The sequence below is a fragment of the Papaver somniferum genome, chromosome 9, assembly GCF_003573695.1.
Source record: "Papaver somniferum cultivar HN1 chromosome 9, ASM357369v1, whole genome shotgun sequence".
NCBI lineage: Eukaryota > Viridiplantae > Streptophyta > Magnoliopsida > Ranunculales > Papaveraceae > Papaver > Papaver somniferum.
In genome coordinates, this window is record NC_039366.1 from 93,085,896 (window position 1) to 93,157,984 (window position 72,089).

The following is a 72,089-nucleotide window of genomic DNA, read 5'->3' on the forward strand; positions in this document are numbered from 1 at the left end:
CCACCTTACCATGTGCAGAGAGCTCTGCAACCACCATGTACGCCACCACCTTCTTCAACTCCACTGCCACCACCACACCTCCACCATCATCACCCCTATCTTTCTCCATCATTACCCCCTTGTTCTAGCCTCCTATTATATAGTTTTCTCCCCTAATTTCTCTCTAAAAACCTAGGGAAGAAATCAATAAAATAGGACGAGTTGGAAATTCAAATAGAAAGCATGGAGAGGAGCAGAACAGCAAGGGGAAGAATGGGTCGAAAGAAGACTCGTCAAATCACATGTTAGGTGAGTTTAATTTCAAACCCTAATTTCTCTGCCAAATTAGGTATTTGGGAAATTGCCCCCAATTTTCAATTGAAAAAGCATGGAGAAGAACAGAGATGATATGGGTATGGCCGAATTAGGTGAATTAGGTGAGAAATCCCAATTATTTTAATGTTTTCAATTTGGGGATTATTTGGGTGAAGAACCCTAATTTTGTATTTTGGGGAAATGGGGTCTGTGGGTATAAATAGCCTTGTGGGTGTTGTTGTAAAACTTTATGCCTGGATTAGCCAGAGCTTCACCCAAGGGGCCTGGAATAGCCAGTGCTTCCAAGTTCTTTTCAGTTCATGTTTTGAAGTCAGTTAAATTCAATTTTAAATGTTAATTATGTTTATCATGTTTTAATTTCATGTGCTAGGGTTTAGATGAAACTCTTGATTTTATGTTAAGATAGTTAGTAATTTGTCATTGTTCTTGTAGTGCTACAAATGAGTTAGGACTGCTAGTAGCCATTTGAGCAAGCAAGCCTGTGATCAACTGTGCTGTAGAAAGACAGCTGATGCTAGGGGTAAGTAAGTGATAATGGTTAAAAATTCAGTACATTAGAAGGATTGAGCCCAAATGCCTTAGAGTTGATAGATTAAGTGGTTGTGCAAGTAAACCTGTGATCAGTTGTGCTGTAGAAAGACAGCTGATGCTAGGGGTATGCTAGTAAAATTAGTTGATAAATCTTCCATTACAATCTCCCCTGAGATGAAACAAGAACATGATTGATTAGGATCTGCCTTAGTTTAGGATCAAGAAGTAGATTCAAAGACCCTAGTACCTTCATTCTTTAGTTCACTGCCTGTCACTAGCTCAGACTATCTAGGAAACTTCAATAGCCCCCTCCAAGTCCCTGTGGACAAACCCTTTCTTCCCATTCTAGCTACAATTGACCCTGTATACTTGCAGGTCAATTTGTAGGTTTTTTATAAAACCCACCAAGTTTTTGGCGCCGCTGCCGGGGAGGGTGTATGCAAGGAGGGTGTTTCATTTTGTTTCAGACTATAGTCATTTTCAAGAGGGTGTATGCCATTGAAGTAAGGAGGGTGTATGCCATTCAAGAGGGTGTATGCCATTCAAGAGTATAGCTCAGACTATAGTCATTTTGTTGGGTGGGTGTATGCCATTCAAGAGCTTTAGCTTTAGTCATTCAAGGGTGAATGGCATACCCTTACTATATTCAGACTATAGTCATTTTGTTTCAGACTATAGCTCTTGAATGGCATACAATAATACCCACCCTCCTTGCTGCCGGGGAGGGTGTATGCAAGGAGGGTGTATGCGGCTTTGAAGTATCTTCTTTCCAAGAAGGATGCTAAAGCTCGCCTTATTCGATGGATACTCTTATTACAGGAATTCGATCTCGAAATCCGTGATAAGAAAGGTTGTGAGAATGTGGTTGCTGATCATTTGTCTAGATTAACTTTAGAGTCTATTGATGATTGTGAGCTGATTAGAGAATCATTCCCAGATGAACAGCTGATGTCTATCTCAGACCTTCCTTGGTTTGCTGATATTGTTAACTACCTCGCTGCAGGTAGGATGCCCTCACGTTGGTCGAGACAAGACCGCTCTAAATTCCTGGCTGAAGTCAAACATTTCCTTTGGGATGACCCATATTTGTTTAAGTACTGTCCAGACCAAATCATTAGGAGATGTGTCCCCAACACTGAACAGAAAGATGTGATATCTTTTTGTCATGACCAAGCATGTGGAGGCCATTTCAGTGCCAAGAAAACTGCTGCAAAGATCTTGCAGTGTGGATTCTATTGGCCATCATTGTTCAAGGATTGCCATGATTATTGTGTTGCGTGTGAACGCTGTCAAAAGCTAGGAAGCATTTCGAGGAGAAACATGATGCCATTGAACCCCATTTTGATTGTGGAGATTTTTGATGTTTGGGGGATAGACTTCATGGGTCCATTTCCCATGTCTGACAGCAAGTTGTACATCCTAGTCGCAGTTGATTACGTTTCTAAGTGGGTAGAAGCCATAGCAACCAGAACAAATGACCACAAGGTGGTACTTTCATTTCTAAAGGAGAACATATTTTCACGGTTTGGTACCCCTAGAGCTATCATCAGTGACGGCGGTTCACATTTTCGTAACAAGTACTTTGAGTCTTTAGTACGCAAGTATGGCATAACTCACAAGGTTGCTACTCCGTACCACCCTCAGACTAGTGGACAAGTGGAAGTGTCTAATAGGGAAATTAAGCACATTCTGGAGAAGACGGTCAACCCGTCCAGGAAAGATTGGTCATTGAGATTGAATGATTCTTTGTGGGCCTATAGAACAGCTTATAAGACACCAATTGGCATGTCCCCCTATCGTCTAGTGTATGGAAAGCCGTGCCATCTACCTGTGGAATTAGAACATCGTGCCTACTGGGCAATCAAAGAGCTGAACTTTTCTCTTGACGAAGCTGGAATTCAACGGAAACTTCAACTCAACGAGTTGGAAGAATTGAGAAATGAGGCTTATGACAGTGCCAAGCTGTACAAGCAGAAGATGAAGATGTTTCATGACAAGCGTATTCTGCGCAAATCCTTCACTCCTGGTCAGAAAGTCTTGCTGTATGACTCCCGATTACATCTTTTTCCAGGAAAACTGCGTTCCAGATGGAAGGGTCCGTACCTAGTACGCACAGTTTTTCCTCATGGAGCTGTAGAGCTGGAGGATGTCTCCAACAAGAACGTTTTCAAAGTCAACGGGCAGAGATTAAAGCCATTCCTTGAGCCATTTCCACCCGACATTGAAACAACCAACCTGGAGGACCCAGTCTATGTGGACTAAACTGGTCCACTCTTTCCCTAAATAACCAAAAAAAAAAGTTTTCCAAATCTTTCCCTAAAAACCAAAATTTTTCGTTTTCCCATCAAAACCAAAATTTGTCTTTTTCCCAACAAAACCAAATTTTTTCCAAAAAGTCCAACCCCATTAAAAACCAAATTTTCTTGTAGATAATGTGTTAGTTAAATTTCCTTTTGTATATATTTTGTGCTCATCCATTGTGACTGCTAATATGATGGATTTTTGCCTTGAAATAACGGAGTTTTAATCGAGCTGTCGCCGTACAATCGGGTATTCTCTCTCCTTTTACTCTACTCAGCATGTTCCTCTTCATATATTGTTTTATAATTCTTTCCATGTTTTGAAACATTGAGGACAATGTTTAGTTTAGGTTTGGGGGTATAGAGTAGATACCACGATAATATGCTATAATTGAAAACGAACTCCTTCTTCTTTTTGAAAAAATTGAAAAATTCCAAAAAAATTGAAAAAATCAAAATTCAAAAAAATTAAAAAATTGAAAAAAATCATAAAAATGGAGCTCATTTACCTTGAAATGTTGACTCTTGTGCAAATATGTATTTTTATTAGGAGTCTTAGTCTAGATATTTAGGCACCCTGATTCTAGCATAATTCACATAGTGATAAGAAAATTGCACGCGCACGATCTACCAATACATGTATGGCCTCGATCTTCAAGGTGTTTGATAGGAAGTTACGATTGCCAATCACTTTAGAATACTGAACGAAACTGGACTAGCTTGTTCTTTGGTTGGTTGGGATAGAAGGTGGAGGTTACATTAAGAAAGACAACCATCGAATTTAACTGGGTGCATCAAAAAGGGCTACCTCTTGCAAAGTGTCACGTAATTTTTGTTTCCTTTTGTACATGTATCAAAAGTGCTTAAAAAAAAAAAAAAAAAAAAAAAAAAACCCAAGTATTTATCAATTCCATCATCTCTTGTTCCAAAAATAAAAAGAGAATTGTCAATGTAAATAAGAGTCATGTAAATAGTCATCTTTTGTGTTTTTGTGTTATAAGCAAGGAGGGTGTATGCCATTGATGTACAACGCGAGTAATTGTGAAATACCTCCAACTCATTCACAATTCTCGTAAAGTCCGGACAGCTAGCTAGATTTCGACCTCAGTTCTTAGCCTGAGAAACTATCTCTTGGTGATTAGTAGTCATGACTTCAGATCTTTCTTTACACATGTGTAGATACACTTTACACTCTTATCACATGTCTTTATTTGTTATCAGTGCTAGGATTGTGCCTTCGATAGCTAGATTGACATCTCCATTTTGCTGTGAGCTTAAACTGTTTTGCACATGTCACATTTGATGGAATATGAGCTTATATTTTGACCTAGAACTTTGTAGGTACGTTCTAAGAAAACCTTCACGAGACTTCAACTCGTCCACTAGGGACACTTAGTGGTTTAAAAGGCTTAGTGCATACGCTAAATGCATTCGAGAGACCAGCGACAGTGGTATAGTTAGGATTTCCTTAGTTTTGTTTTACTTGAGGACAAGTAAAATTCAGGTTTGGGGGTATTTGATGAGTGCCAAATATTGTATATTTTTATCCCTTTTTGTTGGCATTTAACTCATCTTTTATGCATTAATTCTACATTTTGTCCCATATTCTGTATTTTCATTGTTTTCAAGAATAAATATTTTTCTTACTTAATTTTGCATTTTTTAGGTAGTAAATAAAGATTGGATGAGTTGCGGAGCAAAAAGAGCAGAAAAGTGGTGAAAAGCCGGGAGAAATTACGCAAGGAAGCCGCAAAGAATGGAACGCACGTCCAAAAAGCTGGAAATGGGCTCAAGAAGAAGAAAGTTGTTCTTAAAGAAGAAGTGGGCTCAAGGTTTTCCAAGCCCAAACTCATTTCCCAAACCCATATTCTATACCCAAAAGCCTAAAACCCAAATCCATACCCGCTTGCGTCTTCAGCCGTCAGATCAGTTCTCAGAAGCATCCGACGGTCGCTCCCTTGCTGTGCATCAAAGTTTGATATCTCCGCCTAACACTACAACACCTAACTCCATCTGGCGTCGTTGATTTTGTTGTATTATATAATCCAGCGGTCGCTACAAGCTTCACTTCATCTCACCGTCCGATTGATCTTTCATCTCCCTATCCCACGGCTCAGTGTCGCAGATCATCAAACTCGATACACTCTCCTCACACCCAAGTGCCGAACACCCTAGACCTCAAACAAACGCACCCTTCCCCTTTCTCCATCGAACCCATCTCCTCCATCACCCCCCTCTGCAGAACCACCATACTCCGTACCACCACCATGTCCGTCTCCATCACCACCATCTCACCCCAAATCACTCCACTAATTTCTCCCCAACTCTACTCTACCTAAGCCCATCATCACCATCACGTACCATCTCTTTAGCATCACTAATAATCTCAATTTCTCATCTCTCTGCTCACTGAAACCCTAGGTGAGAAATTGGGGATATAAGTGATGATTAAAGCATCAATTGGAGCTCGAGAGGAACGAGAAGAAGCAGGAGAAGAATGGGTCGACGAGATGGAGCGAGTATCTCATCAACAGTAGGTAAATCAATTTCACCAAACCCTAGTTCTACTGATTTTGGGGGAAAATTGGGGGAAAACCCAATAATGTGTAATAGGTATAAATTAGTGTTATGTGAAGTGTGTAGGGGACACTGTATATCTCTCTGGACTAGCCAGTAGAGAATTGAGCTAAATTTTTATGAATTTCAATTTCAGTGCTTATCTGTTGACAGTTGAAATTTGCTTATGTTTGTAGTTGTCTGATATGTTGCAAATTGTGTCTAAATTATATCTTATGATGAATGTATGTTGCTACTTCATGGTTAGCATGAGCTAATCAGCATCAGGCCAAGGCTCAGTGAAGCCTTGTGCACTGTCATGTGACTAGAAGCTAGGATGGTTCTCCTGTTGCTGTGTTTTGATTGAGCAAATGGGAGATACCAATGCTCATAGAGCCTGTGATTGGCTGTACTGTCAAAAGACAGCCAATGCTAGGGGTAGACTAGTGAGCAATTTGGTGTTCTTCCATTTCTAGATGTATGCTCAGGAACAAACATAACCTAGAAACATGTCATTTGATTAGGACACAAGGTGGATCATAAGCCTTGGCTTACCCACCAATTCCCTCTCAGAAACTTTCATTTTTCAGTCCTGTGTGCTTGTATTTCAGTTATTTTCTTGCCTTTTATTTTCTTGCACTTTGAAGCCTTTTGTGCACTGAAGTCAGTGCACAAACTCACCCTGCCCTTGGCTTCCAAGCCTTGGTTATTTGCTGCTTTTCTTGGCTGTTTCTTTGCTGCTTTACCTTCCAAGCCTTGGTTATTGTCTGTTTTTCTTTACTTACCTTGCATTCTTGTCTGTATGCCATTTACCTTGCCTGCCCTTAGCTCACTACACACCTTAGCTAGGAAAACTTCTTATATGCTCCTCTCCCTGTGGACAAACCCCTACTCACCCTTTTATTACAAATCTTGACCTTGTATACTTGCAAGTGTATTGTGTGCTTCTTAATCATCACACCATGAAGGAATTGGTCTTTAGTCACAGTAAACTAATTGGTAAGAGTCGTTTTTCTCTTCTCTTTGATGATTCTCGTAGCATATTTGATCGAGGTAAACATATCCCTATTTCTTTCAATTCATATGAGAAATTGATTGTTCCATGGATTTCAAGTTTGGGGTACCAACTAGATTTCTCGTGTATCCATTTGATTGTGCATTCATTGATAGACGCATTTATGTGTCTATTTTGTTCTTGATTTTCTATAATGTTACTACTCGATTTTGTGCTTATTTTGCTATTTTATGTTTTTGTAGGTGATTTTGGAGAAATATACTTGTGCGAAGGAATTAGCTCGAAAAGTGGTATTTGAACCCTTGGAGAAAAGTGTTAAACAGACACCCCAGATATGCGCTAAAGGCACCCGGAGGAGTTGATAAAGGCATCCGGGAAAATTACCATTTCCACCCAAAAATTACTATTTCCACCCCAAGGCATGTGCTAAAGGAATTGGTCTTTAGTCACAGTAAACTAATTGGTAAGAGTCGTTTTTCTCTTCTCTTTGATGATTCTCGTAGCATATTTGATCGAGGTAAACATATCCCTATTTCTTTCAATTCTTATGAGAAATTGATTGTTCCATGGATTTCAAGTTTGGGGTACCAACTAGATTTCTCGTGTATCCATTTGATTGTGCATTCATTGATAGACGCATTTATGTGTCCATTTTGTTCTCGATTTTCTATAATGTTACTACTCAATTTTGTGCTTATTTTGCTATTTTATGTTTTTGTAGGTGATTTTGGAGAAATATACTTGTGTGAAGGAATTAGCTCGAAAAGTGGTATTTGAACCCTTGGAGAAAAGTGTTAACCGGACACCCCAGATATGCGCTAAAGGCGCCCGGAGGAGTTGATAAAGGCATCCGGGAAAATTACCATTTCCACCCAAAAATTACTATTTCCACCCAAGGCATGTGCTAAAGAGACCCATGAACGGATAAGGGGCCACCTTATCTTCATCTTTTGGAAAAAACAAAAATGGCGGGAAATCTGTATCGCAACTATGTAATAATCTGGATTGGATTTGGAAGAAATATTCTCGGGTTTTCATGCGGATTTGAATTGGAAGACCGCTATTACGATAAATCAGAATTGGTTAGTATTCCAGTGTCGAAGAAAATGTCCGCGAAACAAGGAAGTTGCTCTTTTACTGGCGTGATTCACTAGATCAAGTTTTGGGTGAGATTTACTCGAACTTTCTCACTCAATTGGATTGGTACGGTTCGTAGAGTTAAAACAGGGATTATACGTGTCTTAGTTTCGAAAAAAAGAAGGATGGAAATCAATTGTAAGTAAAACAGGGAATGAAGTTATTTTCTGAAGTTTTGGATTCCTTTTATGGAAGTTACGTGCAAACATGGAGAAGAAATCTGTTGGATGCTGTTTTATCGAGTTGGAAGGTTGGATTAATACCAAAGGCGCGTAAACAAAAAGTAAGAAAAGGAAAGAGAAAGCCCGAGACTTTATGTGAAAGAAAGCAGAGATTTTCGTCGAGATTTTGGTCCCCTGGTGGTGTATAAATAGGTGGGAGAAGCTCCAGAAAAGGTTATCGAGTAGTTGGGGATAGATCGAGAACTTGGGGGTAATAACAGAGAGGTACAGAGGAGTTGCAGTGACGTGTTCATCAACAGAGAAAACACAGTCGAGAAGAAGAGGAAGATCAGAAAAACCGTCACGTGTTCTTTCGAATTTGTAACAGTTTTCCAGCAATTATTAAAGTTAGGTTTCTCTGTAACAGTGACTCTGTAACGATGGGTTCTGTAACAGTTATATCTGTTACAAACCCGCTGCTTTATTAGTTTTCTCTTGTTTTTCACCCTTTTGAGCTATGAACACCTATTTTGAGCACGTGAATAATATGAGGAGCCAAACCCCTTAGCTGAGGGGACGGAGGAAGCCATTGTTCCATGAAAAGTGGTATATTTCTATTTTAATTAATTCTTGCAATTTCTTTAATGATTATTTGCATGGAACTAATATTGGAAAATTGATTTTTATTGAATGATTGTGATTCTTTTTGATGGAGCATGCTTAGTTTAAGATTTTTGATGTTTCATGCTTGATGTATACAATTGTTACCTCGAAAATCTACTAGAGGCAATAAATTAAAATCACTTTAAACGCAAAGAATTGCATGATTCAATTGTGTTTTCTTTATTTTTAGTTTTCGAAATTTAAGTCTAAAATCAAATCTCTACAAGTCTTTAACGAACCACTTTTCTTACCACTGTAAAAACTACATCAATTTTTGGCGTCGCCGATGCAGACTTGTATTTAGGTTTAGGTTTTGCATTTTTTTTAGGTCTTGTATATTGAAAAAGCGGGGGTATAACAACCTCACCCAATATTTAGATTAGCAATATGTATGGACTAACTCCAATATACTTTCTAGAGAATCAACTAGACAGTCAGACTCAATCTAGATAAAAGTATATCAAAGAGTTAATGTCTCAATTTCTCGATTTGATCTTTACTCAAGCAAATGGAAATCTGCGAGTCTTTATCAAATACTAGAGAGATAAACTTGGATGGTACCAAAGACCAATATCCAAGTGTCAATCAATCTAAATCAACAACCAAAGGTTAGATATTCTAATTGATTGATCTTAACGCACAACCTGTGATATTTCAATTATATAACAAAATATAATGCGGAATAGAAATAACACAGATACCAGAAATTTTGTTATAACGAGGAAACCACAAATCCAAAAAAACCCCGGGACCTAGTCCAGATTGAACACCACACTATATTAAGCCGCTACAGACACTAGCCTACTACAAACTAACTTCATTCTGGACTATAGTTGAACCCTAATCAATATTACACTGATTCAAGGTACAGTTGCGCTCCTTACGTCTCTGATCCCAGCAGGATACTGCGCACTTGATTCCCTTAGCTGATCTCACCCACAACCAAGCGACGACCCAAAGTCGAAGACTTTAATAAACAAATATGTATCACACAAAAAAATTTACGATGATAGATAAATCTGTCTCCCACAGATAAACCTAAGAGTTTTGTTCCGTCTTTTGATAAAATCAAGGTGAACAGAAACCAATTTAACTAATCCTATAATAAGTTTGATCTGGATTTTCCAGGCAACTAAAGAAATTTGGTTTACTGTCAAAAATGATTTTTTCTCCCCTATTTAAAGTTGCTCCTTTCTTTGCTGCTTTATCATCTGAGAAGTTTACCTCCCTGTAGCTGTGTATAAAACTCCAATTTGTCACAACTGAGCATATCTTTCTCCACCTTGTCATTATAGACCAAGGAAGTTTCTAGGTTACAAAATCTTGAATCACTACCTTTGAATCTGTTCTGAAAACAATATTAAAGAAATCATTCTGTATAGCCCATTCCCCTGCTATGATAACTGCATAAATCTCTGCATAATAGTTTGTTGATATCCCCAGGCTACCTGAGAGAGCTATAATGAATTCACCAATGCTATTTCTTCCAACTATTCCATATCTAGATGCTCCTGGGTTTCCTCTATAAGCCCCATCACAACATAACAATATTTGTCCCTGTACTGGAAGTGTGAAGAAAACTTCTTTGACAGTCATTCTTTTAACTCTTCTTGATTTTAAACCAAGACTCCTTAGCACCTGCAAATCATATTGATTGCTCCACATCATTGCCTTAATTCTTACTTCACTGTCTGAAATGGCCTTCAATATTTTTCTCTTTATGGCAAGAACATCACATTTTCCCTTATCATATAAGCATTCATTTCTTAGGAACCAAAGTTCTTTCATTGTTATAAATGAAGCCAATCTCTAGATTTCTTTTATTGCAGGATTTTTCTGGTTGGCTAATTGCAATATATCTTCAAAAGATCTTGGATTTATGAAACTAAAAATGCTTCCAAGCCACTTCCAGATTATTTCACTAAAATTGCAGTACCAAAGGATGTTTTCTCTTGTTTCCTCTTCATTTTTGTAGAAAATGCATCTTGAAACCATATTGAACTTTGTTTTCTTCATATTATCATCAGTTGCAGTTATATTTCTAGCTAATTTCCACACATTACAAGCTATACTTGGATGAACAGAGCTATCCCATACCTTTTTAGTCCAATGTACTTGATGAAATTTCTTTCTAATGACTTCCACTGCAGAAGATACTGTGAATTCCCCTGTTATTGTACCAGTCCATATTCTTCTGTCTTTATCATCATTTGTAACAGGTATTTCATTTACTCCACTCATCTTCAGAAGTTCAGTAGGAATAATCCACTCACCATCTAATAGAAAATCTGAAACTTTCATGTCAGGAAATTGCTTTATGTAGTTATTTTCAGGATACACATCTTTCAATGCTTTCTCCATCACCCATTTATCATTCCATGCAGATATGTTCCTACTTGTAGCTATGTGTACTCACAATAATGGCTATTACAAACCCTAGCCATCCTTCTTAAACAAAACAAGAATAAAATTCTCTTAAGAAGTATCCTAGAAAAATGAGAGTCAAAACAATTTAACACCAGTAAAAAGAAGCACAAGAGGCTACTCATCATCTTCATCTTCGAAGACAATGAAGGTGGAACGAACTTTGTCATGTCTTCTTTAATATTGGGATACTTGGTAGCAATCACAAGTAATTGTTCTTGAACACAATTTACTTTGGTGTTCAACTTACAAACACCCTTGTAAATTTGGCGAAGAAGCTTCGTAGAAGAATCACTTGAGCCATCAATTGTGTCACACCTTTGACTCTTGCATTCATATTCCCTCATTCGACTGAAGGTACATGGTCGAACAAGCTTGGGAATTCCAATGGAATTCCCAATTGGCTCAATGGAGAAGTTGCGACAAATACGCTCAATCAAGCAAGGGAAGCCTAACTTCTTGTCAATGGATGTCATGTCTATCATTTGCAAAATAATGAATCCACAAATGTCAAGACCTTTGGTTTTCATCACAAGGTAATATACTAATTCCGCAAACTCACGGCTCCAACGAGAATTCTCAACCGTGGAAGGACAAAGATTCGAAATACCCAATTTTCCAAAAGACTTTAAAGGAAAATTTATTTGATTAGTGGGAAATTTTCCTCTATTCCACACAACACTTTTTCCACAAAGCACTTTTGAAATAACTTCTTGTAAAGGTCGTTCATCGCTTGGTCTAGGGAGGCGAAAATCACCCAAAGGAATTCCGGTAATTTTCGAAATCAATTCTCTATTAACTAAAATCCTCACTCTATTAACCATGGTCTTGAATTCCATGTCCTCAGGGACAACATCATAAATGTTGGAATAAAAGATTTTAGTAAGAGTATCAAAACCTTCACCAAGGCCATCAAAGATGTTTCCAAGCTTGAATTTTTCAAAACAAGATAAATCCTCCTTATACCCACTTGTATTATCCAATTTCTTTTCTAAAATAAACCCAGAATAAGAAATCTTTTCAAATACTTTTCTACAGGATTCATCCACAAATCTAATCCTAATAGAATTTTGTTCAATAGGAAGATCCATTGAAGAGGATGAAGAACCTAGGTTATTTGAAAAACCTTTTGAACCCTTAACATTCTTCATGATTCTAAAAGGAAATAAGGGAGTGGGCAAGAGATTACTTACTTGACTTTGATCTTGAGGAATCCCTTCACAAGTTGTTCTCCAATAAGCTTTAATGGAGAAAAAAAATTGAACCCTAAAAGTTAACGAACGCTAATAGATGAGGGAGGAAGAAGGGTTTGCGTAACCGTACTTCTTTTATACCCACAGTTGAGCTTGGACCCGTTCAGAACCACGACCCACATAAGGAATGTAGGATTTTTTAGAGGTACACGTACTGGGAAAAAAATACCAGTATGAAGAAGGAATACCTGCACAAACCTTTTGAAAAGATTTTTTCACAAGGAAAAAAGAATTCATAAACAAAGTCAACCAGTTTCTTGCCCCATTTCAAGTTATATACAAATGGGGTGACGCCATTCCTGAATTTAGGTGGTGTAGAATGCAGAGAATTTCTCATGCAAATTCTTTGGTTGACACTTGTGGCCAGAATTAGGAGTAAAATCATAATGATAAAACTCAGAATCCGTTGGGCTCTTTTTCTTATGACACAGAAATGATTTTTTCTGATAAACGGTTCCTTTACCAACCTTACAGGAAACCTTTTTATCAACTTCAAGTGAGTTGGTGGTTGGAACAGTTTGTACATCATTAGAACATGATTTGACTGGTAAAAAACTTTTATCAGAACAATTCAATTCTTTTATGGAATTAATCTTTTCTAAGGATTTCAAAACATTTTCAAACACTCTAAATAGACCCTTGTCAATTGATCCATTATGACAGTATTCCTCAAAGAGATTGAGAGTAATTCTTGTGAGGGTCCATACCTTTACGCGTTGATCATGTTTCCTTTGAAATTTCCTTTTAGAAGATTTTTAAATTTCCCCTGTAGACTGTTTCTCATCATCTAGTTTCGAAGGTATACTAGATGGTATAAGATTATTAAAGAAGACCGTAGGTCTAAAAAGTAATAATCTTTGAACAGTTTTTAAGGAGCTCTGGCATGCGTTACATATTCCATGAGCAAGTCTCTCAAAAAGATTTCCCATAGGGATAGACTTTTGAGGATCGAACAAACACAAACTTATAAGGTTTAAGGTGTTTGCCTGCTTTGATACCAATTGAAAAAGCGGGGGTCTAACAACCTCACCCAATATTTCGATAAGCAATCTGTATGGACTAACTCCAATATACTTTCTAGAGAATCAGCTAGACAGTCAGACTCAATCTAGATAAAAGTATATCAAAGAGTTAATATCTCAATCTCTCGATTTGATCTTTACTCAAGCAAATGAAAATTTGCGAGTCTTTATCAAATACTAGAGAGATAAACTTGGATGGTACCAAAGACCAATATCCAACTGTCAATCAATTTAAATTAATAACCAAAGGTTGGATATTCTAATTGATTAATCTTAACGCACAACCTATGATATTTCAATTATATAAAAAAATATAATGCGAAATAGAAATAACACAGATACCAGAAATTTTGTTAACGAGGAAACCGAAAATCCAGAAAAACCCCGGGACCTAGTCCAGATTGAACACCACACTGTATTAAGCCGCTACAGACACTAGCCTACTACAAACTAACTTCGGTCTGGACTGTAGTTGAACCCTAATCAATATCACACTGATTCAAGGTACAATTGCGCTCTTTACGTCTCTGATCCCAGCAGGATACTACATACTTGATTCCCTTAGCTGATCTCACCCACAACCAAGAGTTTCTACGACCCAAAGTCGAAGACTTTAATAAACAAATATATATCACACAGAAAAGTATACGATGATAGATAAATCTGTCTCCCACATATGAACCTAAGAGTTTTGTTCCGTCTTTTGATAAAATCAAGGTGAACAGAAACCAATTGATAACCCGAACTTATATTCCCTAAGAACAACCTAGAATTATCAATCACCTCACAATAATCTAAATCATATGGTAGCGAAACTAGATATTGTGGAATCACAAACGATGAGACGAAGATGTTGGTGATTTCTTTTTATCTTGCCCTATCGGAGATATAATCTCAAGTCAATTATTCAATTGAACTCGTACGATAGAAAATGGCAAGATCATATCGCTCAACTACAAGAGAAGTAGTTTTGTGTGGCTTCACAATCCCAATGAAGTCTTTCAGTCGTTAACCTATAGGGTCTCGAGAAGAAACCTAAGGTTAAAGGAGAATCGACTCTAGAAAAACCAACTAGTATCACACATGAGGTGTGGATATTAGTTTTTCCAGTTGCTATATGTCTCCTTTATATAGTTTTCAAATCAGGGTTTGCAATCCAAGTTACCTTGGTAACAAAGAATTCAATATTCACCGTTAAATGAAAAGCCTGATTTAACCAAGCTAATATCTTTCAACCGTTAGATCAAAACTTAGCTTGTCACACACAAATGAAATTTATTTCATTTAGGTTTGAATAACCGTACCTAAACGTGTACACTTAGTTGGTTCATAAATAGTTAACCAATGGTTAGCCATATGAGTACTTTCATATTAACCGTATTCATCTTCTTCACATAACTAGTTCAAATGACTCATGAGAACTAGTTGAAGAGTTGTTCAATTGCTTAGGTCTTTATGAATAGAAACAATTGAAACAAAATCGGTTTGATTTACTTGAATCAATTCATGAACAATATAGCCACGGTTTGCATTCCTTATTGATTTATTGTTTAAGTTCACGAGCTTCCGATTTGAGAAATATAACCAGCTTGGGTACGCGTACGGGTACGTGTACCATAGCTACCGGATTTGAGTTTACAAACTCAACAAAAATTTTCGGTCAAAAACTTCTGTGGGTTCGCGTACGGGTACGCGTACCTAAGGTGACTGGTTTAACAGTTTGCAATTTACAAACTCAGCAGAAATTTTCGGTTCGAAAACTTCCGCTGGTTCGCATACCCAACATGTCTCCTTCTCCAATACCGTATGCACAGACTTGGTTTCCGGCACATGGATTTATACAATAATGTGCGAACACACTATATATGCTTATATCCATAGTTGGTTACGTAATCTCAACTCTACATTTCAATCAATGAAACATTCCTCTATAATGTTATAACAGTTGTTATTCACAACTATCGTCATCAAAGCTATTTTCAAGATTGAAACGTCATCATGAGTTTCATCACGGGTTAAGATGAAAAGTGGTCAAAGCGAAAGCTTACCAACACATATTTCGTGAAAAAGATAGGCGAGTAAACTCGGCTCGAAATAGCAAATGTGTATGTATGAAAACTATCATACTTATACGACTTTGTATCAAGAGTAGCAGATAGAGTAGACTTTTGAGTGATATATAAGTTCAAGTTTCCACATACCTTTTAGTCGGATGAAGTTCCACTGGTTTCTTGAGTAGTTCTTCGTCTTCGTAAGATGATCGCCATGGAGTCTGGAGCTCAACTACACTAAACTGTCCTAAACCGAGACTTAGCTATAAGTAGTCTAGAAATCAAGACATATAGTTTTGACAACTAAACTTGAAAAACATGCTTGAGATAGCAACGCATGCGAGTTCGACCGAGCAATTCTCTAACAATCTCCCCCTTTGTCAATTTTAGTGGCAAAACTATCAATACATATGGATTACAAAATAAATAAAACTTTGTAGCTTCTCGTCCACATGCTTGATCTCCTTGGTGCTTCAACATTACTCGAAAACTTCGTCTTTTCCAAGTACTCCCATGATTCCATAGATGTTCAATTCAGCATCATAGTTGTTGAAGATCCGTAGCTATAATAATAAGAAAACAAAAGCTCTCGATCATTGTTATACAATGTCATAGTATTATTACACAGTATCAAACTTCTTATATCACAACTTCGACAACAATACTATGGTGATATGTATCACTCCCCCTTAGTCAATACTTTCATCTCAACATGAAAACAACTCCCCCTTACATAATGATCCGTAAAACACGTAAACCATATGTATTTGTAGTGTAAACTACATATTAATTCTCCCCCTTTTTGTCAATAACATTGGCAAAGGTACGAAAACGGGATCCCAATGAACTTTCCACGGAGATGCTTCAAGACTAAAGAAAATTACATATCAACTTGTTTAGATGCAATCATAAAGTCGAAGCTAAATGCATTCATCAAGGAGTTTATAAAGATACAAGATAACCCCTAAAATATTCCACAACCGCACTCCCCACAAAGATATGGAAATTAAGCGCAAGTTCAAAAGAACTCTTCCCCATTTGATGTCATTCCCGAAAGAACAACAAGAGCGACCTTACTTTTACAAGAAAAGAAGGATTTCTTTGGACCCCCAAAACCATAAGGAAATGATTTTGTATCCAAAAATTCTCAATCAAACTAATCACAAGAGAACCCATGATTAATTTAATCGGAATACACAACCAAATTAATCACAAACGTTTCTATGATTTGGTTAGTTGGAAATGCTCACATAAGAAGACTTATGGATCCGCACAATATATACATAAAATATGGATCAGGGAAGATCGATAATGCGGAATATACAAAGATTCATTCTATCTTCATCACTATTTGCACAATGACATACAATAGACATAATCTTTGTAAACAAAAGATTTTAACCTATCTTCCATCAAAGAATTGACATAATAGGATTAACTTTTGTTTGTCAAAAGTTCATCGATCTTGTATCAATACATGCATATCGACATATGAAAGAGATAACTTTTGACATCGTATGGGACAATAATAGTTCACGGACGCAAACACATGTACCCCATAACATATTGCGATATATCAACATAAAGATTAATACTGCAAACATCATGTTCCGAATCACTTTATAATTTAAATAAATAAATCTAAAAACATTGCAAGATGAAAACGTTGGACATAGCTATGTGTACTCACTTTTTTTTTGCTTAGTAATCAAATTTATTAATAACCAAAGAAGTTAACAAAGATTACAACCAAGGGAAGAAAACTCAAATACAAAAAAAGAAAACAAAAATGGAGCCATTAGTATGGCAGTTTATTTAGCTAATCCTATAATAAGTTTGATCTGGATTTTCCAGACAACTAAAAAAATTTGGTTTACTGTCAAAAATGATTTTTTCTCCCCTATTTAAAGTTGCTCCTTTCTTTGCTGCTTTATCTTCTGAGAAGTTTACCTCCCTGTAGCTGTGTATAAAACTCCAATTTGTCACAACTGAGCATATCTTTCTCCACCTTGTCATTATAGACCAAGGAAGTTTCTAGGTTACAAAATCTTGAATCACTACCTTTGAATCTGTTCTGAAAACAATATTAAAGAAATCATTCTGTATAGCCCATTCCCCTGCTATGATAACTGCATAAATCTCTGCATAATAGTTTGTTGATATCCCCAGGCCACCTGAGATAGCTATAATGAATTCACCAATGCTATTTCTTCCAACCATTCCATATCCAGATGCTCCTGGGTTTCCTCTAGAAGCCCCATCACAACATAAAAATATTTGTCCCTGTACTGGAAGTGTAAAGAAAACTTCTTTGACATTCATTCTTTTAACTCTTCTTGATTTTAAACCAACACTACAGCAAAATTTAGTGATTAGCAACGGTAGGAGGCAATTGGAAAGTGGGGTCGCAACAGTTCATCTCTGTCACGAAAGTCGTTATTGCTATATTTCGCAACGGCTGTGTTGCTGTTGCAAATTTTTAATCGCAATAGTTTCACTGTTGCAACGTTGAAAAGTCGAACTGTTAGTGACTATTGCGAAACGATCGCAACAGCTATATGCCGTTGCTAACTTTTTGCAACATATAATAAATAGTGGTTTTGACCAGTCAAAACCAGGTCAAAATCAGAGTCCCCCTAACAAAATCAAATAACCCCTGTTTATTTGAAATCAAATTAATCCAACAACACTATCAAATTTTTTGAAATTGAATGAAACATTATTAACAGAATTCATTTTACAAGTTCAACAAACTACAATCTGTGGAGTTCCAAATAGCAATACAGATATATGAAAATTATACGTTCGTATAGAGAACCTACTAAAAAATATAAATAAATAAAACATGGAACCATTGGTGAACCTGGACTGGCAGAAGGACTTGCAAAAATATTGACCAAGAGGGGCAGCTACTTCTTGAACATACTTTCCTGTGAACATAAGGAAAACAATACATTAGTGATTGATCTTAATGAGCTTGTCTAATGAAGACAGGAAAAAAAGATAAGTTCAAAGTATACATGTGCTTTGTTGTAAGCATACATAACTGTTAAATGCAGATTACATTTAGATGTTTAGCTTATGGAATCACAAAGAATCGGCAGATATAGACTGAAACAGTGCACCATCCTATCATTTATTAAATCAGATCGCAACCTGGTTATACCCATACATATGCATTTGAGTGAACACAAGGAACACACACTCAACCACGACACTCAAAAAAATATTAAAGGTATGACGAATCAAATAGGTAAAAGATTAGTATTCTAGTATGACAAACCTGCTGCAATGACCATCCCTGGATCAATCTTCTCCATGAAGTAACCATGATAATTCTGCAATATGTCAAATAAGAATCAAGTTAATCACCATTAAGAAACAAATAACTCTAATCAAAATTTCAGTCGATGTGAACTCTAGAATGCGTACATAAACAACCCATATTAATATTGTACGACGATTGACAACAGGACAAGTGCCTAATTGACCAATGCTTGAATCGGGAGGTTATAATCCTCCTAATTGTCGCATACACAAATAACCCATCCTATTATTTTCGATCCACAGACATCAGGGCAAGTGCCAAATGGCTCTATGCTTGGTTGGCTCAATTTTCTTAACTGTTGCATACACAATAACCTATCCTGTCATTTTTGAGAAAATCAAGAACAGCTTATGTAACGCCTACTGACTCTGAGGCTTTATAACCAAGCGTTTCAGTGGTTATTTCAAATGTGAATCCCGCCATAATTCAGAAGCATTAAATTGTTTTCACTATAATAATCAAGAAAATATTAATTAAGGCCATCATTGTGAATAGATTATCGACATGTTACACAAGTACTCATCAATATTATCATAAAATATAGGACACCTAGTAAACATTAAAATTTACTAGAAAAGCAAAATCCAGGTTATAGTGGTATTGAGAACTAGTACAAAGAGGAAATAACACATTTATATAAACCCACCTTTTTGGATCTCTTCTTTTTCAGATATTTCTTATCCCTTACTGCCAATGAAATTCCCATTTGTTGCCTTGAGAACACCCAAGCAATATGCGGTTAATTTCTGCACATTAAGAGATCCCTGATTAATAAGTATTTGTATAACTTAAAAAAAAGGTCTGCAAGTATAACGTGAACTTGAAGTCTTACCGCATTAGGTCTTTATCGGAACCACTGGATTACAAGCATTGAATTTACTTCCACCATTCATGATTAAGGCCACATTTGAAGCTTTTAATATACGAGCTTCAGCTGAATCTGTGCTACACGCGTGCATAGTTCAAAGACAGTAAACATCTGAGTAAGAAAGGATGTCATGAATGCATACATATATAGAAAAAAAGGAATAGTTGAGAGTATAATCTAGCTTGGGTTAGCCTTCCCTTGGATTGAAGTTGGCTCTTTCAACCAAACTTATGCTAAATTCTGTAACAATTACTGATCAGAGTTAAATTGAAAAATTGAAAATTAAACATATAAACAGGTAATTGAACCTACAACAATTGAAATCTAGCTTATAGTACCCAAACCAACAAGCAAATAATATGAAATTCAAAATTTTAGCTACCTATGTATGTCAAATTAGTGAGAGAAAAAAACCATAGGTCACGAATTGGATAAAAACTACTTGGCTTTCTTAGTTCATGTCAAGAATCAATCTTATTATAGAATTCCCTCGTATGGGTATTCAGATTCAGAGAGAAAATGATCGAAACCCATATCTCAGTGACAAGATTAACCTCATAAAAGGAAGCACCAAAACAGAGGCCTGTGGAAATGTGATCAAATGTTGATGAAGCTACTAGAAATTTGTCACATTAAAGCCTTTGTGAGCTCAACTAGAAACCTGATAGTGGACAACAAAGAGAATGTAGGTCAGTAAAATCAAGAAAGCAAAATTACTCATGAGATAACTCTCTAGACTCCAAATCACTAATTATAGTTTTAGAGTGTTGAGGGAGTCAGGTTTCAACATCTTCTGTTTCAACAAATCATAAAAAACTGAACCAAAATCACAACCCACATCCATAAATCAGAACTTCAGTTTAGTGAATACAAGACATTAACAGAACTATTACCATGCTGAGCATCATGCTGATGGTTTGAGCAGTGGGGCTTATCTACCTGAAATTCAGATTAAATTCTACAAAATCAAAAGTACAGGACCTGCTGTTGTTTTTCTTACCACAGACTGTTTGAAGGTGTTAACGTTGTAGAGATCGATAGGTTCTTTCCTGAGAAGATCAACCTGGACCTAAACAAGAAAACAAAACCCAAAGGAGAATCAAAATCAAAAACCATTTTGATTTTGTAGAAGTGAGAAGAAGATTAATTTAAAGCATTACGAATTGTATACCTCATCGTATCTTCCATAAATCCTACCAAAAAGCATCAATTTCATAAAACAAAAAAATCAGAATTAAGTCATGAAACAAAAACCCACCCCTAAATCATGGTAATAAACGGTATCCAGAACCTATAATACTCTAAAAAACTTTATTGTTTCTTACCAAGTATGATGAAGATGACTCCTCGAGAGATTGAAAACCCTAACCATGCTGCAACAAAGAGCCATACACTAAATCAAATCAATCAGCGATATCAAACTAGGGACTGTAAGAAATATTTGGGTTTTAAGAAAACCCTAACCTTATAACATCGAATAACTCCTCAGCTGCAGCTTTCTCTGTGATTCAACATCGTCGTTAGGGTTTTTACTCGAGAAAGATCATATCTACAGATTCAATAATCTTTTCGTATAGAGAGAGTGAAAGAGAAGAGATTTAGTGGTGGTGGTGGTGAGTGATGGCAGCCACATAGCTAGGGTTTTGCTGGAGAAAGAAAGAGGAAAAAAGGGAAGTGAGAATGAGAATGGGATTTCTTTTGATAATAGTTACAAGTAGCCGAGTCAGTTTTGATCTGAATGGGCTGAATAGTCAACTAGACCGAGTCAGCTAAAGAGTGTGGGCAGACACACAAATGTTTCGCACGCGTACATTAGGATTTAGTTGCGAATCGCAAGTGAATCCAACAGTTGCGAGTTTCGTAACTGTCTGTAACTGTTGCGACGTTTTTGCAACTGAAATTAGCAACTGAATATTCGCAACAGCCACAAAGCAGTTGCGAACCTGAGTTGCTAAATCCCATATTTGGTGTAGTGCAAGACTCCTTAGCACCTGAAAATCATATTGATTGTTCCACATCATTGCCTTCATTCTTGCTTCACTGTCTGAAATGGCCTTCAATATTTTTCTCTTTATGGCAAGAACATCACATTTTCCCTTATCATATAAGCATTCATTTCTTAGGAACCAGAGTTCTTTCATTGTTATAAATGAAGCCAATCTCCTGATTTTTTTTATTGCAGGACTTTTCTGGTTGGCTAATTGCAATATATCTTCAAAAGATCTTGGATTTATGAAACTAAAAATGCCTCCAAGCCACTTCCAGATTATTTCACTAAAATTGCAGTACCAAAGGATGTGTTCTCTTGTTTCCTCTTCATTTTTGCAGAAAATGCATCTTGAAACCATATTGAACTTTCATTTCTTCATATTATCATCAGTTGCAGTTATATTTCTAGCTAATTTCCACATATTACTAGCTATACTTGGATGAACAGAGCTATCCCATACCTTTTTAGTCCAATGTACTTGAGGAAATTTCTTTCTAATGACTTCCACTGCAGAAGATACTGTGAATTCCCCTGTTATTGTACCAGTCCATATTCTTCTGTCTTTATCATCATTTGTAACAGGTATTTCATTTACTCCACTCATCTTGAGAAGTTCAGTAGGAATAATCCACTCACCATCTAATAGAAAATCTGAAACTTTCATGTCAGGAAATTGCTTTATGTAGTTATTTTCAGGATACACATCTTTCAATGCTTTCTCCATCACCCATTTATCATTCCATGCAGATATGTGCCTACTTGTAGCTATGTGTACTCACAATAATGGCTATTACAAACCCTAGCCATCCTTCTTAAACAAAACAAGAATAAAATTCTCTTAAGAAGTTTCCTAGAAAAATGAGAGTCAAAACAATTTAACACCAGTAAAAAGAAGCACAAGAGGCTACTCATCATCTTCATCTTCGAAGACAATGAAGGTGGAACGAACTTTGTCATGTCTTCTTTAATATTGGGATACTTGGTAGCAATCACAAGTAATTGTTCTTGAACACAATTTACTTTGGTGTTCAACTTACAAACACCCTTGTAAATTTGGCGAAGAAGCTTCGTAGAAGAATCACTCGATCCATCAATTGTGTCACACCTTTGCCTCTTGCATTCATATTCCCTCATTCGACTGAAGGTACACGGTCGAACAAGCTTGGGAATTCCAATGGAATTCCCAATTGGCTCAATGGAGAAGTTGAGACAAATACGCTCAATCAAGCAAGGGAAGCCTAACTTCTTGTCAATGGATGTCATGTCTATCATTTGCAAAATAATGAATCCATAAATGTCAAGACCTTTGGTTTTCATCACAAGGTAATAGACTAATTCCGCAAACTCACGGCTCCAACGAGAATTCTCAACCGTGGAAGGACAAAGATTCAAAATACCCAATTTTCCAAAAGACTTTAAAGGAAAATCTATTTGATTAGTGGGAAATTTTCCTCTATTCCACACAACACTTTTTCCACAAAGCACTTTTGAAATAGCTTCTTGTAAAGGTCGTTCATCGCTTGGTCTAGGGAGGCGAAAATCACCCAAAGGAATTCCGGTAATTTTCGAAATCAATTCTCTATTAACTAAAATCCTCACTCTATTAACCATGATCTTGAATTCCATGTCCTCAGGGACAACATCATAAATGTTGGTAGAGAAGATTTTAGTAAGAGTATCAAAACCTTCACCAAGGCCATCAAAGATGTTTCCAAGCTTGAATTTTTCAAAACAAGATAAATCCTCCTTATACCCACTTGTATTATCGAATTTCTTTTCCAAAATAAACCCAAAAGAAGAAATCTTTTCAAATACTTTTCTACAGGATTCATCCACAAATCTAATCCTAATAGAATTTTGTTCAATAGGAAGATCCATTGAAGAGGATGAAGAACCTAGGTTATTTGAAAAACCTTTTGAACCCTTAACATTCTTCATGATTCTAGAAGGAAATAAGGGAGTGGGCAAGATATTACTTACTTGACTTTTATTTGAGGAATCCCTTCACAAGTTGTTCTCCGACAAGCTTTAATGGAGAAAAAAAATTGAACCCTAAAAGTTAACGAACGCGAACAGATGAGGGAGGAAGGAGGGTTTGCGTACCCGTACTTCTTTTATACCCACACTTGGGCTTGGACCCGTTCAGAACCACGACCCACATAAGGAATGTAGGATTTTTAGAGGTACACGTACTGGGATAAAAATACCAGTATGAAGAAGGAATACCTGCACAAACCTTTTGAAAAGCTTTTGTCACAAGGAAAAAAGAATTCATAAACAAAGTCAACCAGTTACTTGCCCCATTTCAAGTTATATACAAATGGGGTGACGCCATTCCTGAATTTAGGTGGTGTAGAATGCAGAGGATTTTTCATGCAGATTCTTTGGTTGATACTTGTGGCCAGAATTAGGAGTAAAATCATAATAATAAAACTCAGAATCCGTTGGGCTCTTTTTCTTATGACACAGAAATGACTTTTTTTGATAAATGGTTCCTTTACCAACCTTACAGGAAACCTTTTTTATCAACTTCAAGTGAGTTGGTGGTTGGAACAATTTGTACATCATTAGAACATGATTTGACTGGTACAAAACTTTTATCAGAACGATTCAATTCTTTTATGGAATTAAGCTTTTCTAAGGATTTCAAAACATTTTCAAACGCTCTAAACAGACCCTTGTCAATTGATCCATTATGATAGTATTCCTCAAAGAGATTAAGAGTAATTATTGTGAGGGTCCATACCTTTGCGCGTTGATCATGTTTCCTTTGAAATTTCCTTTTAGAAGGTTTTTTAATTTTCCCTTTAGACAGTTTCTCATTATCTAGTTTTGAAGGTATACTAGATGGTATAAGATTATTAAAGAAGACCGTAGGTCTAAAGAGTAATAATCTTTGAACAGTTTTTAAGGAGCTCTGATGTGCGTTACAGATGCCATGAGCAAGTCTCCCAAAAGGATTTCCCATAGGGATAGACTTTTGAGGATCAAACAAACACAAACTTATAAGGTTTAAGGTGTTTGCCTGCTCTGATACCAATTGAAAAGGCGGGGGTCTAACAACCTCACCCAATATTTCGATTAGCAATCTGTATGGACTAACTCCAGTATACTTTCTAGAAAATCAACTAGACAGTCAGACTCAATCTAGATAAAAGTATATCAAAGATTTAATATCTCAATCTCTCGATTTGATCTTTACTCAAGCAAATGGAAATCTGCGAGTCTTTATCAAATACTAGAGAGATAAACTTGGATGGTACCAAAGACCAATATCCAACTGTCAATCAATTTAAATCAACAACCAAAGGTTGGATATTCTAATTGATTGATCTTAACACACAACCTATGATATTTAAATTATATAAAAAAATATAATGCGAAATAGAAATAACACAGATACCAGAAATGTTGTTAACGAGGAAACCGCAAATCCAGAAAAACCCCGGAACCTAGTCCAGATTGAACACCACACTGTATTAAGCCGCTACAGACACTATCCTACTACAAACTAACTTCGGCCTGGACTGTAGTTGAACCCTAATCAATATCACACTGATTCAAGGTACAGTTGCGCTCCTTACGTCTCTTGTCCCAGCAGGATACTACGCACATGATTCCCTTAGCTGATCTCACCCACAACCAAGAGTTGCTACGACCCAAAGTCGAAGACTTTAATAAACAAATCTATATCACACAGAAAAGTCAACGATGATAGATAAATCTGTCTCCCACAAATGAACCTAAGAGTTTTGTTCCGTATTTTGATAAAATCAAGGTGAACAGAAACCAATTGATAACCCTAACTTATATTTCCTAAGAACAACCTAGAATTATCAATCACCTTACAATAATCTAAATCGTATGGTAGCGAAATAATATATTGTGGAATCACAAACGATGAGACGAAGATATTTGTATTTTCTTTTTATCTTTCCCTATCGGAGATATAATCTCAGGTCAATTATTTAATTGAACTCGTACGATAGAAAATGGCAAGATCAGATCGCTCAACTACATGAGAAGTAGTTTCGTCTGGCTTCACAATCCCAATGAAGTCTTTCAGTCGTTAACATATATGGTCTCGAGAAGAAACCTAAGGTTAAAGGAGAATCGACTCTAGCAAAACCAACTAGTATCACACAGGAGGTGTGGGGATTAGTTTTTCCAGTTTGTAGATGTCTCCTTTATATAGTTTTCAAATCAGGGTTTGCAATCCAAGTTACCTTGGTAACAAAGCATTCAATATTCACTGTTAGATGAAAAACCTAATTTAACCAAGCTAATATCTTTCAATCGTTAGATCGAAACTTAGCTTGTCACACACAAATGAAATGTATTTCATTTAGGTTTGAGTAACCGTACATAAATGTGTACACTTAGTTGGTTCACAAATAGTTAACCAATGGTTAGTCATACGAGTACTTTCATATTAACCGTATTCATCTTCTTCACATAACTAGTTCAAATGACTCATGAGAACTAGTTGAAGAGTTGTTCAATTGCTTAGGTCTTTATGAATAGACACAATTGAAACAAAATCGGTTTGATTCATTTGAATCAATTCATGAACAATATAGCCACGGTTTGCAAAGATTGCATTCCTTATTGATTTATTGTTTAAGTTCATGAACTTCCGATTTGAGAAATATAACCAGCTTGGGTGCGCGTACGGGTACGTGTACCATAGCTACCGGATTTGAGTTTACAAACTCAACAGAAATTTCGGTCGAAAACTTCTGTGGGTACGCGTACCTAAGGTGACTGGTTTAACAGTTTGCAAACTTACAAACTCAGCAGAAATTTTCGGTTCGAAAACTTCCGCCGGTTCGCGTACCCAACCTGTCTCCTTCACTAACACCATATGCACACACTTGGTTTCCGGCACATGGATTTATACACTAATGTGCGAACACACTATATATGCTTATATCCATAGTTGGTTACGTAATCTCAACTCTACATTTCAATCATTGAAACATTCTTCTATAATGTTATAACAGTCGTTATTCACAACTATCGTCATCAAAGCTATTTTCAAGATTGAAAAGTCATCATGACTTTCGTCACGGGTTAGATGAAAATTGGTTAAAGAGAAATCTTACCAACACATATTTCGAGAAAAAAGATAGACGAGTAAACTCGACTCGAAATAGCAAATGTGTATGTATGAAAACTATCATACTTATACAAATTTGTCTTATGAGTAGGAGATAGAGTAGACTTTTGAATGATAGATAAGTTTAAGACTCCACATACCTTTTAATCGGATGAAGTTCCACTGGTTCCTTGAGTAGTTCTCCGTCTTCGTAAGATGATCGACATGGAGTCTGAAGCTCAACTACACTAAACTCTCCTAAACCGAGACTCAGCTATAGGTAGTCTAGAAATCAAGACATATAGTTTTGACAACTAAACTTGACAAACATGCTTGAGATAGCAACACATGCGAGTTCGACCGAGCAATGCTCTAACATATATATTTATTTTATTTTTATTATTTTTTTAGATTATTTTTTGTTCTATTTTACGTCTTTGGTAAAAAAAATTTGTGCAAGATTGGCTTGAAGCAAAACGTGGAAAGTTGAACTTGCCTTACAAAAAGGGATAAACTGAAGATTTTAGTTTTAGACTTTTATCTTATTTTTTTAGTTTTTTCTTTATTTCTTTGTAATTTTTGTTTATTTATTTGTTTTTAGTGTTTTATTAATTGTAAAAAAAAAACACATGCACACACCATTTTGCATCCCTCGTCAGATCATCGAGTTTAGGAAAACTCGTGTATTAGTAAGCTGAACCCGTGTCTTGAGCCTTATGGGAGTTACCAGCTGAAACTCCACAAACCTCAGCCTCGTACCTTTGGGTATATTTTGCTGTGGTAACCCAAGCTTACCTAAATTAGTGAGCCCAGCATTTGCATGTGCATAAATTTTTTGCTGAATTCTTATGTATGCCTGAATGTAAGAGAAACTCTCTAGGACGGCTTATGCGTGAAAAACCTAGAAGTGATATTTTAGGAAACAAGAGTCTTGATTACCTTAATCTAGAGAGTCCTATTTCCGGACGTTCTTCTCACGGTAAGGAAAGGATCCTTATTGCTCCGATAGAGCCAGAAATGACAACTTTGAAAGCTTTGTTAAATCCGACTAGGACTACTCGCCCCTCGTGTGTCAGGTTAGCTGAAACGAAAGCAAATTATGAACTTAAAACTGGGACCTTACATATGCTCCCAATCTTTTTAGGGAAAGAAAATGAAAACCCCTATTTCCATGTTAGGGACTTTGAGGAAATTTGTAGTACCCTAAAAATTAGAAACCTTGATGATGATGCTTTGAAACTTAGGTTATTCTCTTTTTCCTTGAAGGATAAAGCAAAATCGTGGCTATAGTTTGGCTTCCGAGTTAATCGAAACATATGAAAAACTTACATCTGCCTTTTTGAACAAGTTTTTCCCTAGACACAAAACATCGTCTATTATGACTCAAATATGCACGTTTTCTCAACAGGAGGGAGAATCTTTGTATAGGTATTTGGAAAGGTTCAATGATCTATTAGCCCAATGTCCTCATCATGATTTAGAAAAGGTTAGGTTAGTTCAGATGCTTTATGAAGGTTTAGATTATTCCACTACAACCACAGTAGAATCTATGTGCACATGTGGGTTTGAAAACCAAACAGTTGATGATGCGATGACATTTTTGAATGAAATCGCCGAAAAGACCCAACAATGGGAAAATAGTAAGGAACCCCAGAAAAAAATTCTTCTAGGTAGAGGAAACGTTAATAGGGTAGAAGGAGGCTATGAATCAGATGCCAAAATTGCAGCAATAACTAAAAGGTTAGAAGCTTTAGAATTGGGTCACACTAGTAGTCGAGTGGAGCCTTTTTGGGAAGGCCATACCATGGAAGAGCAAGCCAATGCTCTTTACAATAACACTAGAATCGATAACTCTCAGAAGTTCGACCCATATTCAGAAACTTATAACCCTGGTTGGAGAAACCATCTGAACGTTTCATGGTCTAAGAGCCATAGTCAAGGTCAGTTTAGTAATTCTAGCTCCCCCAGGTTTTGGCTATAATAAGAATCCTTTAGGAACAACTCAGTTTCAGAACCAGTCAGACAAGAAAATCTTAAGTCTAGAGGAATCTCTCACCCTGTTAACTCAGCAAACTGCAAAATTTCAGATATCAGTAGAACATAATTTACAAGCTAGTAACAGGATAGGACAAGAAAATAGTCAAGTTATTTCCGAGTTAAAAACCCAGGTTGGAATGATAAATGAGTCGTTGAGAGAAAAAGGTAGGTTCCCTAGTCAAACACAACCCAACCCTAGAGGAGTTCATGAAGTAGGTGCAAAACCATCACAACAGTTGAATTCAATTAGAACCCTAAGGAGTGGTAGAGTAGTAGACAATCAGGTAATCATGCCTGATAGTGAGCATACTATAGTACACCCCTCAGGACCATCCATAGATGAGGGGACTGATAAAATCTATGATGATGCCAATTCGGTTGCTGAGAGGCCCTATTTTATGCCTAGAGCCCCATTTCCACAGCTATTAGTACCAACAAAGAGTGAATCCAACTTTAATGACATAATGGAGGTTTTTAAGAAAGTTACCATAAACCTTCCGTTACTAGAAGCAATTAGGCAATTGCCGGCTTATGCCAAGTTCCTTAAGGATATGTGTACGCGAAAGCGAAAGCTTACTGTCCCTAAAAAAGCCTTTGTAGCTAGTCATGTAAGTTCGATCATTTAGAACACCACAACTCCTAAGTATAAATACCCAGGTGCCCCTACCATTGCTTGCACGACAGGAAAACACAAGGTAGAGAAAGATTTACTTGACTTAGGAGCTAGTGTGAACTTACTTCCGTACCATGTGTACTTACAGCTAGGACTTGGTGAATTGAAACCTACCAAGATAACACTGCAGTTAGCTGATAGCTCTGTTAAAATTCCTCGTGGTGTGATAGAGGATGTTCTTATTGAGGTCGACAAGTTTATTTATCCTGTGGATTTCATAATCCTAGATACACAACCTGTCCCTGACCCATAGAATCAAATACCGGTGATTTTAGGTCGCCCATTTTTAGCCACGTCTAATGTTGTTATCAACTGTAGGACCGGACTTATGAACATATCCTTTGGTAATATGACCACTGAACTAAATGTCTTCAATGTTACTAGACAACCTTCCGATGATTTAGAGGAAGTAAATATGATTAACACTTTAGTTCATGATCTAGTTCAGGATAATTGGGACGACACTTTATTTGGTGATTCTTTGGATGAATTTGATGAGAAATTCTCTTAGGTTAGATAGATGACCAGACTTTAGAACTAGAAGAAGCTATCGAACATTTTAAGGACTCTACAGACCCAGAAATTCAGGCAATAGTGTTAGGGCTTTCTGAAAATAATTATGACCCTAAGTTTGGGGGTAGAGAATTAAACGAGGCTCTTGAGCATTTTAAAGACTCTGAGGATCCAGAAATCCAAGCAATAGTTAGGGGTTTGTCTGAGAGTAGTGATTACCCTAAGTTTGGGGGTAGTGATAGTTCTAGTGATTGTCAAGTCTCCTCATTAGAAGTCCTTAACTTGGGATTAAATCTTTTTACATCTGAGGCATTACTTGAGTCTCTTTAGACTCCACAACCCGATCCCCCTGATATTGTCCAAGAGGAAATCCAGGAATTAGAAACCCATAGTTCAGAAGAATCTGTTTGTCAAGACACTCATATGAAGCCCAAGTGGGCACCACAGAAAAACCCAGTTGTCTTGCAGGAAACCTTGGATGAGGATGTGCTTTGTCTGTTCATTTTTCTGATTTGGTGCAGTTGTCTCATAATTGTGGCAATTTTATTTGATTTTGTTGACCCACAGTTGTTTCGACTATTGATATATGATTTGAAAGGTAATTAGTTATTTTGTGGTACATGACGTCTGGCTGAAGAATTTAAACTTAGCACTTCTTGGGAGGTAACCCATGCTCATGCAACACGGTAATATCTTTCCTTAACTCTTTTGCCTCAAATGGTAACAGTTTCTCCTTGTTTATGCTTTTAATTTTATCTTTAAAACATTGAGGACAATGTTAGATTTAAGTTTGGGGGTATGGGAGAAACTTTTTAGTTCCATTATTAAACTCCAGAGCCTAGAAATTTATGTCTATTAAGGATGACACTTACCAATCTAAGTGGATGGAAGCATATACATAGAGTCTATTCATAAAAGCACAAAGCTCAGGTGTTATAAATAACATGGTAGTTTCACCATATCTCGTTGAGTCCTTTTCACCTTCTGTTTTTATTTTATTTTCTCTTTTATAATATGTTTTTAAGTGATTTAGTGGGGACCACACATCGAGTTGTTACCACTGCTGGGGTGAAATAGAGTGATTGAATTACTAGAAAAAAAGACCAGACCAATCAGACCAAACAAAATAATTCTCAAAAGATTAACAGTTGGATAACAATATGTGTGTGTTCTCCCTGTCTCTGTTGCCTAAACAAGCGTGGAACGCAGGATCCAGGGGAATTACCATGTAATCTGCTGACAAGAAGCGTGCGCTTGGATCCGCAAGATCTAATCATGTTGTTAAAAAAATGGTCTATTGTCAATGTTCAATGAATAAATCAACCGTTGGTTACCTTGTATATGCCAGCTGAGTTGATCTAGAATTAGGATTGTCGACCACTGGTTCCCTTGTATATGCCAGTTATGTTGATATTAATCAGACCAGTATCTCAGTCCATTATGATAGGTTTATCTTGGCAGTGGCCTTCAGACAGTTATGGGAAACACCGTTCACCTTAGTCAACATCAAAACCATCTATGTTTTTCTCTATATCCATCTTCTTAACCTATCCATGTGATTTGTTGACTCCAGATATTGATGTCCATAGTGCGACTATCTGAGTAGAGCTCTGTCACTTATATATGAATTTTAGTATGCTTGAGTGCAAACTCGTGTACAACAATTGGAATTTCGTATCACGATACTTCCTCATGTAGTCAATGAGAGTATGCCAACCAAGGAGGTTCTTTAGTGCTATTCCAAGGTTCTGCATGGATAACTAGGGTCTGGAATAAAGATTTTGTGGGTATATCTCCATAAAACCCTCCCGAGACTATAACTCGGCCACTAGGGCCACCTAGGGGTTTAAAGGCTTGTTGCACACGTTAAGTGCAATCGCGATGCCTGCGACAGTGAGTTAGGATTTTATTTTGTAAATTTAATTTGCTCGGGACTAGCAAATAATAAGTTTGGGGGTATTTCATAGACCCATTTATGTGTCTATCTTGTTCTCGATTTTCTATAATGTCAGTACTCAATTTTGTGCTTATTTTGCTATTTTATGTTTTTGTAGGTGTTTTTGGAGAAATACACTTGTGCGGAGGAATTAGCTCGAAAAGTGGTATTTGAACCCTTGGAGAAAAGTGTTAAACAGGCACCCCAGATATGCGCTAAAGGCACCCGGAGGAGTTGATAAAGGCATCCGGGAAAATTACCATTTCCACCCAAAAGTTACTATTTCCACCCCATGGATGTGCTAAAGGGACCCCATGAACGGATAAGGGGCCACCTTATCTTCATCTTTTGAAAAAACGAAAATGGCGGGAAATCTGTATCACAACTGTGTAATAATCTGGATTGGATTTGGAAGAAATATTCTCGGGTTTTCATGCGGATTTGAATTGGAAGACCCCTGTTACGATAAATCAGGATTGGTTAGTGTTCCAGTGTCGAAGAAAATGTCTGCGAAACAGGGAAGCTGCTCTTTTACTGGCGCGATTCACTGGATCAAGTTTTGGGTGAGATTTACTCGAACTTTCTCACTCAATTGGATTGGTACGGTTCTGTAGAGTTAAACAGGAACTATACGTGTCTTAGTTTCGAAAAAGAGGGATGAAAATCGATTGTAAGTAAAACAGGGAATGAAGTTATTTTCTGAAGTTTTGGATTCCTTTTATGGAAGTTACATGCAAACATGGAGAAGAAATTTGTTGGATGCTGTTTTATCGAGTTGGAAGGTTGGATAAATACCAAAGGCGCGTAAACAAAAAGTAAGAAAAGGAAAGAGAAAGCCCGAGACTTTCTGTGAAAGAAAGCAGAGATTTTCGTCGAGATTTTGGTCCCCTGGTGGTGTATAAATAGCTGGGAGAAGCTCCAGAAAAGGTTATCGAGTAGTTGGGGGTAGATCGAGACCTTGGGGGTAATAACAGAGAGGTACAGAGGAGTTGCAGTGACGTGTTCATCAACAGAGAAAACACAGTCGAGAGGAAGAAGAAGATCAGAAAAACCGTCACGTGTTCTTTCGAATTTGTAACAGTTTTCCAAAAATTATAAAAGTTAGGGTTTCTCTGTAATAGTAGGCTCTGTAACGGCGGGCTCTGTAACTATTATATATGTTACAAAACCCGCTGCTTTATTAGTTTTCTCTTGTTTTTCACCCTTTTGAGCTATGAACACCTATTTTGAGCACGTGAATAATATGAGGAGCCAAACCCCTTAGCTGAGGGGACGGAGGAAGCCATTGTTCCATGAAAAGTGGTATATTTCTATTTTAATTAATTCTTGCAATTTCTTTAATGATTATTTGCATGGAACTAATATTGGAAAATTGATTTTTATTGAATGATTGTGATTCGTTTTGATGGAACATGCTAAGTTTAAGACTTTTGATGTTTCATGCTTGATGTATACAATTTTTACTTCGAAAATCTACTAGATGCAATAAATTAGAATCACTTTAAACGCAAAGAATTGCATGAATATTGATTAGATTGAATCACTTAATTGGTCAATGGTGGAATCCTGAGTCTCAGTGCTTTTTATAATTTTGATAACAACTTCCATTGAGTTTTCTTTATTTTAGTTTTCGAAATTTAAGTTTAAAATCAAATTTATACAAGTCTTTAACGAACCACTTTTCTTACCACTGTAAAAACTACATCATTCGTGTATTAATGATGCTGCAATTCTAGATGAGAGCAAAATGTTTGATAAAATGTCTGAGAGAGTGAATTTGAGTGGTGTTGGAGTAGAACTTTCTGGCATCTCAAAAGGGATAAAGTATTTGATCGTGGTAAGTATTTCGGAAAATTGATTTTAGACTTGGGTTTAAATCTGATTATAGAGATTCAATACTTTCCTTGTGTGTTCATCATGTTGTGATTGATGTTGATGGAGAACTGCTTGTTAAAATGCCTAAGAGCGTAGCTTGGAAATTGGGGAGTGTCAAGGATGATTTTCACTTGCAACTTCAACAAGGTAAGGTGCATTACACTATAATAAGGGATGCATATGTCTTTATCGTCCTGACTTCTGCTCGCTGGGTATATGATCGTGGCAAAGGGTATTTTAATTTTTTTGATGCTTATAGTCTTGATTTTGATACACATAGTTCTGGTGTGATTATTCTTATGGGGTGGGTATTCATGGATACTCACTGTGAAAAATTCATTTTTGAGCTACTTGTGGAGTTTGGGTATTGTTTAAATTTGCTATTTGATATTCGCATGTCTTTGCTTGTCAAGAATGGGGATAACTGTGATATTGGCCAGCTGTTTAGTAAAAGGCCTTACCCAAGAAGTATTCTCTGTACCATTTTGATTCTTAAAGAACCAAAACAAGGGGTGTTGGTTAAAACGGGCGATATTGGTAATAATAGTATGATGCTTGCTGAATTTGGTGGTGAACGGAAATTGGTTGCTAAATTTGAAGGTGATATGCATCAGATTCTTTTACAAGAGTTTCAAATAATTTCAGTGCTTATATTCTTAGTTCAATTCACACATTTGTTAGCACTCGTTTATCTCCTTCACAAATTGATCCCTTTCATCACTCCACTTTACTTACTTCTGAAGTATTTTGGAGGTTTATGCTCCAAGACAAAGTTCTACTAACAGTTGCGCATTTCATTTGGAGTTCTCTGCAAAGGTCTTATCGTGCTTGGTGTTTTCCTTGTTGCAGCCAAGTGAATGCTCCTCTGAACTCAGCTAGTAAATTTTTGGTGTTCCATTACCATTCTCTTATGCTATTTCCTTCATTAATTAACAATGAGCTCAACATTTTAGGAAGGGGGTTATCTGTGCATCATTTATAACCTGCACCTAAGGTCTATAGTAGTTGTCTGCTGCCAGTGGGTATTATAATAGTAACTCAGATCTTCCTGGTGGTATTTCAGATTCTTAACATGTTGTTGTGGGTAGGATACTTGAGGTGGAAGTTCAGATTGGTTCTACCTGCGTTATGTGATGTGGGAAATGTTAAATAGATCACGCATATTTTTATATTAGTGGGGTGCCTTGACATAAACTGGAATTATGGAAGCAATTGGTTTTGCAAGGCCGAGGTCTACAATCAAATTGCAGCAACTCTTCAGAAGAGTAATATGTTTCTGACAAGTTTATGGAGCTCAGGGAATAATAGTGGTATTATATGGACTTTCACTGACTTACCTGGAACATCTGTTTCTTTTGGTTCTGGTTGTTTGTTGTTTTATAGAGGTAAAAAGCTTGACAGGGGAGTGATGACATCTGAAACAACTGGTGATGCTAAACTCAACTATGCGATGGCAAGGATTTCTACTCGGGTTAGAAATGTACATGGGTTTATACCAAGGATTTTTTTTGCTGAGGGTTATGCTGTCACTTTTATCCTCATGTTCATATATGAGGTGCACACCCATCCTGCAGTTCGAGACCAGATAGAGGTTAGTCTACAACTTACTTCCAAAGAGTCTATCACTATCAAATTCTGGAGGATAACCAAAATGGTGAAGCAGCGACATCATCTCATACCCAACAGTGAGCTTTATGGTTATATTAGTGCATACCCAACAGTGAGATCTGAAGACATGGGCCAATTATTTTGAAACACTAAGTACTCTTGAGTTTCATTCTCGCAGTGGGCGCATGTCATGTACCCTGTATGGTAAGGGAGTGCCCGCTCACCAGAATTATCATGCGATCCTTATCATTGTCCTTCATCCTTGAGACAAAGATGTTTTCAAATGGAAGTGGAATGTCATGTACCCGGCGTGGTAAGTGTTAGAGCATTGCTCAGTCGAACTCGCAAGTGTTGCTATCTCAAGATTGTTTGTCAAGTTTAGTTGCCAAAACTATAAGTCTTGATTTGTAGTCTACTTATATCTAAGTCTCAGACTAGGATAGTAAGTGTAGTTGAGCTCTAGACTCCACAACGTTCATCATGCAAAGACGAAGAACTACTCAAGGAACTGGTGGAACTTCATCGACAAAAGGTATTTGGAGACTTGAACTTATCTATCACTCAAAAGTCTATATATTCTATCTCCTATCTTGAGACAAAAGTCGTATTGCTATATAGACTTCGATTATACACATTTGCTATTTCGAGCCGAGTTTATCTCACTTATTTATTTCTCGAAATATGTGTTGGTAAGCTTTCGCTTTGGCCAAGTTCATCTTTACTCGTGATGAAAGTCATGTTGATTATTTCAATAACTTGAAAATCTCTTTGATGAATAATAGTTTATGAATAACAACTATATAACATCCTCTAAGAAAGTTTCAATGATTGGAATGAGAGTTTAGAACATGTTAACCATCTTTGGATATAAACATGGTGTGTTTTAACATTTGTGTAAAAGTCCAAAACCGGGAACCCAAAGTATGCGTACCCATACGCATATTGGTGGTTGTTGGAAATCCGGGAGAGTATGCGTACCCGTACGAGTACTAGCGGAAAGTTCATGTCCGTGAATTTCTTATGGAGTTTGAAAGTGAAACCAAACTCAATTCGGTTACTTAAGTGCTCGTACCTGTTCGCATACTTAGGTAGGTTACTTTCGAAAATCGGTTTGTTCATGAACTAAAATATTTATATATTAAGGAATGCAATCTTTGCAAACCGTGGCTATAATGTTCATGGATCGATTCAAGTGAATAAAAACCGATTTTTCTTCGATTGCGTCTTGTATACTTCTATGAGATCTAAGCAATTGAACAACTCTCTAACTAGTTCATTTGAGTCATTTGAACTAGTTATGGTGAAGATGAATAAGGTTGATATGAAAGTGCTCATATGGCTAACCATTGGTTAACTACTGTTGAACCAACTAAGTGTACACGTTTAGGTACGGTTACCCAAACCTAAATGAATTTACATTTCATGTGTGTATAAAAAGCTAAGTTCGATCTAACAGATGAAAGATATTAGCTTGAATCTAATCAGGTTTTCATCTAACGGTGAATATTGAATGTCTTGTTACCAAGGTAACTTAGATTGCAAACCCTGATTTGGAGACTATATAAAAGAGAACTCTAGAAACTGGGAAACCTAATCCTCACACCTTTTGTGTGATACTAGTTCTATAAGCTAGAGTCGATTCTCCTTTAACCTTAGGTTTTTCTCGAGACCCTCTAGGTTAACGACTTAAAGACTTCATCGGGATTGTGAAGCCAGACCCAACTATTTTTCTGTAGTTGCCTGATTTGATCTTGCTGTTTCTACCATGATTGGGTGCAATCGTAATATTGGCTTGAGATTTATATCTCCGATAGGCAAGATACAAAAGTAATCACAAACGCCTTCGCCTCATCGTTTGTGATTCTAAAATATCTTGTTTCGCTAGTCGATTAAAATTATTGTGAGGTGATTGATATTTCGTGACGCCCCAACCTAATCACCTGCTTAGATAATCGGATTACAACCTAATTGAAGCATCAAACCTATATTACAGGTCTTAAGAAACTCAGCTACATAAGCTAATTCCAAAAACAAACTCATACACTCTGATATTGTATAAATGAAGAACTCTCTTGTTATATGAATATATTAATGTGTTGTTTTACAGAATAACTAAAGAATAAAGATATATGAAAGATTCATAATATCTCTAACATAGCAAAAAGCTTTAAGCTACGATAACAAATATCTTCACGCGCACCATTTCTTCTGATTACTGAAAGTGAAGTGGGAACGACTTAGTACATCATCCCAAAGGGGTGCCCAATGGAAACATATAACCTAGAAGTAATCACTAACATGCTTCACAGTTCTAAAAGATAATGAAATTAAAACAGAATAATAGAAGAAAACAGATAACACATTTTTCACACAATACGAAGCAGAAGATTGATTCAACTCTTTCCCCCCAGATATTGCGTCCATCGTGGCAATATCCATGAAAGATCCACCACTGGATGGATATACGAGAATATAGTTAAACAACCTAAACATATGTTATCCTAACCTCGTCTCACTCAAAGGAGAAGAAGATGCTAGGAATAACTCCAGTCTCAAATGATAACATGAATCCAGGTACCGTAAGATATTATTGTGGAATGCATACACCTTATAAATCCAAATGCCACCATCTAAGTCTACAATATAATAAGGCTTTGATTACTTTGATCTAACCCCGCACATCAGGTTTACAAAAGGCCCAATCATTATTCGTAGACCGAAGTCTCCAAATAATGTCCATATACAGTCATGAACCTAGAATTTCTTACTAAGTCAGGTCATAGTAACCCAGTCATACTACTAAGACTGAACAAACAAGTACGATATGTACAGAGTGACTTCCGCAAATAAAATATAGTATATATAATATCTAACCGGGGTAAAGACAGACTACTAAGTAATAATCAACCGGGGTAAAGCCGAAGTACTATTTTAAGATAATAAAATGTAATAATATTTAACCGGGGTAAAACTGGACTACTAAGTAATATTCAAACAACGTAGCATTGCCCTACTAAACTTAGCCAAGAGCTATGGGGAAACACAGACACTCTTCGCGTGGAAATCACACAACGCATATCACACAACATACCCATTGAAGTACACACAATATGCTTACAGAAACTAAAGACTTATCATGCTCGCAGATAAAGTAAACTTAATGATTACAAGAAGGTTACAGAGTTCCCACCTGATTTGATGACAAGCCACGGCTACCTCGAGATCCACAATCCACTGGTTCGTCGTATGAATCGATCGTTGTTAATAAAGATCAACTATTAATCATAGAAACACTCTAAGAGTTTATCCAAAAGGCTCACACAAGACTCATAACATATTTTCATACAATTCTCTAGTTATAGGCTAAATGAAATAACTAATGGTTCTAGTTCTATTAATGGTTTCATAACCTCGTATCAAGTGTTCTAGGCATAAATAAATATCTACTTATCGGAATGGGCCAAATTGGGTGTTATTGGAAAGCTCTCAAAAAACTCTACAACTTTACAAAAGGAACTGAAAGTTAAATCGGACCAGAAGTGGTCCAAAAACTCGAATTAAGGTTTCTATCACTAAGCCCAAGCCCATTAATCTACTTGGCTGGCCCATCGGATCGACACACGAGTCGACCCATTTACCCGGTCCACGTCTCGCTAATTCTAACTCACGAGTCAGTTTACTGACTCGTTTGACTCACCTAGTTGGTCTAACTCGGTCGACTCACTGAGCCGTCTCAGACAATTTCACAAACACCTATCAGACATAATTAAGTATTTTTCTCTAACATTTCAGATTTGACATACCCTTTTCAAACTATAATATCTCACTTCTTGTTACTCCAAAATGAACTTTCAATTTATGGTTTGAGACGATGATCTACAACTTACGTCTTATGAGTTTATATCAATTTCATAATCTAACCTGTCTAAATATGGCCATTAATATAGCTATACGCGATTAGATTCCTGGTTTCAGTCACAACTAGCCAACTTTGAAGATCTGTAACTCTTCCAAATTTTCACCAAATTAATCAATTTGAAGCTCCATAGAAACAAGAGACACTCATCTACAACTATTACGTTTACCCCAAAGACTAAATCATACTTTAAATACATCAATTTCATGATCTAAATCAGGGCAGAGACGCAAAGACCACACAAAATCATGATTTACGTAATATAAGAACATGATTAGTTCTCATCTATTTTTATATCAAGTAACTATCCAATCATTGCTAACATATAAGAATCGTTTCTCAAGCTTACCTTGGTTGTTTCATCAAGTTTTCATCATCCATCATCATCTTCATCAAGAACACCATTAATATGATCAAACTCCAACGAGAACATGGTTCTCCTTCTCTCAACTCTTTCTCAAACTGTACCACTACTTTCTAGTTACGTAATTCTTCTTCTAAACTCTACTTTCTATTACTTTCTGTAGTTGCAGGAAATCCTACAATACACCCCTCATATAATTTCATTATTGATCAACTCATTCTTAGGTTTACTCTCTTAATTTTATTGATTAAAATCTGAATGTTCTTTCAAGGAAAATAAAGAAATCAAGAATTATCTTTGTTCTGGACTTTCTCTCTCCTATTTACTTGTCTCTTACTCAAAAAAGATCCCCCCTTTCTTTACAACTCGAATGACTATTTATAAGGAAATACATAGTGGATGACAGCTAATCTGTCCTTTATTTTCGGATATGGTTTGCGACATTCTCGCAACCTTACAAATGTTATATTTGCAAGTTCTATAATCTTTGCAAGACTATCACATCTTTCTCATGATCCTTGCTGACGTTGTTTCTGAAACTGTTCTGCAACGCTATTGTGCAATACCATTGATAATTTCGCTGAGACATAACTTTTGCGAGAATCTGATCCTACAGCTTGCCTCTTCTCATATCTTCTCTGCAAAGTAGAGAATGATGTGAGAAATGTCGCAACTGCTTATCTTTTCATATCCTCATATTTATCACACGTACTCTCTTTCTTCCATTTATTTCTTGACACGTATTCTGTAAATGCTACTTTTCAACCGCTCACGTCTCTTCGTCTTAATGGTGTTTATTTCTTCGAGAAGTAAATTTTCTTTATATACTCTTCTCCCTCCCTCTTTCCACTTTTCTCTTTACTTTCTCTTTTATTTTTATCTTTCATATCTGCAACTCTGTCATTTTTTGCAAATTCTGCTGCTGTAATTTTTTCTTCCTTCAATTCTTTTACTTTCCATACATTCCCATACCCTTTATTCAATCATGGCTCCAAGTGGTCATAGATATGAGAAGAATCTACAAGATGTCCAAAAATATCTTGCTAATAAAGGTCTTACACTCTCCCCCATTCCTGGTGTGAATGCCAAATCAATTCTTTCTGTCAAGCTTTTCTCCAATCAAAATTGTGATGATCAATCAGTCATAATTTCGCTAGGTCAAATTCTCGCAGGTCTCCCTATTCCTCTTTATAACCCAGACATTCCTTTATTTTATGAAATTCTCGCTCATCCGAAATTTTCGCGAGCTATTTTCCATTTAAGTGGAGAATGCATCCGTCTGATGCTAGAGTTCGCTAATCGTGGTGCTGGTAGAGGATCTCTTTACTCCACATAACTTAGAGATCCAAAATTCGCAGACCTAGAGATAGTTGCTGAGAAATATACAGTGGCGAATTTCTTTGAAAACTACGAACTTATCTCCATGAAGAAGGAGAATACTCGCTGGGGCATTCGATTAAGAAGAAAAGATAACATTGATGAAGCCAAAATTCTTATGCAAGCTATTGACTGACATTCTGGTAAAAATACAACTCCTCTCCAGTCCAAAGATGACAAATGGTGTGTCTTTCCTTTAATGCTAAAGGGTCCCTACATTGCTGGATCAAACATTCTTCCTGCGAATCTCGCTGCATATCAACCTTGGGTCTTCTCCTGGCCCGAGAAAGAGAAAGAGGTATGCTTCTCTCCTTTAACTCATTTTATATTTCTTTATTTGTTTTTTTACTATTCTGTTCGCTAACTCTTGCGACATTTCCCAGATCCAAAAACTAAAGGATAGTTATAACATGACTGGGAAATCTAGTACTCTATTAGCTCTTCGCTCATACACAGATGAGGTAAGAAACTTTCTCTTATGACTTTAAATAGTACTGTTACTTCCATGCTTTAATTTCTTATTTCTATCTGTGTGTGAAGGTTATTGCTGAAGTAGAAGAATCTGTTGATGCTGCGAAGATTAGTGATAAGGGTAAAGGTACTATTCGCAGGGAAAAATCAAGTGGTCCTCCTCCAAAGAAAAGAAAAGTTCGTTCTCCTTCTCCTTCAAATGCTCTTCCTAACGAAAGTTCTGAAAATGATAAGGGTGATGAGGATAACGATGATCTTGCTGCACCTGAAGATTCTCCACCTGAATCTTCTATGGCTAAGCTTTCTGGCCTCTTTTATGATTCTCTACAAGGGATGGGAGATAGCCAATTCGCAAATACCTGCAAAGCTCTCGCTACTCTTTGTGATGTCCCTTTGCTGGATGGCGATAATTCTCTTCGCGGAGTTTCTAGATCCGCGACTCCCGACTTTTTGCATTCTCTCAATAGTCTGGTATACTTTTATCTTTTTACTTTTTCATTGCTATAACTAAAAATCTCTTTCTATATTAATATTTTTTATTTCTTTTCGCAGGCTGGAAAAGTTTCTTTTGCTGTTGCCTCAGATCTGGAGAGAAGACGGGAAAATCTTGAAAAGAAAAATCTTCAATTTCGCAAAAAGAATGAAGAATTGGAAGCTGAAGTTAAAAGTCTTCGCGAGAAAAATAGACAATTAGAAATTGATTCTTCCTCGTATAAGAATAAAATTTCTAGTCTTCAACAAGATAATAATCAACTTTATGGTATGTTACTTTTCTCTTTTCTCTTTATTCATTCATCCTGTTGTTTTATCTTATTTAAATAATCCTTTTTGCAGACATCTATGGTCTTTCTGATGAAGCCACCCTTCTTCGCTCATTTCCTAATGCCTTGGATAATGATACCCTTCTTGAACGTATTAACAATTCCTTAAATAGATTTTCAAATGATAGAATTTCATCTCTTTCTCTAGATGAACTTAGATCGAAATTTCGCCTCTTAGAAATTGATCATATATCCAGTTTAAGCTTAGCCAACAGATTTAAGCGTCTCCTTATTGATTCCAAAGATAAAACCAATGAATTAAGAACCAAAATTAGCGGTCTCATAGATGATAAAGATCGTATCTCTGATCAAGGTGCCAAGGCTTTAGCGAAATTCCAAGAGGCTCTTCTTGAAGTTCAACTTGAGGAGATGAAGCTAACCGCAAGAATATTGAACTCTGCGAAAGGGAAAATAAAATTCGTTCTCGTCTTCTCATAAGTAGTGAGGATGAATTTGTCTGGGCTGCGAAAATTTTAGATGATGCTAGAAAAGATTTAGGCGTAAATGTTAGTCTCCAAGTTGAACATACAGCCTTGATTAGAGACATGATTTCTGACAAAGAAGGTTGCTAATTGCTCTTCTTTACTAATCTTTTGCTTCTTATGGATTTTCATCAAGTTAATAATTGGTTGTCTTTTGTTCGCAGATTCTGAAAGTAAATATCGTGAAAAGATTGAAGAACTTGAAGCTGAAAAGGAGGAACTCGCAAAGAATCTTTCTTCTCGCAACGACAAGTATTCTAGATTGAAGAATCAAATCAAAATCACCATTGAGAATTTTAAGAATGACGCTATGCATTTTCGCAATCAAACCATCCAGATGGTTTATGATGACCATAATATCCCACATTCTGATTACCCTTGTCTTTTAGAAGAAAGCCCACAAAATACTCCCAGTTTGATTATCTCTGATAGTGAAGCTGACGATGAATAATCTGATAGTGATAAAAGTTCTGATGGTGATGAGGATTCTGACGCAGGTGAAGAAGGAAATAATTCTGATGAAGATAATGAAGGATTAACCAAGAAATAATCTTTATTTCTTATTTGATTCTTTGTAACATTTGTACATTTATTTCTTATTTCTGTGTACTTGTGTTTCTTTCATTTTGACCTGCCTCTGTTATTTGAATCCAAATGAGAGATATCATAAACTTTTTCTTATTGTATAATTTCGCAACCTTTTGCGAAGTGAATTTTGTTTCTTTTCAAAATCTCATTCCTGTGTGGTCTTATTTTTCCTTCCTAATTAAAGGTCTTATTATGCCACCTCTTGTCATTGCGACAAAATCGCAGGACGTCCTTGCACTTTCATGCAATAACCCATTGATCTTGCCTTAAAATTTTCTTCTGTATTATGGCCTCTTCAAGAATATTGCGACAATATGACAGGCCTAAATATTCTTGCGAAAATAAAGCCCCATGACATTGCCGTCTTGCGATGAAATCGCAGGACGTCTTCGCACTTTCATGCGAAAACCCATTGATCTCATCTTATCTTTTTCTTTTGTATTATTGCCTCTTCAGGATTGTTGCACAAATATGACAAGCCTTAATTATCCTTGCGAATAATAAGCCTCATGACATTTGCGTCTTAAGACACTTATCAGCTCCCTAATGGAGGGTGCCGCCCTTATCTTCCCCCTGGTTGCCCTTCAAGGAAGCGTACTTCTACCATACAATGTTAGCTCCTCCCATCCAGTCTTAACAACAACCAGTTGTTTTCGCAACCTCTTATCCCTTTTACCTATATGGCTTATGGTTACGAGACTGCACCCTAAGTAGGGTTTTCTTCGGGACGAGTGCAGTAAAAGCCAAGACTTGTCAAGAATGGCAAGGACGCTTCAAACGCCCTCGACACTCTTGACTCAACCATGTACCTCGGCGCCTTGATCAGATCTGCACTCCTTGGGGGAGTCCTTATTACCTTAGTCGTCCAATCTAAGTCATATGCTTAAATTGAGAATCCAAGGTGCCTCTCCCGGATGGGCTTTATTGACCCCAAATCTCCATGACTCAGGTTCCGGTGGCGGTGTAGCCTTTCCCTGAGCCATATAACAGGTACCCCTAATATGACGTACTTTAGGTCTTATATTTGCCTCTTGCGAAATTTTATTCGCGAACTAGGGTGTACGCCATAAAGGTTCGCCTCTTTCTCTTTTGTCATTCTTTTCTGATTATTTTCTGTAAAATTCATTATCTCTGCGAGAGTCTCGCAATTCATAATATTGTATCTGAATTTCGCAATCTCAATTTTGTTGTTCAATCAAATGTATTTTTGAGAATTTTACTTATTGCGAGATTATCGCAACAACTTAATCATTCATACATTTCTTGCTTTTATTACTTTTGCCCTCCTCTGCTTCTTTATGATTTTCTGCTACTGCTTCCTTGGTAATGGTATGTTCATCCTTTTTATCCTGAGCTAGCATTGATTTTGTAACATCTCTTCCTTTCTTTTCGATTGTATCCACCATCAACTTCTCACTTCTTTGTACATCCTTGATTTTGTGTCGCCAGTTTTCCTTCTTGTTTGCTCTTCCTTCGCAAGATTCTATCTCAGTTTCGTAACATTTCTTTCCTTCAACCCAATCTCCCTTTATGATTCCTACACCATTGGGGTGAGGGAATTTGATGCATTGATGGAAAGTTGAAGCTACACCTAGAATCCCATGTAGCCAAGGTCGACCAATTAATGCATTGTAGGGTGATTCTACATCAACTACACAGAATGAGATTTCAGAAGATATTCCCTTCAATGGAATTTGCATAGTAACCTCCCCTTTAGGCTTGTTAGCAGTACCATTAAAACCATATATCTTATATGTTGAGGTATAAGATCATCATCTCTTCCACCCATGGTTTTATAAGTATGATAAAATAAGATGTTCACAGAGCTTCCAGTATCGACTAGATTCTATTGATTGCCCATGAATCTTCAGCTTCATCATCCTCATCTTCTTTTGGTTTTGGATTAATTTCTAATTTTATTACCAATGGATTGTCATGACCTCTTCTCCTTCGGGAATTTCTTCTGCGGTGGTAAAAGAAATATCTGTTTCTGCCATTCCTCTATTGCGAAATTTTCGCAATATTCATAATTTCTCTCCATTATTATCTCTTGCGAACACTCTACTTAAAACATTATCATGAAAATCTTCAATTGTCTTATATGAATGTACGATAGAGTGACAAATAGATTTTTTGCTTTTGCACCAACTTCTATGAAGAATGTTTCTTTTTTTTCATCGTATTCTTTGTGATGTTCTGGTGGTGGTGGTAATGGTTGAGATTGTGGATGCCCTACCAGAAAGTCGTTTAGTTTTCCTTGATCTATCATTCTCAAAATAATTCTCTTTACATTTCTGCAATCGTTTGTGGTATGTCCATGAAAATGATGATAAGAACAAAATTCATGACTTCTGTGATTTGGGGCGGTTCCGTTCCCATGTTCCATGGTGTTGGTATATTCTCCATCAAGATTATAGCTTCCCATATCTTCTCCACACTTGCATTTAGAGGTGGCATCTTGATTTCTTCCCATTACCTTGTGACCTCCTTGTCCTCTATTAAAGTTTGGTCTTTGACCTCCATAAGTTTCTTGCGGTTGATCGAGTCTTTGAATCTTGTTATTTCCTCCACGATGTAGAAATTTCTTTCTCTTTCATACTCTTCTTGATCTCGCTCCCATAGCTACCAACTTCTGCTGATTGTTACTGTCACCTTTTCTTGTTGTACTTGCGAAGTATTCGCCACTGTATTTATTAGCTTGGGTAATAAGCTTGCATTCGCTGCTTGTGAGCTGGTGTTCGCAACTGGATATGATTCCATTTCATTTTGTCTTTCCTCTAAAGCAATGTATTCTTCTTGAAGTTCTCGCAATTCAGTCATTGTAATCGTATTCTTGACTCTGAAAATTTGACATACAACAGGTTTGTTGCAAACATAGCATTGATAAATGATAATATGAGATATCTCTCATCTACACGGCCAGCCATTTCGCTACACATAGTTCTCCATCTTTTAGTCAAGTGTTTCAAACTTTCGCCAATCCTTTGTTTTAATCCAAACACATCTTCTATACCAGGTCGTGAGGAATTATTACTTATATATGCTCCCAAGAATGTGGTCTGCAAATGATTGAAGGAGGTTATTGTATTCTTTGGTAAACCTTCAAACCATTTTAACGCTCTCCTGTTAACTGGATGCGAAATATTTGCACAATACCGCATCATGATTTTCCCATTGTAACATGCACCTCACATAAGCTTTAATGTGTTGAATTGCACAAGTTGTTCCATCGAAAATGCTGGTTAATGCGGGCAAATTGCATTTCGGTGGTATTCCTCCTAATTGTACTTCCCTTGTAAATGGAGTTTTCGCAGCTTCTTCTATTGCTTCATCCAATTGTCTTCTACCTACTTCTCCTCTGTTATTTAGCATTCCTCTCATTTCTTCTAATTCTTTCAAGATTTGTTTATTTACCTGAATCTTGACCCATTGGTCTCTTTAATTTTGCTCTTCTTCTGCGTTCACGTCTATCTTCTCTTGCGAAATTTTGTATCTCTTCTTCATTATCCTCATCTCGTCTTCTTCTGCGATTCTCTTCCTCATCCCTATCTTGAATTCGCAAATGATGATGTCGTTCATTTTCCCCTCCATAATTTTGTTCATTTCTTATCAACTCAATTCGCTGTCTTTCACCATTCTCTTCACTCTATCATACTCCTCATTGAGATTATCATTATTCCGGTTTTGTATACGCCTTCTTTCTCGTTGTCATGATTGTTCTGGCGAATTGTCTCCTGAAGCTCTTGTTCTTCCATTTCCGCTCTCAACCTTTCACGTTCGCAGATTAAACGTGCTTGTTCAGCATTATGTCTTTCAATTTCTTCTTCAATTGTCTGTTGATTTCTTTGATTTTCTCTCACATGTAAAATTCTTCTTCCTTCCTCTTGATTTCCTTCGCCATCTTGGTTATTTTGTCTCTGAATTTGCCCGTTCTCTTGATTTCCTCCAATTTTCCATCATCAAAAGTTTCATTTTGTGGAATGTAACGATCATCAATTCTTTCTCTATTTTCGCGATATTCTTCATTAGGATTTGACATTTCTTCTTGAATATTGTTTCCAACATTGATCGGGTGAATTTTGCCTCATTTCTCTTCTAGTGATCTGGAATATGATTTTGTAATACTTCTCGATCTTCTATTCTGCAATCTGATATTCTCCATCCTTAATTCGTGATTTTTCTTGTTAAATTGCACGTTTTCTGCCTCAGCTCTTCTTTCTTCATGTATTCTTCGTCTCAATGTTTCTAACGCTCCAATTTCTTCACCTCCATGAATTATTCCTTCATCCGCTTCTTGATTTCTCTCTTCCTGTCTATAATTTCTATTTTGTTGCTCTTCTTCTATTTCTTCTGCTGAATTTGATCGCCAAGTGTGTACGCTCACTCTGTCATAATCTGTATTCCTCTCTTGAACTAATGTTTGTTGAATTGGCGATTGAATTAGATTTTCTCTATTATTTCTCATTCTAGTAGATTCTCCCATTTCACTTCTTTCTCTTCCAGCAATTCTTTTGCTTCTTCTAATAGTAGTCGGTTGTTCGGATGTATTTCTTCTTCTAGCCATTTCTTCAATGCTAACAGTATTTCAAAATATTATGAAAAATTCTTAATCAGTTACTTTAAATTTTCACAAATCTCAATATCAATCTTTAGCTTTTTCTAGAATAATCTTCTACTCGTCCCTGTTTCTAGCGCCATTATGTAGTTGCAGGAAATCCTACAATACACCCCTCATATAATTTCATTATTGATCAACTCATTCTTAGGTTTACTCTCTTAATTTTATTGATTAAAATCTGAATGTTCTTACAAGGAAAATAAAGAAATCAAGAATGATCTCTGTTCTGGACTTTCTCTCTCCTATTTACTTGTCTCTTACTCAAAAAAGATTCCCCCTTTCTTTACAACTCGAATGACTATTTATAAGGAAATACATAGTGGATGACAGCTAATCTGTCCTTTATTTTCGGATATGGTTTGCGACATTCTCGCAACCTTACAAATGTTATCTTCGCAAGCTCTCTAATCTTCGCAAGACTATCACATCTTTCTCATGATCCTTGCTGATGTTGTTTCTGAAACTGTTCTGCGACGCTATTGTGCAATATCATTGATAATTTTGCTGAGACATAATTTTTGCGAGAATCTGATCCTACACTTTCTTTATGATGCTATCTCAAGTCTCACATCTGTTAGAGCATAGCTCGGTCAACCTCGCATGCGTTGCTATCTCATGCATGTTTGTCAATGTTAGTGATCAAAACTATAAGTCTTGATTTCTAGCCTACATATCTAAGTCTCGGACTAGGATAGAAAAGTGTAGTTGAGCTCAAAGACTTCATGGCGATTCATCATACAACGACGAAGATCTATACAAGGAACCGTGGAACTTCATCAACAAAAAGGTATGTGGAGACTTGAACTTATCTATCACTCAAAAGTCTATCTCTTCTATCTCATACTTCTTATGAGACAAAAGTCGTATGCTATATAGACTAGATCATACACATTTGACATTTCGAGCTGAGCATTCATTGCTTATCTTTTATCTCGAAATCGTGTGTTGGTAAAGCGTTTCGCTTTGATCAAGTTTATCTTCACCTAGTGACGAAAGTCATGAAAAGTTTCAATCACTTTGAGAATTGCTCTGACGTGAATCGGTCTGTGAATAACGAATACATAGCGTCCTCTGAGAATGTCTCAATGATTGAAATGAGAGTTTAGACTACATAACCATGTATTCCTTGAACCGAAGTTTTCGAACTTTGTTGATCAAGAGAAATCAGGAGGATTGTGGAATTGGCTTGCCAAGTCCGTGAACTGTCGCAAGTTCTCGACCGAGAATTTCTGCTCGGATTTTCCAAATACTCGTTTGTGTGCTTAGTCCGCGAACTGGTGGAAGTTCTCTTTCCGAGAATTTCTGCTGAGTTTGGAAAACTCAACCGATTAACTTAAGTCCGCGAACTTGTTTGTGAACTTAAGAGGTTATGATCTAAAGATGTGCTCTGAACATGAAACATTAAATTACTAAGGAATGCTTTATGAAAACTGTGGCTATAATTTTCATGAGTCAATTCAATCGAATCGAGTCATCTTTGCTTCAATTGTGTCTTGTGTAGTTACATAAGATCTCATAACAATTGAACAAATCTGTAACTAGTTCATTTGAGTCAATTGAACTAGTTATGGTGAAGAAGAACAAGGTTAATATGAAATGCTCATATGGTTAACCTTTTGGGTTACTATGTTGAACCAACATACACGTACACGTTTGGGCATGGTTTTCACGAACCCAGTAAACGTCTACCGAAGTGTGTGTGACAAGCTAAGTCTTCGATCTAACGGTTGAGAAATATTAACTTGAATCTAAATCAGGTTTTCATCTAACGGTGAATATGGATTGCTTTGTAACTAAGGCAAAACCCTGATTTGAAGGCTATATAAAGGAGACTTCTAGCATTGTGCAAAACTAATCCCCACACGTATGTGTGCTACTAGTGCGCCCGCTAGAGTCGATCTCCATTAACCTTTGATTTTCTTCTCTAAAATCAGGTTAACGACTTAAAGACTTCATTGGGATTGTGAATCCAGACCGATACTACTTTATCGTAGTTATGTGATCTGATCTTGCATCTTCTATCGTACGAGTACAATCGATTGATTGGCTTGAGATCGTGAGAGTTCTCCGATAGGCAAGATAAAGAAGTCACAAACATCTTCGTCTCACTGTTTGTGATTCCTCGACAATCCGCTTGTGTAGTCAGGAGGGATTGTAGAGAGGTGATTGATTAATCTAGGTTGTTCTTCGGGAATATAAGACCGGATTATCAATTGTTTCCTGTTACCTTGATTTTATATCTAAAGACAGAACAAAACCTAGGGTTTATTTGTGGGAGACAGATTTATCCTTTTGTAGACTTTTCTGTGTGAGACAGATCTGTTTATTATCATGTCTGTGATTTTGGGTTACAACAACTCTTGGTTGTGGGTGAGATCAGCTAAGGGAATCAAGTGCGCAGTATCCTGCTGGGATCATAGGCGTAGGAGTATAACTGTACCTTGTATCAGTGGGATATTGATAGGGGTTCAACTATAGTCCAGTACGAAGTTAGTTTGCAGTAGGCTAGTGTCTGTAGCGGCTTAATACAATGTGTATTCAATCTGGACTAGGTCCCGGGGTTTTTCTGCATTTGCGGTTTCCTCGTTAACAAAACTTCTGGTGTCTGTGTTATTTCTTTTCCGCATTATATTTTATATAATTTAAATAATACAAGTTGTGCGTTCGTGATCATCAATTGGAAATCCAACCTTTGGTTGTTGATTGATATTGATTGATCCTTGGACATTGGTCTTTGGTACCGTCCAAGTATTCCTTGTATTTGATAAAGACTCACTATTATTTTTAGCTTGAGTAAAAATCAAATCAAGAGAGAGATATTAACTCCTTGAGATACTTTCTATCTAGATTGAGTTTGACTGTCTAGTTGATTCTCTAGCAAAGTATTTCGGAGTTAGTCCATACAGATTGCTAATCGAAATATTGGGTGGTGTTGTTAGACCCCCGCTTTTCAACATCCAATCTCCAATCCTTCTCCCAAAGGTTTTCCAATATATACTCTAATTTTAATTATCCTTTTCTTTGCTATCACAAAACTTTGCTCTTATCCATAGAACAGGTAGCTACTTTAGGTGTCGGAAGCCTAAAAAAACTAATATCTCTCACATACAATCTCTCATGAGTGAGCTACTCTTAACAAACAAAACAAGCAAAAGATAAACTTCCCACTTGAAAATCTAATTTAAATTTCAATGCACAAGATTTACTATTTCAAGTCCAACAGTCTACTAAGGGAAAACCATTTCTATTTACAGGTCCAGTGAACTTAAGGTCCGGTCAAGTTTATTTGACTTTCGTGGTCAAAGGTCAACACAGTTTGACTAAATTTCTAAATTCCATATCTTCTTCGTCCGGTGTCCGATTGAGGCGTTCTAGTAGTCCATTTCGCCTAACTTTTCGAGATATATTCAATGATACTATTCTTATGATCAAATTATTATTTCATAAATTTCTATTAGTTAATGTTAATATTTAATTAATTACGTCATTAGTGGTTAAATCATCTCTTGACTGATCTAATAGCATTGACGTGTTTGCGGGTCCTTACATTCTCCCTACATTATAACATTTTCGTCCTCGAAAATCGAACCGTCCTTCTGGTCTTCAAAAACTCCCCACCTTATAGAGAAACACTATGTTTCGTCTAAGTGCAAGTATTGCTCATACTTACAATGCACGAAACACCAAATCATTTCAGATGAGTTCGATTCAAGCAACATGAAATAAAACATAATTTATATGGCTCTCTACACCTAAGATCTAAAGTTTGTAGGTCTACATTGAACTACAATAATTTATATTCTAACATATAGGTATATCTAAGTTCTCAGGCTAAAATACACAGACTAATGTTTAGTAATTTATTAATTTGATGTAGTTTCATGTTTGTTTATATGTATCCATATACAAATTTGATTTTCACGTCAATATATAATATTGTTAATGTTTAAATTTTACTATTAAAACTATATACATATTTTTCAAATATTATCTACCATAATTTTAATTACTCGAATCCCTTTATTAGTTGTGCTATTATTCTCAATGATCTTTTTTATTGTCATTATTAGTTTTGTTGATAGTGTAGTTGCTACTCTAAGTCTTGGTCCTCTAGATATAACTCTACATTCTCGTAAAGATAGGTAACATTGATTTCATGTATTTATTTTACTCCAGTGGTTTATTAAATCTTTTATCTGACTAAAGATATTTGATATAAGACTACTACCAAATCTAATCTTCTTATGTATTGTAGTATCATTACATTATCAAATCTAACTCTAATAAATCTTATGTTAACTATCTAATTTAAATGCATGTATTTCAAATCAAGGTAATTGTTAATGATTTTGCATAGCTACTTGTCCTAATTATTACTTTTATCATTATATATTCATTAATGTGATTTTAATTAGATGAAGTTAAATACGATACCAATTGATAAGGGTTAATACTAATTTTATTATTATTATTATAAGTGCTATTATTATAATTGTTTTTTGTTATTGCTATTATTAACATTAATTGTTGAACGATTATCCTACCTACTCTTACATTTGGATTAAGTACACAACATGATCTAGAAGAAAACTTACTACGGTAAAACCTAACTTCATTTCGCAAATGAAGTGCAAATTGACACCAAATGTTAATCTATTAGGATAACAAAACAAGTTATGAATAATTTAAATTATCCACTACAATCAAAACTAGAAATTACAATTGCTTACTTCGTTGTTTGTTACTATATGTAACTAAGATGGATCCTACATATATTTAAACAAAGAATCTATAATTTTTTGGCTCTAGGTTCAATTACAATAATTTATATTACCATAAATAAATAAGTCTAAGTTCTCTGCACTAAATTTCTATTTAAATAGATTAATGACCCTAAGTACGTGTAAAGATACACTATCAGTTCCTAGATGAATTTGGGATCTATCGAAATTACTGACTTCAATATTTCTAAACTGATCTTAAACTAATTATTTTCTAATCTCTATCAATTTCTAAACTACATCGTAATCGGTGTTAACTTACAAATTTTACTTCTTGATATGTACACACAATAAGAAAACAAATCAATCAGTCAATCAATTAAATATTTTAGTTCTTGATAGCTTTTAGTGGTTAAGGTTTATCTCACAACCCCAATCCAGTTCTAAACTAATATATTTCACCATCTAGCACTAATTATTTCATATTATTTCCAATATAAGATCTAATAGTGAGCTCTGTTACCAACTTGTGACGCCCCAACCTAATCACCTGCTCAGATAATAGGATTACAACCTAATTAAAGCATCAAACCTATATTACCGGTCTTAAGAGACTCAACTACATAAGCTAATTCCAAAAACAAACCCATGCACTCTGATATTGTATAAATGAAGAAGTCTATTGTGATATGAATATGTTAATGTGCTGTTTTACAGAATAAATAAAGAATAAAGATATATGAAAGATTCATAGTATCTCTAACATCACAAAAATCTTTAATCTACGATAACGAATATCTTCACGCGCACAATTTCTTCTGATTACTGAAACTGGAGTGGGAACGAGTGAGCACATCATCCCAAAGGGGTTCCCAATGGAAACATATAACCTAGAAGTAATCACTAACATGCTTCACAGTTCTAAAAGATAATGAAATTAAAACAAAATAATAGAAGAAAACAGATAACACATTTTTCACACAACACAAAGCAGAAGACTGCTTCAACTCTTTCTCCCAAATATTGCGTCCATCGTGGCAATATCCATGAAAGATCCACCACCGGATGGATCTACAAGAATAGAGTTAAAAAACCTAAACACATGTTATCCTAATCTCGTCTCACTCAAAGGAGAAGTAGATGCTAGGAATAATTCCAGTCTCAAATGATAGCATGAATCCAGGTACCGTAAGATATTATTGTGGAATGCGTATACCTCATAAATCCAAATGCCACCATCTAAGTCTAGAATATAATGAGGTTTTGATTACTATGATATAACCCCGCACATCAGGTTTAAAAAAAGCCCAATCATTATTCGTAGGCCGAAATCTCCAAATAATGACCATATCCAGTCATGAACCTAGAATTTCTTCCAAAGTCAAGGTCATAGTAACCCAGTCATACTACTAAGACTGAACAAACAAGTACGATATGCACAGAGTGACTTCCCAAAATAAAATATAGTATATATAATATCTAACCGGGGTAAAGCCGGACTACTAAGTAATAATCAACCGGGGTAAAGCCGGAGTACTATTTTAAGACAATAAAATGTAATAATATTTAACCGGGGTAAAACTGGACTACTAAGTAATATTCAAACAACGTAGCATTGCCCTACTAAACTTAGCCAAGAGCTGTGGGGAAACACAGACACTCTTCGCGGGGAAATCACACAACGCATATCACACAACATACCCATTGAAGTACACACAATATGCTTACAGAAACTAAAGACTTATCATGCTCGCAGATAAAGTAAACTTAATGATTACAAGAAGGTTACAGAGTTCCCACCTGATTTGATGACAAGCCACGGCTACCTCGAGATCCACAATCCACTGGTTCGTTGTATGAATCCATCGTTGTTAATAAAGATCAACTGTTAATCATACAAACACTCTAAGAGTTTAGCCAAAAGGCTCACACAAGACTCATAACATATTTTCATACAATTCTCTAGTTATAGGCTAAATGAAATAACTAATGGTTCTAGTTCTATTAATGGTTCCATAACCTCGTATCAAGTTTTCTAGGCATAAATAAATATCTACTTATCTGAATGGGTCAAATTAGGTGTCATTGGAAAGCTCTCGAAAAACTCTACAACTTTGCAAAAGGAACCAAAAGCTAAATCGGACCAGAAGTGGTCCTACAACTCGAATTAAGGTTTCTATCACTAAGCCCATTAGCCTACTTGGCCGACCCATCGGGTCGACCTACGACCCGACCCATTTACCCGGTCCACGTCCCGCTAATTCTAACTCACCAGTCAGTTTTCTGACTCGTCTGACTCACCTAGTTGGTCTAACTTGGTCGACTCACTGAGCCGTCTCAGACAATTTCACAAACACCTATCAGACATAATTAAGTATTTTTCTCTAACATTTCAGATTTGACATACCCTTTTCAAACTATAATATCTCACTTCCTGTTACTCCAAAATGAACTTTCGGTTCATCGTTGGAAACATGAGACGATGATCTATAACTTACGTCTCATGAGTTTATATCAATTTCATATTCTAACTTGTCTAAATATGGCCATTAATATAGCTACACGCGACTAGATTCCTGGTTTCAGTCACAACTAGCCAACTTTGAAGATCCGTAACTCTTCCAAATCTTAACCAAATCTCTATAGAAAGAAGAGACACTCATCTACAACTATTACGTTTACCCCGAAGACTAAATCATACTTTAAATACATCAATTTCATGATCTAAATCAGGGCAGAGACGCAAAGACCACATAAAATCATGGTTCACATTATATAAGAACATGATTAGTTCTCATCTATTTTTATATCAAATAACTACCCAATCATTGCTAACATATAAGAATCGTTTCTCAAGCTTACCTTGGTTGGTTCATCAAGTTTTCATCATCCATCATCATCTCCATCAAGAACACCATTAATATGATCAAACTCCAACAAGAACATGGTTCTCCTTCTCTCAACTCTTTCTCAAACTATACTACTACTTTCTAGTTACATAATTCTTCTTCTAAACTCTACTTTGTATTACTTTCTTTATGATGCTATTTCAAGTCTCACCTCCAATCTCTAATCCTTCTCCCAAAGGTTTTCCAATATATACTCTAATTTTAATTATCCTTTTCTTTGCTATCACACAACTTTGCTCTCATCCATAGGAACATGTAGCTACTTTAGGTGTCGGAAGCCTAAACAAAGTAATATCTCTCATATACAATCTCTCATGAGTGAGCTACCCTTAACAAACAAAACAAGCAAAAGATAAACTTCCCACTTGAAAATCTTATTTAAATTTCAATGCACGTGATTTACTATTTCAAGTCCAACAGTCTGCTAAGGGAAAACCATTCCAGTTATCTTAAGGTCCGGTCAAGTTTATATGACTTTCGTGGTCAAAGGTCAACACAATTTCACTAAATTTCTAAATTCCATATCTTCTTCGTCCGGTGTCCGATTGAGGCGTTCTAGTAGTCCATTTCGCCTAAATTTTCGAGATATATTCAATGATACTATTCTTATGACCAAATTATTATTTCATAAATTTCTATTAATTAATGTTCATATTTAGTTAATTACGTCATTAGTGGCTAAATCATCTCTTGACTGATCTAATAACATTGACGTGTTTGCAGATCCTTACATATTTCTAGGATGTTCTTCGGGAATATAAGTCTGGTATATCAATTGGCTCATGTTCACCTTGATTCATCGAAAGACGGAACAAAACTCGTAGGTATTTCTGTGGGAGACAGATTTATCTATTCTTGTAGACTTTTCTGTGTGAGACATATTTGTTTATACAGATTGCTAAGCGAAATATTGGGTGAGGTTGTTAGACCCTCGCCTTTTCAATTGGTATCAAAGCAGGAAAACACTATAAACCTAATAAGTTTGTGTTTGATTGATCCCTAAAGTTTCTCCTCATGGGAAATTTCTTTGGGAAACTTGCTTTCGGCATCTGTAACGCACGCCAGAATTCCTTAAAGATTGTTCAGAGATTATTATGATCTAGTCATTTGGATTCTCATGATAATCTCTTTCCATCTAAGACCTTGGAAAACTTAGATGATGAGAAACAGTCTAGAGGAAAAATTAAAAGATCCTCTAAGAAAGGAAGATTGAGAAAACGTTATTTATGTTCAAAGATATGGAATCTCACTAGATTAACTCTTAATCTTTTTGAGGAATACTATCGTAATAGATCAATTGACAAAGATCTATTTAGAGCATTTGAAAATGTTTTTAGATTCTTAGAAAAGCTTAATTCAGTTAAGGATAATAATCGCTCTGATAAATGTACGATACATGTAAAATCATGCAATCATGATGTACGAACCAAACATGTTGACAACTCAAGTGAGTTCAATAAAAGGGGCTCTCGTGTTGTTGATACAGGTTTAAGATATCAGAAAAGTCTCATTTCTGGTCATATGAAAATAAAGTTAGAAAAATCTGTTAACCCTGATTATATCACTGGTACAGCTCACAAATATCAACCGGAAATGGTGCACGATAGTCTCTCTGCACATTTTGCCACTTGGTAACTTGCTTGGCACTACCCCATTTGTATATATCTTGAGATGGGGGAAGAAACAGTATGATTTGTGTGTACTTGGGTTAATGTTTTATTTTGTCCTCCTCAGGATAATTGTAAAATAGCTTTCTACTGCATCTTCTTTTCACACGATTGCGTGCTTTTGCGAGATGCTTAACCTTGGAGTTTGAAACACCTAAGAAATCTTACATTCTTTTTGTGGGTCGCGGTTTAGAAACGGGTCCAAGCCCATCCTTGGGTATATAAAAGAAGCGGTACGCGTACCTTCTTCTTCTTCCTCCTATCTTGTCCGCGTTCGTGAACGTTTTTAGGGTTTTTGTGGTTTCTCCATTAATCATCCTTGAAGGTCAAAAGGTGTAAAGGGGGTTTCAAGAAACATATCAAGTAAGTCATATGTTCCACTAATCTCTTGATTTTTAAGATCTCATGAAGAATTTCAAGGGTTCAAAAGAGGATTCAAAAAACTTGGGTTCCTCATTTTCTTCTAGCATGAACTTACCAATAGATCAAAATTCCATTAGAATTAGATTTGTCAATGATTCTTGTGGAAAGGTTTTTGAAAGAATTTCTTTTAATGGGTTTATTCTAGAAAAGAAATTGGATTTTACTAATGGGCATAAAGAGGATTTGATTTGTTTTTAAAAATTCAATCTTGAAAATATCTTTGATGGTCTTGGTGAAGGTTTTGACACTCTTACAAGAATCTTCTATGATAACATCTATGATGCTAATTGTGATGACATGGAGTTCAAGACCATGATAAATAGACAAAGGATTCATGTAAATAGAGAGTTGATTTCAAGGATTACCAAAATTCCCTTAGGAAGTTTTCGTCTACCAAGACCTAGTCATGAAAGATCTTCTTATGAAACCATATCTATTGGTATCTGTGGTAAGAGTGTTGATTGGAATATGGGAAAATTTCCTTCCAATAATCTTATCCTTCCTTTGATGTCCTTTGGTAAACTTGGCATATCTAATCTTTTTCCCTCCACGATTGAGAATTCTCGTTGGATTCGTGAGTTTGCGGAGTTGGTCTATTTCCTTGAGTTGGGAACTAAAAGTCTCGACATTTGTGGGTTTATCATTTATCAAATATTGTCAATGACGTCTCCCAGCAAGAAGTTAGGATATCCATGCTTGATTGAGCAAATTTGTCGCACCTTCTCTATTGCTCCGATTGGAAACTCCATTGGAACTCCCAAGCTTGTTCGTCCATGTATTTTCAAACGTATGAAGGAGAATTCTTGCAAGAGACAAACACGTGACACCCTTGATGGCTCATGTGATACTTCCTCCATGAATCTTCTTCATCAAATTCTTAAAGGTGTTGGTAAGATTAGTGCCAAGGTAAGGTGTGTGCTAGAATAACTACTTGTGATTGCTACCAAGTTTCCAGAAATCAAGGATAACATGGATAAGATTCAATCCACTCTTATGGTCTCCGATGATGAAGATGATGATTAGTTTTTCGTTCTTTATCAGTTTTTGGTTTTAGAGTCTGTTTTGATTTTGTCTAGGAAACTTCCTATGAGAATTTATTCTTATGTTTTAAGAAGGATATCTAGGGTTTGGAATAGCCATTATTGTGAGTACACATAGCTATTTCCAACGATTTTCATCTTGCAATGTTTTTAGATTTATTTATTTAAAATCTAAAGTTTATTTGGAAGATGATTTTGCAGCATTAATCTTTATGGTTTCATATATTGCAAACTTGTTATGGGATATATGTGTTTGCGTCCGTGAACTATGATTGTCCCATACATGGTCAAAAGTTAAGTCTTTCATATGTCGATATGCAAGTATTGATAAAAGATTGAATAAACTTTTGACAAACAAAAGTTAATCCTATTATGTCATTGTGAAAATATTGATGGAAGATAGGATGAGCTTTTGTTTACAAAGATTAAGTCTATTATATGTCTGTTTGTACCATTAGTAAAATTTCCACATATTGGGCCAGAATGTTTCATGGGCCACTGTTCAGCTGTCATGCAATGCCCGCTAACCAGGCAATCAAAGCATCCCATAAATTCAATGACCAGTCAATGGTCAAAGTAAACGCCCGATCAATGGTCGAGGTCAACGGTCAAAGTCAGCCATCAGTCAAATGTGAAGCCATTTAGTTTCCGTCCATATTGCCATCAATGCTGCCAACTAGTTCCCGTGCATTTCCCCCAGTCAGGTTTCTCACCGTTGTCCACAAGCGGAACCCTCCATCCAGTCTGCCAGCCCATTATGCTGTCAGCCAGTCCATCCAGTCTGCCAGTCCATTATGTTTTCAGCCAGTCTATCCATTCTGCCAGCCCATTATGCTGTCAGCCAGTCCATTTAGTCTGCCAGCCCATTCTGCCTGTCAACCATCAATCCAGTCATCCAGCGTGCAGAATTAATACAAGAGGGCAGTTTCATGAGGTTTCATGAAGAATTTAACATGGAGGCATGCAGTATTAATTCCAGCCGTTTCATACAGAATTGAACATGCAATATTAATTCCAGCGGTTTCATGCAGAATTGAAGATGGAGGCATGAATGAGCAGTTAATGCCATTTAAGTTTATATTGAAATTAGGTATTCATCTGTATAAATAGGGAGGAGCAGAAACCAAAAAGGGAGGAAGAAAAAGGAGGGAGAGGTAGCTAGTACAGAAAAACAATTGTAATTCTAATATCAATAAAAAGATTACTCCCCAAGGGGATTCACCCGTGGATGTAGGCAAACCATGCCGAACCACGTAAAACCTGCGTCTCTTTTTTATGCTTTTTCATGTTTTTAACCCTGTTTTCCTCATCTTCACCAAAATCATCGTGTTTAGTGCATGAAAATATTTCCGGGTACAAACATTGGCGCCGACTAAGGGGACTACGAGAAAAGGAATCGTGTTTTCCCATTGAGAAAAGTAGTACAAAATGCTTCAAAATCGTATCCGTTAAAAAGCAGTTTGAATGTGTTGAAAAATTACTGCTGCAGTCCAATTGATTGTAACTGCTGCAGTCCAGTTTGATCGCAATTGTTGCAGTCCAGCTGATTGCAGCTGCTGCAGACTAGATATTCGCAATTACTGCGGTCCAGTTGGTCGCAACTGCTGCAGTCCAGATTCGCAGTTCGAGGTTTGCTGACATTATTACCTTTGGAAACCACCCAAACTATACCACTACAAGGGTTGTTGAAACTATTGTAGGGACGTTCGGTCCATGACAAAAGATGGAGAGAAAATCACCAAGATTGTTGCCAGGATGTTCGATCCGCAACATGTTCAGTTCCAAAGTTCGAAAAAATTTGCTTCCCGAATGACACAGGGTTGGGAAGATTGCCTACATCTCTAAGTGTTAGAAAACCTTAGAGAAGACCTCCAGAAAAGCATCGCAAAAAGTTCCTGAAAAGATCACAAAAGGAGAAGCAAAGTTGTGGCGGAAAGGTCTTGAGAAAAGACAACAGTTCACAAAGACTGTTGCAAAGGATTCAAAGAAAAGACAACAATTCAAGAAATTGCTACCAAACAGTTACAAAAGGTTCAAAAGAAAAAATCACAGTTCGTGAAAACCGTGGCGAAAAGATTCATATACAAAAAAAAAAGAAATAAAAAGCCGAAAAAACCCGGCAGCCACGATCGGCGGCATGTCACTGCAGCTGGTTTTGTACACCCACGTCAGAGATCCGTAACACACGTTAGATGTTCTGTTCACCCACGTTAGAAGGAGGTTTTGTTCGCCCTCGTTTGAGGTTGTCGTCACCCACGTTAAACAAAAGGTTTTGTTCACCTACTTTAGACGGCCACGTCAAACACCACGTCAGCAACTCGGTCCAGTCAGCATATGCCATGCCACCTTACCACGACAAACGTCACGTCAGCAAGCCACATCAGCAGTATGTGTTGTGTCAACGTGCCACGTATCACCGCTGTCAAATCAGAAGCCGCCACGTCAACGACAGAAACTCAGTCAGCAGCTTAGTCATTGATGGCGTCATCATGATGTCAGATGACGTCGGAAGCATCTTCTGTTCTCCGAAGGAATATTCCGTTAACACCGTCAACATATTCGCAGCTTATTCCTTCACCATTTAACGGTGTTAACCGAACGGTAACGACTTCATTAGTGAGCGAATCTCAGCCGTTCATGATAACGTCGTTAGATTAACTGTCCATGACGTCAGCATGACGCAATCAGGTGATGTCATGATCACGTCGAGTCATCTTCTCAGGAAACGTCTACCCCTACGGCGCCGGTAATTAGCAGGTTGCCGACGGCTACTGCCGGCGGCACCTCCGTCCGACAAGAGATCCGGTGTAACAACAGCGGTTCAGCCTCACCTGTCTGGCTGCAGTTCTGTTATGGTGCTGCACGACGCAACTTAATGCTGTAGCCCCGATTTAGTGCAGCGCGAAGCAACTTAACTCTGTATCGCCGATTCGATGTAGCACGAAGTAACTTAACTCTGTAGCTCCGATTCGGTGTAGCACGATGCAACTTAGTTCTGTAGTCCCGATTCAGTACAACGCGATGCAAGTTAACTGTGTAGCCCCTGATTTTTCAGCCCCACACTGATTAGCCTTGCGTATTTTTCCACCCACTTCGTGGACTTGGCCAATTACAACCATTTTTTGGGCTTGTTGTTCGATTTTGTTTCTTTGATATCTTCTTCATATGACTTCCGAATTTGATGATCTTTGGATCGTTGTGATCGTATTTGAATATCCTACGGCATGAAAGGAATATTTTTACATTTGGAGAAGAATATTTTTGGTACAATAATATCATCAACATGTTTGGAGCAAGGCGCTCACCGAGCAAAATCATCGAAAAAGTGGATCACATCATCAACATGTTAATACCGCGTCGTTAACCTGGTGCCACGTCATCTAACTTCTTTCAATTCAAGTTGACACATTTGCAAATTGCCGCCACGTCAGTAGAAGTTGCACCGCTTATTCCTTGACAACAGTTTATTCACCCCGACTTACTCCACATGCAATTTTGTTTGTTCGATAATTTCTTCATCGTACGTCCGAATTTAGAGATTTTTCTCTCATTACGATCACAAGTCAATTTCCAACATCATGAGGGTGGATTTTCAATGTTAAAAGAAAAATTATTTTTGAAATTGGAGCGGCGAAATCGAAGAGGGGCGCATTTTAAATCGCCATATGAAGCCATAACAAAACCCTCAAAAATTGATGTTGTGTCAACTTAAGTCCACAACGTGAAAAGTTCGTGCTTGTTGTGTAGATTTTCAAATCTCAAGACACTTATGTTCGGTGATGATCATAACTGCTACAGTCCAGTTGATCGAGCTGCCGTAGTCCAGTTCCGCAACAAATACTGCAGTCCAGTTGATCGAACAGCTGCAGTCCTTTTTCGTGTAATTACTACAGTCCGGTTGATCGAACTGCTTTAGTCCGGTTATCCTCAAAATTGTTTCAGTACAGTTTTCCCCGGCAACTGCTTCAATCCCAGTTATACTTATAACTATTACAGTTTAGCTGATCGCAGCTGCTGCAAAACAGTTCCATGGCAAGCCAGTTTTGATTCAACTGGTGCATTCTAGTCCCGCGGACAAATCTGGTTACCGAGTCAAGACGAGACGCTAAAGTAACTACACTAGCCATCGTCGCTGGAAAACATCAACATAGCCAGTGGACATCCTAATCACCTCTAAAGGAAGTCACAATAACACTTTTTATATGGTACGTATACAATCTACATATTTTCGCATCTTTTCATATAATCATGCATACTTTTGTTCAATGAGACACCTACAATGTGGCGAGCATTTTCTCACGAGGAGATGCACACATTTCAATTCTGCGCGCATCTGGAATAGTGGGATTGGCCCCCCGCGCGAATTCCAGATAGCAGACATCTTCAAAATCTCATGCGCGAGCAAAATGATGCAAGGCAATGCACCCTTGTGCGAGCATTGATCAGCATGACAATCACTATCTTCTGGGGGCGAGTTGCATATCACTTCAATGTGTCTGACCATCACTTAGGGGGCGAGATATGTAACACCTTACGGTCTAAAATAACTCTTTTGAGGCGAGCTGCATAACGCTCCATACACTTTTGGGAGAGTTACATAACACCTAAATGCAATGCGGAATTCAGCTTCTAAAAATCGAAACTTCAGGTAACCCAAACTTCTTAATCCTCCAATGAGTTACAGGATTAAGAGGGGGCGAGCATACACCCTAATATTTTGACGCAATTATTGCAATCAGTAATATTAAACTGCTACAGTTAAGTTGATCGAACTTCTATAGTCTAGTTCCAAAGCAGCAACTGCACTCAGTTGGACGCAACTGATGCAGTCCAGATTTGCTCATCAATTCTGTACTCAGTTAGACGCAACTGATGCAGTCTGGTTTTATTTATAACTGTTACACCTAGGTTTATCGAACTATATTAATCCAGTTCCTCAGCAACTGCTGCAGTCTAGATGATCGAAGCTACTGCAGTCCAGTTATGTTCGCAACTCCTGCAGTCCAGCTGACCGCAGCTGCCGCAGTGCAGTCTTGCTCGTCACTACTGCAGTTCAGCTGATCGAAGCTACTGCAATCCTGTTATATTCGTAGTTCCTGCAGTCCAGCTGACCGCAGCTGCTGCAGTGCAATCTTGATCGTCGCTGCTGCAGTTCAGCTGATCGAAGCTACTGCAGTCCAGCTATGTTTGCAGTTCCTACAGTCCAGCTGACCGCAGATGCTGCAGTGCAGTCTTGATCGTCGCTGCTGCAGTTTATCTGATCGAAGCTACTGCATTCCATCTATGTTCGCAGTTCCTGCAGTCCAGCTGACCGCAGCTGCTGCAGTGCAACTTTGCTCGTCGCTGCTGCATTCTAGCTGATCGTAGCTGTTGCAGTCCAGTTATGTTTGTAGCTCCTGCAGTCAAGCTGATCACAGCTGCTGCAGTGCAGCTTTTCTCTTTGCTGTTGCAGTCCAGCAGATCAAAGCTGTTGCAATCCAACACAATTCATCGCTTCTGCAGTTCAGCTTAATCGCAACTGCTGCAGTACAACGCTCTTCACTCCTCCTGCAGTCCAGCTGACCGCAGCTGCTGCAGTGCCGTCTTGCTCGCAGCTCCTGCAGTCTAGCTGATCATGGCTGCTGCAGACCAACTTTGCTCAATGCTGTTACCACCCAGTTCTGCTCATTACTGCAGAGGACGGTTTTTGTGGCCGTCACAGTCTAGGTTACCAAAATCATTGCATTCCAGATCCGCAACAACAACTATTGTGATCTAGTCGACATCGCTGCTGCTATCCTGATTCATATAAATATTGAAGACATATAAAGATCGATGTCACATCCAGTAGCACATCCAATACCATTGAAGGTACAACAACACACAAAATCTGTTACCATCTCAACTACTAAAGGTCACGCCCCTTCGCTCGCAACTACCGCGGCTCAGTCCGTAATTAACAGCAGCTTAATACCAACATCTACTACTACCTAGTTTGGTCGGAAATTACAGACAGTCTGCAAATTCAAATTTCGTTTACAACAACAGCTCACACAGATTCCAGCCGAGTGGCGTCAAAAATAACTCGTCTTTTCCAAACAACAGTTACTAGTCAAGTTCTACGCGACTACCACAGTCCAGTTTTACATCAAAAGTTATCGCTTACTTTCAACATCACTCAACTCTGGTATCACACTTCCGTTGCAGTCTAATTCAACCTTCAGTCCAGTTTTTGCATACAAAAACGGTTCATACCCAACTGTTTCCCGCTGATATCCCAATCACAATAGCCCCACTTGGGGGCGCCTTGATTGTGATTTCCGCAAACAACAAGGGAAGTTTGCCAATCACCTCAGCATCAATAATCCAAACTTGGGGGCGAGTTTTGTCATTGACTAAGGAAGACAAAATTTTCTTAACCCCCAACAAGTTTGAGGTTAAGAGGGGGCGATGTTTGTACCATTAGTAAAATTGCCACATATTGGGCCAGAATGTTTCCTGGGCCACTGTTCAGCTGTCATCCAAGCCCGCTAACCAGTCAACCAAAGCATCCCACCAGCCTGCCCAACATTACATAAATTCAATGATCAGTCAATGGTCAAAGTCAACACCCGGTCAATGGTCGAGGTCAACGGTCAAAGTCAGCCATCAGTCAAATGTGAAGCCATTTAGTTTCCGTCCATATTGCCAGCAATGCTGCCAACTAGTTCCCGTATATTTCCCTCAGTCAGGTTGCTCAGCATTGTCCACAAGCGGAACCCTCCATCCAGTCTGCCAGCCCATTATGCTGTCAGCTAGTCCATTCAGTCGGCCAACCCATTATGCTGTCAGCCAGTCTATCCATTCTGCCAGCCCATTATGTTGTCAGCCAGTCCATCCAGTCTGCCAGCCCATTCTGCCTGTCAACCATCAATCTAGTCAGCCAGCGTGCAGAATTAATACAAGAGGGCAGTTTCATGAGGTTTCATGCAAAATTTAACATGGAGGCATGCATTATTAATTCCAGCAGTTTCATAAAGAATTGAACATGCAGTATTAACTCCAGCGGTCTTATGCAGAATTGAAGATGGAGGCATGAATGAGCAGTTAATGCCATTTAAGTTTATATTGAAATTAGGTATTCAGCTGTATAAATAGGGAGGAGCAGAAACCAAAAAGGGAGGAAGAAAAAGAGGGGAGAGGTAGCTAATACAAAAAAAATTTGTAATTCTAATATCAATAAAAAGATTACTCCCCAAGGGGATTCACCCGTGGATGTAGGAAAACCATGCCGAACCACGTAAAACATGTGTCTCTTTTTTATGCTTGTTCATGTTTTTAACCCTGTTTTCCTCATCTTCACCAAAATCATCGTGTTTAGTACCTGGAAATATTTCCGGGTACAAACAATGTCATTGTGCAAATAGTGATGAAGAATATAATGAATCTTTGTTTATTCCGCAGTGTTAATATTCCCTGATTCATATTTTTTTATGTATATACTGTGCGGCTCCGTAAGTTCTCTTATGTGAGCATTTCCATTAAATTAATCATAAGTTCTCTTGTGGTTAATTTAATTGAGATTTTTGGATACAAATTCATGTTTAATGTGATTTGTTAATATCCAAAGAAATCATTTTTTTCTTGTGAAAGTAAGGTCGCTCTTGTTGTTCTCTCGGGATTGACATTTTATGGGGGGAGTTCTTAATTGGACTTGTGCTTAATTGCCAAATCTTTGTAGGGAGTGCGGTTGTGGAATATTTATGGGTTATCGTGTATCTTTATAAACTCCTTGATGAATGCATTTAGTTTCGGTTATATGATTGCATCTAAAAAGTTGATATGTGCTTTCTTTTGGTCATGAAGTGTCTCTATGGAAATTTCATTAGGATCTCACTAGTTTTCGTACCTTTGCCAATTTTATTGACAAAAAGGGGGAGAATTAATGTGTAGTTCACACTATAAATACATATGGTTTTCGGATCATTATGTAAGGGGGAGTGGTTTTCATGTGATATGGAGTATTGACTAAGAGGGAGTGATACATATCACCATAGTATTGTTGTCAAAGTTGTGATACAATTGAACTTTGGTGTTGTGTAACAATACTATGACACTGTATAACAATGATTGAGAGCTATTGTTTTCTCATTGTTATGACTAAAGATCTTCAACAACGATGATGCTGAATTGAATACCTTTGGAATCATTGGAGTACTTGGAAGTGATGAAGATTTCGGGTAATTTTGAAGAACCAAGGAGATCAAGCATGTGAATGAGAAGCTGCAAAGTTTATTTATTTTGTATTCCATATGTATTGATAGTTTTGTCACTAACATTGACAAAGAGGGAGATTGTTAGAGAATTGCTCGGTCGAACTCGCAAGCGTTGCTATCTCAAGCTTGTTTGTCAAGTTTAGTTGCCAAAACTATAAGTCTTGATTTCTAGTCTACTTATAGCTAAGTCTTAGACTAGGATAGTAAGTGTAGTTGAGCTCTAGACTCCACGACGTTCATCATGCAAAGAAGAAGAACTACTCAAGGAAATGGTGGAACTTCATCGACAAAAAGGTATGTGGAGACTTGAACTTATCTATCACTCAAAAGTCTATCTATTCTATCTCCTTTCGTGAGACAAAAGTCGTACTGCTATATAGACTTCGATTATACACATTTGCTATTTCGAGCCGAGTTTATCTCGCTTATCTATTTCTCGAAATATGTGTTGGTAAGATTTCGCTTTGGCCAAGTTCATCTTTACTCGTGACAAAAATCATGTTGATTATTTCAATAACTTGAAAATCGCTTTGATGAAAAATAGTTTGTGAATAACAACTATATAACATCCTCTAAGACAGTTTCAATGATTGCAATGAGAGTTTAGAACATGTAACCATCTTTGGATAAAAACATGGTGTGTTTTCACATTTGTGTAAAAGTCCAAAACAGAGAACCCAAAGTATGCGTACTCGTACGCGTACTGGCGGTTGTTGGAAATCCGGGAGAGTATGCGTGCCCGTACGCGTACTAGCGGAAACTTCACATCGGTGAATTTCTGCTGGAGTTTGAAAGTGAAACTAAACTTAATCCGGTTACTTAAGTACGCGTACCTGTTCACATACTTAGGTAGGTTACTTCATAAAATCGGTTTGTTCATGAAATAAAACATTTATATATTAAGGAATGCAATCTTTGCAAACCGTGGCTATAATTTTCATGAATCGATTAGAGTGAACAACTCTCTAACTAGTTCATTTGAGTCATTTAAACTAGTTATGGTGAAGATGAATAAGGTTGATATGAAAGTGCTCATATGGCTAACCATTGGTTAACTATTGTTGAACCAACTAAGTGTACATGTTTAGGTACGGTTACCCCAACCTAAATGAAGTTACATTTCATGTGCGTATAACAAGCTAAGTTCGATCTAACGGTTGAAAGATATTAGCTTGAATCTAATCAGGTTTTCATCTTACGGTGAATATTGAATGCTTTGTTACCAAGGTAGCTTAGATTGCAAAGCCTGATTTGGAGACTATATAAAGGAGAACTCTAGCAACTGGGAAACCTAATCCCCACACCTCATGTGTGATACTAGTTGTATAAGCTAGATTCGATAATCCTATAACCTTAGGTTTCTCTCGAGACCTTGTAGGTTAACGACTTAAAGACTTCATTGGGATTGTGAAGCCAGACCCAAATATTTTCTTTGTAGTTGCGTGATCTGATCTTGTTGTTTCTATCGTGATTGAGTGCAATCGTAATATTGGCTTGAGATTTATATCTTCGATAGGCAAGATATAAAAATAGTCACAAACACATTTGTCTCATCATTTGTGATTCTATAATATCTTGTTTCGCTAGTCGATTAAGATTATTGTGAGGTGATTGATATTTCTAGGTTGTTCTTCGGGAATATAAGTCCGGTATATCAATTGGTTCTTGTTCACCTTGATTTATCAAAAGACGGAACAAAACTCGTAAGTATTTCTGTGGGAGACATATTTATCTATTCCTGTAGACTTTTCTGTGTGAGACATATTTGTTTATTAAAGTCTTCGACTTTGGTTCATAGCAACTCTTAGTTGTGGGTGAGATCAGCTAAGGGAATCACGTGTGTAGTATCCTGCTAGGATCAGAGACGTAGGGAGCGCAACTGTACCTTGAATCAGTGTGAGATTGATTGGGGTTCAACTACAGTCCAGACCGAAGTTAGTTTGTAGTAGGCTAGTGTTTGTAGCGGCTTAATACAGTGTAGTGTTCAATCTGGACTAGGTCCCGGGGTTTTTCTGCATTTGCGTTTCCTCGTTAACAAAACTTCTGGTGTCTGTGTTATTTCTCTTCCGCATTATATTATGTTATATAAATTGAAATATCACAGATTGTACGTTGAATCGATCAATTGGTAAATCCAACCTTTGGTTGTTGATTGAAATTGATTGATCCTTGAACATTGGTCTTTGGTACCATTCAAGTTATTTTTCTTGTATTCAATCAGACTCGCAAATTTCTATTTGCTTGAGGATTGAATCGAGAAATTGAGATATAACTCTTTGATATACTTTTTATTAAGATTGAGTCTGACTATCTAGTTGATTCTCTTAAAAGTATATTGGAGTTAGTTCATACAGATTGCTAAGAGAAATATTGGGTGAGGTTGTTAGACCCTCGATTTTCAGTAAGGGAGTGCTCGTATCCTATATGTGTCTGTCTTTAGTAATAATAATGTTATTTATTATATTTAGGAGTGGTAATTAGTAGTAGGCTGTACTGGTCGGTTCAGATGTAACCACCTGGCGACATAATAGTCGTTGGATGGTGAGGGAAGGAATGCCTATATTTATAAGGCAGAGTCTATAATGAAAAACGTCAGTAAAGTTTAATAAAAAATAATCGTTTATTCGATTTAGGCTGTGTTCTTCGGAACCAGAGAAACCTGATTCCCTGAATTAGGTGTTTACCCTGTCCTTGTACATCCAGTTACATGACACTTGAAAATTTCTTTGATGCTAATAGTGTGTGAAAACGGATATTGTCATCCTCTAAGAAAGTTTCAATGATTGAAATAGAGTTTAGAACTATTGGATTATGAACATAGTATGCATTCTTGCATGTATGTAATCCATGACCGGAACTAGAGTATGCATACATGTATTGGTACGCATACTTGCGTAAGGTATAGGTCCGGGAATTTCTGATAGGTTTTGGAAGTGTACTAAGGTATGCGTAACCATTCGCATACTGGCAAACTCAAACCCAGACCGGCTACTTAGGTATGCGTACCCGTATGCATACTTGAGTGGTTAAAGTTCTAAGTTCGGTTGGCTCATGAACTAATACGTTTATATATTAAGGAACGCATTCTCTGCAAACCGTCGCTATAATGTTCATGAATTGATTCGAGTGAATCAAACCGATTTTGCTTCAATTGTGTTCTTGTATACTTCTATGAGAATATAGAAATTGAACAACTCTTTAACTAGTTTCATTTGAGTCATTTGAACTAGTTGTGGTTAAGATGAATAAAGTTGATATGAGAGTGTTCATATAACTAACCTCGGTTAACTACTGCTGAGCCAACATGGTGTACACGTTTAGGTACGGTTACATAAACCTAAATGAGAGTACATTTCATTTGTGTATAACAAGCTAAGTTCGATCTAACTTTTGAAAGATATGAGCTTGAATTTAATCAGGTTTTCATCTAACGGTGAATATTGAATGCTTTGTTACGAAGGTAACTTAGATTGCAAACCCTGATTTGAAAACTATATAAAGCAGAATTCTAGCAACTGCGAAACCTAATCCCGACATCTCCTGTGTGATACTAGTGGTATAATCTAGAGTCGATTCTCCTTTAACCTTAGGTTTTTCAAGAAATCATGTAGGTTAACGACTTAAAGATTTCATTGGGATTGTGAAGCCAGACCCAACTATTTTCTCTGTAGTTGCGTGTTCGGATCTTGCCATATTCTATCGTATTGAGTACTATCATCTCTAAGATTTGCTCGAGATTGATTCTCTGATAGGCAAGATAAAAAGTAGTCACAAACATCTTCGTCTCGTCGTTTGTGATTCCACAATATCTTGTTTCGCTACCATACAATTAAGATTATTGTGAGGTGATCGATTGATAATACTAGACTGTTCTTCGAGAATATAAGTCTGGTTTATCAATTGGTTCATGTGCACCTTGATTTATCAAAAAACGGAACAAAACTTGTAGGTTTATCTGTGGGAGACAGATTTATCTATTCCAATAGACTTTTCTGTGTGAGACAGATTTGTTTATCAAGTCTCCGACTTTGGGTCGTAGAAACTCTTGGTAGTAGGTGAGATCATCTAAGGGAATTAAGTGCGTAGTATCCTGTTGGGATCAGAGACGCAAGTAGCACAACTGTACCTTGAATCAGTGTGATATTGATTAGGGTTCAACTACATTCCAGTCCGAAGTTCATTGGTAGTAGGCTAGTGTCTGTAGCGGCTTAATACAGTGTGGTGTTCAAAGCTGGACTAGGTCCCGGGGTTCTTTTGCATTTGCCGTTTTCCTCGTTAACAAAATTCTGGTGTATGTGTTATTTCTTTTCCGCATTATATTTTGTTATGTAATTGAAATATCACAGGTTGTGCGTTGAATCGATCAATTGGGAAGTACAACCTTTGGTTGTTGATTGAAATTGATTGATCCTTGAACATTGGTCTTTGGTACCGTTCAAGTTACTCCTCTAGTATTCAATCGGGCACGCAAATTTCTTTTTTATGTTGCATATTGAATTGAGAGATAGAGATATAAAACTCTTTGATATACTTTTCTCTAGATTGAGTCTGACTGTCTAGTTGATTCTCTTGATAGTATATTGGAGTTTGTCTATTCAGATTGCCAAACGAAATATTTGGTGTGGTTGTTAGACCCCCGCGTTTTCAGATACAATTGTAAAAAACCGAAGTGCACATACCACAATTACTTGATTCAAAATCGCAAGTATTAACACCAAATAACATGAACGACCTACCTGAGAGGCATGCACCGACGCACCAAGTGATTCTTTGAAAGACACATCTGTATCCAACTGAATGAGTTGGGATCATCTCGCAGAACCATTGAGCAGATTGTGGGTCATTGCAAGAGACATATTAACATCAAATGACATTGGCAAATTAAATGATGTTACCGCTCTACAAGAGAGACATCTGCATCCAACTGAATGAGTTGGGCACATGTTGCAGAACCAACCATATGGGTCATTGGCAAGGGAAATTCCAGAATTATATTTTTCGAAGTGAATAAAAGTATTAAGAACATCAATATTTCTGTTTGCCTGCTTCAACAAGGCATTATTTCATAGGGGCTTGTTTAAATGCTCTTGTGGATGGACCAATT

The 72,089-nt window shown here is 37.0% G+C and overlaps 1 long non-coding RNA gene across 1 annotated transcript; it reads right to left on the bottom strand.

The window, feature by feature from the left end:
* Positions 1 to 18,154: 18,154 nt before the first annotated feature.
* Positions 18,155 to 21,265, bottom strand: LOC113308346. The gene is made up of 8 exons (XR_003339685.1): positions 21,089 to 21,265; positions 20,950 to 20,997; positions 20,796 to 20,817; positions 20,179 to 20,693; positions 19,589 to 19,864; positions 19,403 to 19,502; positions 18,712 to 18,766; positions 18,155 to 18,358 (listed from the first exon to the last, which is right to left on the bottom strand). It is a non-coding gene; the product is annotated as an uncharacterized LOC113308346 (long non-coding RNA).
* Positions 21,266 to 72,089: the final 50,824 nt, after the last annotated feature.